This window comes from Durio zibethinus, chromosome 12 (assembly GCF_047325235.1).
Source record: "Durio zibethinus cultivar Kanyao isolate XHJ-2024 chromosome 12, ASM4732523v1, whole genome shotgun sequence".
NCBI lineage: Eukaryota > Viridiplantae > Streptophyta > Magnoliopsida > Malvales > Malvaceae > Durio > Durio zibethinus.
In genome coordinates, this window is record NC_143173.1 from 12,010,529 (window position 1) to 12,080,642 (window position 70,114).

Genomic DNA, 70,114 nt, shown 5'->3' on the forward strand with positions numbered 1-70,114 from the left:
TTTTCAAAATTTACCCTCCAGTGTAGAGGGTGATCCTTGGTTGGGGTTCTTCAAAAAAAAAATGATAAGCTCAGGGGTAACAATAAATGGTTTTTCAAATGGTAAAAGAAAGATGACCATTTTTCATCTCAATTGTGAATACCTTTCTTGAACATCATCTATTGAACAAAGCTTATGAACTTGTATAAAAGATTGCACACCTTCAAGACATATCTATTTCACCTTTAGTAACAGCTTACTTTTTGCTCAAATCATCTCTTCACATTGACGTGGATGAGTTCTCAAAATTAAATCCCAAAATTATTGTTATCATTGTCTAAATATTCATCATCTGAAATTTAAGAATGGGAATGTGAAGTTATGGAAGGTAACAGGGCATGAAATAATGGTCGAGTGAAAGAGAAAAATGTAATGAAATGCATTAACTTGCCTTTATTAAGATGATAACAAGTGAAGTGATATTGCAGAAAAGAAATCCTAACATTACTTGAAAAGAAATCTTAAAATGACAAAAAAATTCAACTAGCCTTATCTCCATTCTCAAAAATTATCCCCCTATATGATCAAGTGAAGAATCTCCATTGACATCTTGCCCCTCAATTCATTGTGACTCTCCGGACCCTTTCTGGTCTTGACTTTCACTCAGAGTGCTAACATTAGATGTTGTTGCTTTTCCTTGATCAAAACTTACCATCCCATCATTGATCAACCGTTGCACCTTATACTTTAAAGCAGTGCAATTTTTAGTAGAATGGCCAGTAATTTCATAGTGATAGTCGCAGTGGGCTGTAGGATCATACCACTTTGGATAGGGTGGTTTAAGCGGCTTCACATGGCTGGGGGCAATCAAATGGCTATTATAGAGTTCTCGATATAACTCTGTATAAGTCATAGGGATTGGATCAAATACAGATTTTTCTCGAGTAGTCCGTTGTTCTCGTGAGCCACTTGTTGGGTTAGTAGGGCGAACTTGAGTTCTTATAGGAGCTTGAATGTTAAGGCGATAAGTGGATGAATAAGATGGTTGTGGAGCTAACTGGTATGGGTAGGATGAGGCATTATTTACAGCAGGATAGTATGAAGAGTAACCTTGAGATGGATAGGGTTGATAACCCCTGAATTATTGTCTATCAAAGCTCACAGCTTGAGCTTCAGCTTCTTTCTTTTCTGATGCCTTCTTGGTTTCTCCTCCTTTCAACTTATCATTTTTTATGACACTTTCAATAATTTCTCCAGAGATCACCATGTCGGCAAAATTTTTTGTTGTATTCCCTATCATCTTTTCATAATAGAGAGGCTTCAAAGTGCTGACAAATAACACTGTAGTTTCTTTCTCTGTCAGAGGAGGTTGTACCTGTGAAGCTATATCTATCCATCTCTGGACGTATTCTTTAAAAGACTCATTTGACTTTTTCTCTAGATTTTGTAAAGATAAATGATCAGGGGCCAAATCGATGATGTGTCGATATTGGCTGATGAAGTCATGAGCCATATCGCTCTAGGAGCGAATGTGGGTTCTATCCAACTGAACATACCACCTGGCAGCAGAACCAGTAAGGCTATCCTGGAATACATGCATCAAGAGTTTTTCATCATGTGCATGAGCTGCCATCTTTCTGCAATACAAGGTGATGTGGGTTTTAGGGCACTTTTACAGTCATATTTTTTAAATTTCTGTACTTTGAACTTATGGGGGATAACCACATCAGGAACTAGGCAGAGTCCAACAGCATCAACTGACCCATAACAGCTAAATCCTTCCACAGTCCGTAACCTCTGCTCTAGCATGCTAATTTTAGAGCTTTCCTCAGCTTCTACTCTCATCTTTTCCTTTTTTTTCTCTTTTAAATCATCTAGATCAGGAATTGGTTATGCTGCTTTTTCAGTAAAGACAGGATTTATATAGCTATTATACTGCCCTGGGTTGAAAGCTGATGGCATTCCAAGATAGACGAAATGTTGTGGCGGGACTTCTTGGGCAGGCTGGGCTTGAGGTGGGCCAAAACTTGGAGGGTACAAAGGGTCAGCCACTTCTTGCTGGCTTGTACTTCTTTCAACTCCTTTTCCTTTATTCATGTTATTAAGGGCCTCCAGAATCTTGCTTAGTTCACTTTCAATCTTCTCTTGAGCTTTTTCTAGCTTTTCAAATCTATGAGAACTTTCTTCTTTCATTTGCCTTGCTCTGGATCTTGTGTTGTATGGATGAGCAGGGTTTTCGCTAGATGGAGCTATCCTGGGACCTTGAGTACCATACTTATGATTAGAAATGTTATGCTATGCTTTATGTATGGTGCTCAAATGAAATGCACATTTTTCTAAATAAAATCTAGTATGAAATGGATGCAAATGATTGTATTAAAATATGATCATGAAAGTAATGTAGATGCATACAATCAGACAAACAATACAGTTAGTTTCATGGATGAAATGAAAATGATGCTGATGCGTAATGTTACATATGATAATGAAATTGATGCACAAAGTCAGACAATCAAAATGATTAGATAAACACCCTTTTGTGACCTAATTTTAGGATATATCTATCATTGGGTAGAAAGGGCTCTATCCTAGGTTTAGGCACTCTTAAGGTTCACTATATGTGGTTTAAGGTCAAAGTCTAAAGGTTCCCAAATTGCTCCTTACATCCCTGTCCATTACAGACTAGTAAGGCACCCTAATCCTCACCCATTACAGGCTACAAGCAGAAAAGGTTCAATTTGAGTGAGAGTATTTCGCTAGCCACTGCGGAGGCATTAGACCTCACGAAAGCAATAGGTACTTTACTCCCTCCTAGAAGGACGGAGCTCGGGTGTAGAGCTCATGTTATGCCCATGCACATGAATGACATAATTAACAAAGTAAATTAAACATGAATGAATAATAACACATATATACAAAAAGGTTCAATTTTATTTGACTTTTGGATAACACAAATTATTTGCTGACCTGACTCTCAACGTCTCCAGCGGAGTCGCCAAGCTATCAAAACGTCTAGATCCGGGGATCTATCGCTAGACATTGACTTTAGGGAGTCGCCACCAATCTTTTTTATCTAGGTGCGATTGGCCACCTAAAGAATCTGTTCTTTTAGGGAACACATAAATTTAAAGGTCCCTAAAAGAATAGGTTCGAGTCTACTAACCAGAACAGGGTTCAGGAGTTCGGTTACGTGTGAGGAAGGTTATAGCACCCTCACAACGCCTATCGAAAGATGGTATCAGCTTAAATTTGTGCTATCCAAAAGCCTTAAAATTTTACCAAGTAATTAATTATTGGAAAATTTTCTCAATTGACTCTAATACTTTTAGCAGAAATTTGAAAAAATTTTCTCACCTCAAGAGTATGCAAGAAAAACTACTATTTCATTTGCAGAGGCTCCGTCATCGGATTATTTAAAGAAAAAAAACAAAATCAAAATTAAGATAGAAAGGAAGGAAAGAATGATTTTTTTTTGTAGGGAAAATTGATACTTTCAACTTTTTTCCAAAAATATTTTTTGGAAATTTTGATTTTCAAAGAAAATTGATACTTTCAACTTTTCCTCAAAAACCCTTTTTTTGAAAATTTATTTCTAAGAAAAATTGATACTTTCAACTTTTCCCCAAAAATATTTTTTTTGGAAATTTATTTTTAAGGAAAATTGATACTTTCAACTTTTTCCCAAAAATATTTTTTTGAAAATTTATTTCTAAGGAAAATTGATACTTTCAACTTTTCCTCAAAAACCCTTTTTTTTGAAAATTTATTTTTAAGAAAAATTGATACTTTCAACTTTTCCCAAAAATATTTTTCTGAATTTATTTTCAGAAGACAAAAAAATAAAAAAATAAAAAAATAAGAATAAAAAAAAATAAAGATAAAGATAAAAATGGAATAAAATAAAAAAAGTACTAAATAATTCTAGATATAGTCAATAGATAATAATAATAATAATAATAATAATAATAATAATAAATAAATAAATAAATAAATAAAAATACCAAGACCCCTTCAAGAGCTTTCTTTCCTGAAACAGAGTCTGGTGGATCATCAACACAACCATGGGCCCACAGTGGCTCAATAGAAATTTCCCGGGAGGAATGTCTGGTTCCTCAAAACTGATACTTGCAAGATAATCAAAAAGCTTATCTCTATCCACTCTGCACAGAAAGGGAGAGCGATAAAGCTTTATGCATCCTTCCAGAGTTATGAGCCATTCCAAGATTAGGCCATGCCGACTTAAAGTGGTGGGCAACAAACAGCCAGATGCTAGATCTTCTTTCTTTACCACCACAATGGGATAAGGTTCGCTTTTGAGAAAAGTGATCAGGTCTCAAGGTCCAAAGGGCAAATGCCGGATTCTGGGGTGAAGATTACATTGGCAGTACAGAAAGAAGAAATTCTGGCCGTGATCTCTGTAGCAATATCTCGCAAAAGGGACAGAACTCCTGTACAAGATTGGCAGCCCATCTTTGACAACACTTGCAAAGCCATAAAGGAGTAGTAGGGCAAACCTGCATAGAAACAGCACAACTTGCTAACTCACATTTCTGTCTAAATCCACCATTGCTCTCTAAACCCTTGTAAAAGTTAAATTCGGAGGAATCAAAAGGAACCAGTGCTGAACAATAGCTATATTCCTCTTCTGCCTGCCTCGTATATTTGGTTTGGGTTAGATCAGTTAAAAGTTTAGGAGGGAATTCCATTATCTGCAATTGATAATTTGTTGCACTCCTCGGTCTAGATGCATTGATGAAGGAACGGATGTCATCAACTGTATGTTGGAAATTGCAGTGGGCTATCATGCGAGTGCCATCAGCCAACATAAGCTGAATTGAGGTTGACGGTAAAGTTTCATCTACAACCAATCCAGGAGAAGGGTTAGGACCAGTGTTGAGAGGAGTGGAACTGATAGTTGGTTCAGGAGCTGTCGAACTACTGCTGCTACCAAGAGTTCTTCCTACACTCTAAAATGCTGCCTGTCTCTTCTTCTCTGGTTCAAGGCATTTCTCGTCCCTCTTTATTAGATTGACATGAACAGCAGACCTTCTATTAGCAGGTTCAAGCTCTTTAGGACACTCAGACTTTTTATGCTCGCTAAGAAATGTGCATTTTCAGGGTCATCCAACCTTCTCATAGGGCCATCATTTACAGTGAAACCATTGGTCCAGAAAATTATGTTGTGAATAACAGCCTCAGGCTGCTGGGGTACAGAAGGTACAGTTTCCCCTGAGAGTAATCGACCGGTTCCAGTAAAACTTGTTGAACTTGATGATGAATGAAGACGTTCGAGAGGCCCTTCTACAACTCCTAGTTGCCTAGCTTGATTGAAAATCTCATCTACATCATTATTCTTTATAGGATCTTGAACAAGCATGCCACTTTTCTCACCGCCGGTGTAATACTCCTAGGGGCTATCGGAATCGCTGTCGAAATCGAGTCCAGACTGCATGTTCAGATCCGAGAGCGTGCTTATGCCGTCGGTGCGACTGCTTGACGGCTTCGCAGGTTTCTTGTCACGTGAGGTCGTGGGTTTTGTCTGATTCTGTTTTCTATGTTTTTTCCTATAATTCTCCCTAATCTCTGTACTCTTATTGCTTCTCCCTCACCTATTCGATTCTCTTTCTTTATTTTTTTTCTTTCCATCAGTATTCTTTTTCCTTCTATTTTCTGTGTTGCGCAACTGATACGGCCTTGGCCTGCTGAGAGCTGTGGGCGTCGCGCCATTGCTGAGTGCTAGCTATTGACTGCTTGGGTTCTATTGCCAAATTTGGAATTGTGGTTAGGTGAAAAGTAGTTTTGGATACTGCTGAAAATGGTTATGAATGGAGATAGTGGCTCTGGCAGCAACGGTGGGAGTTTGGCTTGAGTAGAAAATGGTGGTGTAATATGAGGTCTGGTTTTCAATTTAGCAATGGCATCCCACAGGACTAAGGCTAGTGATGGCAATGATGGAAAGGGTGACGTTGGGTTAAGTTACTGCTAGAGTCCAAGGGAATAGATGAATATCAGAGTCTTTTTATGACTCTTTCCTTTTTTTTTGTTCTCTCCTTTCCTTCTCCTATTCGGATTCCTCTCCCTCTCCTAATCAAATTCTTCTTCTATCTTTTCTCTTTTTTTTTTCTTTCCGTCTCTTATTCGGATTCTTCTTCTCTCCTATCCCGATTTCTCCTCCATCTTTTTCCGTTTTATAAAACCATGCTGTTTTTTATAGAATTTCAGTTCTATTCCACTTAGTCCTCCAATGCTAAAGATTAGCCACCAATCATGCTTTCTGATCATCATCCAATTTAATCTCAATCTTTCTTTCTTTCTTTTTTTTTTTTTTAAAAATAATCAGATAATAAATAAAAAAGTGATAAATATGAAATAAAAAAAATCTAAAATAAAAATGAATAAAAATCCCTGCAACTGAGCTTGGATTAGTTTCAATTGACAAAAAATCTCGGACAAAATGGGGTGTCTACAATTACTCGTACAGTATGTAACTCTTAAGATTTAATAATAATAATAATAATAATAATAATAATAATAATAATAATTATTATTATTATTATTATTATTATTATTATTATTATTATGTTTAGTGAATACCGTATGCTAACCTTAATGAAAGATCACTGGCAGGTGACATGGTTTCTTCCTTATGTTTGATTCAGCCTAACAGCCTTTGCTAGAGCGAGGTGGGAATTTAAAGGGGAGGAAAGGCTTTAATACTCTAATTGCCTCAAGTACATATTAATTAAATAAAAATTTTGTGTAATATATAGTCAAATACACACTCAATATATATAATACAAATGCTATCCATTTTATTCTATAACCGGTTCATTAAAATAAGATTTCCTCCTACTTTGAAATACCTGACCCTGGCATTTTTTAACAACTATTTCAAATAATCAAGCCCCATCGTGATGCTTATATTATAGATGCATATTACTATAAGGAGGAAATATTGTTTAATTAATTACCTAATTAGAAAAATTTGCCTAAGGGGACAAGCATTATATATGTATGCATCCATATCTATAAATATATATAAACTAAAAATAAATAATTAAGTGTTTATTTGGATTTTACCGTATTTTCAATACGATACGATTGAATTCTTCGCTTTACCAATAAAATTTATATGTTAACTCCAATGAGATCTATTTAATATAAATTTTTTATTAATTTTTTTAATCATAGCTACAATAATTTTTATTATTATTTTTAATTTCATCACAGTTAATTTTACGGTCCATTCAAATAAAACCTAAAGATAGAGAACACAAAATTATAAGCATAGGATTGAAAAATAATAAAAATATAACATCAATTTTAATACAATTAGTTTATATAAAAGTAGGATAAAACATTTTTTCATCTAAAAAAATTACAAATTTTAAGTATAATTCTTTTTTTTTTTGTCCAAATAGGCCTGTTATTTTATGTTATATTTTTGCTTTTGAACTCATAATTAAAATATATACCTAAGAGCACCAATTACATATTTAGTCCTTGATTAATTTACTATTCCAATTTTAAAAATTGGTTTTTAAAAAAGGTTTGTGGCGAGCAAATATGATTTCAGAATTTTATGTGTTTGACATTATTGTTAAAAAGTCATTGGTAAATTAAAATATCTACAAATATATCTAAAACAATAAAAATTTAGAGATATTAGAATAATAAAATTATTTTACCTATAAAATTATGGTTGACCATAAAAAATCTTTTTAACAATTTTTTTATTTAAGTTTGCAAATCAGAATTTTAAATCAAAAATATTTTTTTATTGTTTATCATTAAAATCAAATCAAAAGCAAATTTTAATTAAACTCAACCGGCATTAAAGTCAAAAATTTTTTGTGGAAGATTCCCCTGAAATTAACAGAAATATGTAAAGGACCAATGCTTTTAGATAGCTTCTGGTTTAGAACATTCAGGAGGAAATAATTTTTAATAAAATAAGCAAAGAAAATTGGCATAGTCATGGACAAAAGATTTAGACTTTAGACTTATCAATGAAGGCTTATTTTTTCAAGGGAGCAAATAATTTATAATCAAATTGCCTAAAAGACAATGACATAAATAAATTTTTATATTGACTTTGTATAAGCTTGAGATTTTTTCTACGGGAGGAAATATTTTATTCAATCAAACTGCATAAGAAAAAAAAAATGTCGATAGTCGTAACCAAATTGTAAAATTTGGACCGACTTGGTACAATTAAATTAAAATATATAGTATGAAAGTTAGGTACATTTAATTATTCATATAATTAAATTTTATTTGAATTTAGTTTAAATTTAACATGGTCAATAGCTAATTGGCTCAACTAGCTACTACCTTTTTTTAAAAAAAATAAAGTTTAATATCAAAATAAATCATCAAAATTTATTTCAAAATGTAAATAAGCCTTTGATATTTTATTGTATAATCTTCAGATTATAAAATTTTATTTTATTGTAATTATACCTATTAAATTTTAAACTTAGATGAATAATGTCTATTGATAGAATTTTTAAAATAGTATTCTCCTAAATATTTATCATTTAAATCATTCAAATGAATCTAAATAAGCATTTTTTATAAAATAAATCATATAATTAAAAAATTTTATCCAAAAAAATTAAATATTTTACACCATCAAGATTTTAATCATAATAAAATAGAATTTATAATCTTAATTTTATGCAATTAAAAAAATGAGGACTTATTTACATTTTCAAATAAAATGTGAGGGTTTATTTAGGTATTACACCAAAAATTAATGGACGCCGTGGAGAATACGATTGAAAATAATTAAAAACAAATGAAGGGATAATGGTTTAGGTAGGAGTAAATATTTTTTTTATTTGGATGGGCAGGTAATATCTGATACTTGGAGAATAAGAAAAAATTAAAAAAATAAAAGAAAAAGGAAAAGGAGACGTGTCTTAACACACAAGATTTGCATTGACTTGGAAAATTTGTTAGGTATGAAAGTTACTTAAAATATTTAAGGCTAAGTCTGAAAACACAGAAAGAATGCATGATTTTGGTGATGATAACGTGGTGATATGATTTGCTGCCGGTTCCAAGTTCAGCTTTGATTGCCCAAGCTACGGCGTACACATGTGCAGTGATTATGGATTTAAATAGCATCCTTTATGAGTGGAAGGTCGCTATTTAACGAAAACGCCGTCATCCGTTATCATTATTTATTATAATGAAAATGTGAATTATCATTTATATAAATAATAATGAATTAAGTTTATAAATAGTGATATAATAAAAAATTATGATTATAACGAGAAGTTAAAATTGTTTTTTGTGCTTTAAGAGAAATGTGAATTGTATAAAGTTATGATTTATACAAGTATAGTGATGACAAACATCGACATGATCACACCGTGGGTTTCAAATGAAGATTCAATATTTGTGTAATATTTACTTAGTTATAGTAACTTTACATGAGTTTATATATGGGTAATAATGATTTAAATCAAATCGAATTTGATTTAATTTAATTTTTTTAAATAATATGTAATATTATGAATTTTTAAAATTTAATTTAAATTTGAATCAATTTATTTTTTAAAATTTATTTAATTTAAACTCAATTTTATTGGTTTAATTTAATTTTGGTTCAATTCATTTCAACGTTATTTAAATTTAAATTTTTTATTTTTATATATTATTTTAATAAGATTTTAATATATTTATATATAAAATAATTATTTTTATTTTATAAAAATTTAAAAAATATATAAAAACTAATATATATATATATTCTGTTCGGTGTTTTTTTTTTTTTTTTTTTAAATTTTCATATCCCAACCTAAACCGAATAAAAAAAATCCAAAACAAAATAAACACTATAATTTTAAATTAATTTTAAATTTTTTTGATTTTTTTTCAATCCGAGTAGAGTATACGAACGACTGTAATCAAATACACCCAATATATAATTATTTTTGGCTTTCGTGATCTGCATCCAATATATAATATGTACAATACAGATGCTATCCATTTTATTCTTCAACCGGTTCATTAAAAAAAGATTTCCTCCCACTTTGAAATGCCCGACCCTGGTATTTTTTAACAACTAATTTCAAATGACGAAGCCCTGTTATCATGTTTAGAAATTAAATTTTATCCGAATTCTTTAAATTAGGTTTCGATTTTGAATTCATTGGATGTTATCGAAAATTTAGTTTATATAAAAGCTGAATAATGCTGTTTTTCATCTAAAAAAATTACATATTGTAAGTAGAATTCTTTTTTTTTTTTTGGTGTTCAAATAGGCCTGTTATATTATGTTATTTTTTTTCCTTCTGAACGTGTAAAGAAAATATATACCTAAAAGCATCAATTGCACATTTAATCCTTGATTAATATTACTATTCCAATTTTAAAAAATTGGTTTTTTTTTTTTAAAAGTATGCAATGAGAAAAATATGATTTAAGAATTTCGTGTTTAGTATTGTTGTTAAAAAGTTATTGATAAATTAAAATATCTAAAAAAAATAAAACAATAAAAATTTAGACATATTAGAATAATAAAATTATTTTTCCTGTAAAAATTATGTCTGACCATAAAAAATCTCTTTAACAATTTTTTTATTTAAGTTTGCAAATCACAATTTTAAACAAAAAAATAATTTTTTTTATTGTTTATCATTAAAATCAAATAAAAGCAATTTTTAAATAAACCCAACCAGCATTAAAGTCAAAAAATTTTTGTGGAAGGTTCACTTGAAATTAACAAAAATATGTAAAGGACCAATGTTATTAGATAGCTTGAGAGTTTGCTTATGCAGGAGGAAATCATTTTTAATAAAATAAGCAAAGAAAATTTACTTAGTCATGGATGGACAAGATATTCAAACTTGGAGGCCTCTTTTCTTCAAGGGAGGAAATAATTTATAATCAAATTGCCTAAATGACAAAGACAGAAACAAATTTTTATATTGACTTGGTATAAGCTTGAGATTTTTTCTATGGGAGGGAATATTTTATTCAATCAAATTGCATCAGAGAAGAAAAATGTAGGTAGAGGTAACCTAACGCAAGATTTGGACCGACTTGGTACAATTAAATTAAAATATATGGTATAAAAGCTAGGTAAATTTAATTATTTATACAATTAAATTTTATTCGAAGTTCAAATTTAACATGGTCAACAGCCAATTGGCTCAATTACCTTTTAAAAAAAAAGTTTAATATCCAAATAAACCTTGGAACTTTATTTCGAATGCAAACAAACTTTCAATTTTTTATCGCAAAAACCTGAGATTATAAATTATTATTTTATTTTAATTATATTTATTAAATCTTAAAATTAGATGAATAATATATAATTAATAGAATTTTTAAAATAATATTCTCCTAAATTTTGTTATTTAACTCATTCAAATGAATTTAAATATGCAATTTTCATAATTAAATCATCCAGTTAAAAAAATTTATCTAAAAAATTAAATATTCTATGCCATTAAGATTTTAATTACAATAAAATAAAAGTTTATAATATTAATTTCATACAATTAAAGATCGATGACTTATTTGCACTTTAAAATAAAATTTGAGGGCTTGTTTAGGTATTGCACCAAAAATTATTGGACGCCGTGGAGGCTACGATTGAAAATAATTAAAAACAAATGAAGAGAACGGTTTCGGTAGGAGTAAATATTTTTTTATTTGGATGGGCAATAATATCTGATACTTCGAGAATAATAAAAAAATAAAAAAATAAAAAAGAAAAACGAGATGTGTTTTAACACACAAGGTTCGCATTGACTTAGTAAACATTTTAAGAATGAAAGTTACTTAAAATATTTAATTATTCATATAATATAAGAAATTAATAATAAATTTTTTTTTCTTTGATTATAAATATTTTTTTATTTTTGATATTTGAGAATATTAAGAATTGAATAAATAAATTAAAAATTTTTCAAAAAAAAAAAGCCAAAAATTGAATTCACAAGGGGGCAATACGCTTTTATATGCTGATAATCGTTTTATCTAAATTGTATTAAATGGTCAAAAAATCTATAAATTTTTAATATTTTTAAATAAAAAAGTGATGATTTTTAACTGTTTTGTACACTAAAATTTCTGTATTTATTGTAATTAAATTATTTTGTAACTCATTTTTCATATGTGAAGAAAGGAAAAATATTCAAAAAAAAAAAAAAAAAAACACTCATAAGTCACAGCAAAGAAAATTTTAAATTATTAGTATTATTATATAGGTAAAATAGCTGGGGCCAAATGGCTTTAAATAAAACAGCTGTAATTCACTCATCAATTGGCTTTGAAATCAAAACTTTTCTGGAAGCTTATCTTGAAAGAAATTAAATAAAAAATGTAGGCTTAATTAAGGGATGGAAATATATATATATATATATGTATTGTGCGAGAAATAAAAGTGAAAGAAAAAAAAGAATTAAGTTAAAAAATTAGTAAATATGATTTTACGTATGAATGTTATTCTCATTTTGTAATAAAATTAAAGTTTTAAAAAATAAAAATAAAAATCCTTCCATTCAAATTACCTCTTCCTATTTTTCTTATTAGTATTAGAGAATAGAAAGATAATAAACAACAAAACTAGTTTTTTTTTTCTTTTTTTCCCACCAAATAAACACTTATAATATAATTTTTAAATTTTATAAACAGATTAAAATACTATCACATATATAATTTTTTATTATAACTTATAAAACATATTTTATCCTATTAATCTTAATTTTTAACATACTAAAAAATATCCAGAGATAAAATTAGACTGGGCTCCTGATGCCTGGCTTCGTTAGGATCAAATTTCCAGTAATTTTATTGTCATACAAGATACACTTCTAATACATATTTGAATACATGAACTCTTAACTATTCTCTACAATTATTGTTTCTCGAGTATTGTTCGTCTGTTTCCGCTGTTTTCTCGACGAAATTAACATTTTCTTGATCGGTCGGCTGATTTAACCCGTTCTCCTGGTCAAATGATCTGATGTTTTGCCTTGTTTGCCCTTCAGTAATTTCTGCTTCTGCTCTTTTCTCAGAATGAATCGGTGGCTGATCTGGTGAAGGATTGGACCATAACTCCTTGCCAAATAGCATGATTTTTCTCTGCACTTCGATTCTAAAAACCTCTCCTGGCTTAGTATCCTTGTAGACAGCGACTCTATCACCCACGCAAATTCTTCTATCGTTTACAAATTGACGCCAACCTTTGGAAAAACAAGGTTTTGGGTATTGCCCTTTTCTAGTGGAGTAATCAAAGTTCCATATGCCTCCATTTTCATCCCTAACTTGAAGAGACACAGAATATTTGCCTTCATCAAACTCGAAATCTTTCGAACAACTAGTGGGAATCGCCAGCCTTTTCTGCACATCAGTTTCCGTTAGCACTTTCGAGAATAACAGCTTCATATGCAAAGATTTGACCAAAACGAAGCTGGGTTGATTTTTTGGGATTAAGAAGATGTTCATGGCAACCCCAAATCCCTTCAATATGCTTTGTATAGGTGAAATTAATAGTGGGTCCCAGTGACTATAAAAAATTTCAAAGACTTCTTCAAACGTATTACTGCTGACTATAATTTAATAAAATATTGTTTTGAATTATTTTTAGCAAGGATGCAAATCAAACTTTGGATCTATCAATTTTTTTTAATATTAAAAATATTAAATTTGAATTTCTATCATAATTCAACATATTACAAATTAGAAAGCAATAATGCTTGCCCGTTTGTAAACTCAAACCAAAGATTTTGGCCTGAGCTTGAAATTGCCGTTTCTAAGCTTATTAAATATAAACATATCAATTTCAAATATAATATAGTGATATGATAAAAAATAATATATAAAAATTATATATATTTTTAAAAAATATATTTCATATTTATTCATGTTAACATAATATAATTTATATTTTATATATGTTGACACTTTTAAATGTATGATTCGACACAAATGACACGTTTAATTTAATATTATTTTACGAATACATATTTAATATATTTAATATTTTTATATTTAATTTAATATAAACATATAAATATTATTTTATTTTTTAATTTTTTAATTATGATATTTAATTAGCTATTTAATATATAAGTATTATTTTAAACATTTAATTATGATACTCATTTAATAATTATTATAAAATTATTTTTTATCAATAATTTAATACAATAAAATATTAATATTAATCATATATTATTATTTTATTCTTTAATTTTTGATAGTTTATTATTTTGAATTTGATACTAAAAATTTATATAATTATTAATATATATTAAAATTTAAATATATATATTAAATACATAGGTATTAATTTTTTTTAATATTTAAGAATTTTTTTATATTATTAATATGCTAAGTTTATTAAGTGGTAAATGATAAATAGTTTATAATTATTTATTATTTTCGTTGTGTTTTTGTATATATACGTGTTAATCGTATTTATTTGTGTTATATTTAAATAAATTAATTATATAATGTTAATTATATCGTATCATGTGTAACACGTATGATAAATGTTTCGTGTTCCTGTTTAAAATTTAAACATGTTTTATAATTCTTGTCGTGTTCACTTTTTAATAATTCATATTATTACACATACAAACATCACATAAGACATGATATGAAAACATGAATTGCTAGATCTAATTAAGTAAGAATTGGACGAAAATTTTAGGGTTATCAAATATTAAATCCTGAACACTAAAATTAAGAGTCAAGTACTCTCTCAACGAATAACTTGATTGTTTGTCTATGTCTCAATTTTAATCAAGAATAGTCTGACTTTTGCTGTTAAAGATTTAATCAAGGCTGTATGGCAGCACTCTATAATGCATAAAAGAGCATGAGTAAAATTTTAATAGATAGCACATTCTAAGTGTTTAAAACCATTAACTTCTGGTCAACAGCCATAGCACTTTTAGTTTTGGTAACAGGATTCAATTTCTGGCAAAGCATAAGCTCAGTTTGATCATCTCTTTTGTTATTTGTTTGTTTTACAAAAATGTAATAAGGGCAGGACCACAAATTCTTCTATGGAAAAAGTCAATCAGCAAGAAGTAAAGAGGAAACCATTACGGCAATCTCAGCTAATGAGTAGCATATTTGAATTTGAGGTCTTAGATTTTCCTACTTTACATAAGCAAGAAACCATCTTCTATTTGGCTCACCAAGAGATTTGCTAGAGAATGCCACCACCAACACCAAGCAATTAGAAAGAATCTGGCGGATAAGCCGGTCTGTATGTCATTATGGCTAGTCCTCAGCTGCTCTTGGGTCAGCTGACTACTCGAAAACCTTAAGTAGGGTCGAGCTAACGGTGAATTGCATTCTTCATTTCTGGTTGTATCTCATTCTCAGTGTGATGAGTTGAATTCTTCTGAAGTATGCAGTCAAAAATCAAGGTTCCCAGTCCTGGAGGTGCCAGAGCAACTACCAGATGTGCCATAGGAAGTTCCACTTGAACCATCCTGATTTAGACATTCTAAAACCAAATATCTACGGATTGCAACTTGATTGAAAAGGTTGTTGCCTCAAGAATCACAGGAACCTGCTTAATTTTGGACAAATAAAGGTTTCTAGTTAAGTAGTAGAAAATGTAAGATAATGAGCAGAGTGAGGCTATTGTGAATAGATTTGCAGACTGACATTACATTGTTATGGAAAGTTATACAAGACTAAGATGAAGGCTAATGCTAATGAACCTGTGTGTTGCAGCGCGCTACTTTGTGCACGTTCAGAAAGCCAACCATATCCTGGTAACCATTGAGGAGTTGTGCCAAGTCCTTGTCTTCATCTGACAGAAGCATCCAACAAGATCAATGAGTCAATTACATTTGAAATAAAAAACGCAAACCATAAGCAGAAGGTTGAGACTGATAATAAACCTGGAATTGCTTTGACAGAAAGCAATGTGTCTGCCATGTGCTGCCATCTTTTACAGAAGGATGGTGAAAGAAGGGAGGGTGGAAAAGTTATTATGGCAACTGAATTTGAAGACCGTAGCATGCTTTTGAGAGATCTAATAAACGAAAGCATATCCCACTCCTGCAATAGTGTATGTTAACAGAAGCAATGGATTACAACTTTAAAATCAGTTTGAACTTTAAAACTATGATTTCTACAGCCCGAAAGGTGCAAAAACATTTTAAAAAATTTTTTCACTTACAAGGGAACTTTTCAAATAAGAAAAGGAAACAGGAATTTATATTCAACAAATCTTAAAGATTTGCTACTAACCATTTTGGAATATGCACATTGAGGAGAACAAAGTGATTGGATAGCAATGCGACTGGCACATGAAATGCCGCCATCATTTCTATGAGATAGCAAAATGAGGGCAAGGAATGACAAATAAATATACCAAAATGGAAAGAAGGGGAAAAAAAGACACAAAAGATACGGGCAAGTTAGTTTAGACACTAAAAATATGAATTTGGAACTTCATACAGTATTCTTCAAGGAGCTGTAAGGGAGATGACATAACAGGTAACAATAAAATCAAACATTGAATAATATGGCAGCGTGATCAAATGTTTCAAATCTTATGAATATATGGCCAAGTAAACGATGATACCTTGGAAATTGAGATAAAAATGTCGGACAACGGTCTTGAAGAGCAGAAAGATCAGGAGAATCTTGAATGCTAAAACAATCTACACCCTGCTTATCGAGGAAGTGCCTCTCTAGGGGCTTCCGCAAGTCAAATTCATTAGAGTACTCATGTTTACCATCTGCAACATGCTAACATAAAGAGATATGAGCATAGAACTTTCATGGAGACAACAAGCATGAACATAGGTTAAGAACAGTGAACTTCCAGTGAACACCTGATAATGCATGCAGTTTTTATAGATAAGTGCAAAAGTCTAATGAGTTGAAAGAATAACTCTTTTCTTAACCTAAATTAAGACCCAAAAGCAATCTGCATTAGCCTTTTTGTTAAATCTACAAGTGGAAAGAATAAAGAATAAAAAATAAAGAATAATACCAGGGGATAAACTACCTCTTTGACCATCAAAATTGAGTGGATTTTCACCAAAGTACTTGTTATACTGCCAAGCAATTCTCAGACCTGTCGCCTGTTTTAATTTGCTATTCACATTCTTACTTCTTAGCATTTGCACATATGATATTTCAAACAAGCTGAAAAAAGAAACCAAAAGTCAAAAAGGGGGTAGAGATGAGGGGCACCTGATCCGGATCATGTTCACGGGATTTGTCATCTTTGAAAGTGGCAGGACTGGGCAAAGTACCCAAAAACGGGTCTCTGGCTGGACTAGCATAGAGAAGAGGTTGATTGTGAACAAGTCCCTGAGCCATGAAATTCCTCAACAAAAGCATGTGATGAGGTGCTTCTGCATCTTCCATCACCATAACTAGGCTTCCCAAAGGGAACCCTCCACCTAGTATCTCTGCATATAAAGTAAAAACTACTCAATAAGAGAACAAATCACGATGCCAAAAGAGTATGTTATACAACAATAAGAATGAGAGACTGAACGCCATTACTGTCAAGGTCGGGTATCCCAGAAGATAGAAAGACCGTGCCATTTGGCCCACTCTTAAGTCCAGGGCCTTGAGATAGGGCTGCAGTCGAAAGGTTTCTAGAGAAGCTACTTGTCCGTGTCTTGGCCGCAGCCATGGCAGTAGCAACAGTAAAGAATCAAGACATTACACAATGCAGTGAACAATAAGGCTGATGTAAGTCTTTCCTGGCACAAATTCCAGCAAGTTCGTTCAAGCAATACCTCTGAAAAACCATTAATAAGGATCACTGAGGGTCTTAGAAACAGCAATGCAATCATACAAAGGAAAAAGCAAACGAATGAAGAAAACTATTATAATTGTCACAATGCCATGATTAAACTTAAACATATTATATTTAACTCAAATTTGAACTTTTTCTATTCAAAGTTTTCGTTTTTTTTTTTTTTTTAAAGAGAAAGTCTCATCTGCTAGCATTCAAAAGAACATGTTGTTGGAACTAACTCTTTGCTAAAATAAAAAAAAAAAGAAAAGAAAAAGTACCATTTTAACCCAAGTTTTGTTAAGCACTTGTCATTATTTTTTTTAATAAAATTTCTTCTCTTTTCATTCAAGCCTTTTGTCAAAGATACGGTGTGCAGTTCTTAAGTAAACTTTACCAGTACACGATAAGGCTCTAAATAGTTTGATTTTCTTTTGCTTCCTTTGGGTTTTCCAAGTCACCAAACAGAGTATAGCAAATTCTTACCGTGGCTCCCTTTGAATTGTTTCAGAGGATTCAAGTTCCCTGGCCCTGCTTCCGAGTTCCGCCGTTTTCAAAGCAATCACGCGCTGTTTCTTTCTCGTTTGCTTTTCAGGCTTTCGCCTCCAGCAGACAAAACGCTCCGTTTCGTCATGGTTGCTTGGGCTTAGCCCTTTCCTCATCTTAATGGTGGGCAGGATTTTGGGCCAGTGATATCTTCTTAATGGACCATTTTTAAAAAGCTAGAGCCCATAGATGTTTCTTTCCCCCGCTTCACTGATAATAAAATTGACTATCGTGTATTTATATTATGTTAAATATTAAAATTTATATATTTATATCATATTTTATATAAAAATTATGTATTATAATTTATGTCAATATAAAATTATGAAATATATATCTTTTGTTAAACTCATATATAATATTATTAATATTTTAAACTATGTTACTTTTATTTTTTTATTATCTTGTCATTGTATTATATTTTAAATTAATAAATTTATAAAACACATTAAATTAAATGACATAATTATTTTCATAAAATCCGTGAAATGCATAGTTAATTAAAAATTAATTTTAGTAGAATTTACAAGAAATTGAATAATAATTAATGGTAAGTAATATAGACGTAAAGATTTCTTAAAAGCAATACTTATCAAGTCTTTATCTCATTCCAAAATTTTACTTATATTCTACAATTTGCATTTGTATGCAGTTATAAAAAAAAAAGAGCTCATTTTCTAGATAGAATGATGAAATGCTACTGAAAAAGTTTAATAACGAATTTATAGGAAAGGCTAGTTTGATTAGTAAAGAGATTTTTTTTTCAATTAATATATCTTTTGTTAGAAGCATTCCAAAGTTGAAGAGAAGATTTAGCTTAAACAAAGTATAATGATTCATATTATAAGGTATTATTTTTTTTATTCATTCAATTTTAATATTTTATTTAAAATAAATGAATTGCTATTTGAAAATGATAGCGAATATTTTTATATAAAAAATTAGAATTTAAAATAAAAAATAATTATAATTATAATTTTTAAAATTTAAAATTTAAAATTACTAAATATCAATTCTTAAATATGACTAAAATATGGATTCATGCTAACATTTAAATAAACAAGATTTAAGATTCGAGACCATGACAATATAGGTGTAATTGAGTTAAGTTTATATGGTGAAAAGTTCGAACTTGATTCGAAATTCGTTATTTATATTTCGACTCAAATTTAATTGAATTTTAATTTTTAAATTTAAATTTGACTCGAAATAAAAATAAAATTACTCGAATTCATTTAATTATGTTTGTTTAATAAAAATGAACTCGATTTTTATATTCAATTTTAAATTTAATTATATATTCGAATTTGAACTTAAATTCAAATTGATATGTATATAAATAAAATATATTAAAATTAAAAAAACTTAATTAAATTTGTGAGATATTCAAATTTCATAATTTTCAAACTGGATTCATTGAATAAATCTAATTGATTAAATTAAAATTAATTTAATAATAATTAAATTAAATTCGAATTTTAACTAAACCTAATAATTTACTAACATTGATACGTCATTTGCCACCCTACATGACACAGCACGAGACTTTCAATATTGTCCTTTAAGAGTCTGTCCATAGGTATTCCCTTTAAGAATCTGTCTATGGGTATTTCCGTTAACAAGACTCGTCCAATACAATTTGACTGTTTGCTTCTGCGTTTGAAGTTCGTCACTTCCCTTCACAGAACGAGTCCTATCAAAAACATTGAACCTTCATTTTTCCCTTCTTCCTCTTAATCTTCAAAGCCTTTTTCTTTGTACATAAACTCTGGTTTTTATAACCCCAAAAGATGGGTTTTTCAAAGGAAGAGAAATCAAGAAGAATTTTGAGAGGTTTTAAAACTGTGTTTTTCTTAATCACCATGATGATTTCTTTTCTTATGTTTTCTGCACCAGTTTTTCTTGTTATTGCTGACACCCTTTTGCCTTCTGCTTTGCTTTCTGCTTCCCTTTCTCCTCCTTTATCATTGAAATCCCTCTCTTCCCATTTCAGTAACTATGATTTCAGATATTCTCTCATAGATATCCCCCTCGTATCCATTATCAGATCAGCTGTTATAATCTGTAAGTACATAAAAAACCCAAACCAAATACTATGATTCATCACTGTTTCTTTCAGTTCATGGATTTTTTGATTGGTTTTTGTTGGTGTTTTTTGGACAGGTGTTTATAGCTTTTATGATGGACCAAGTCTTTCCAGGGGACCTTACCTTCGAATTACAATGATTTGTTGTGTTTCATCTTTGATTTTTGTTTCATTAAAAGCTCCATTTGTGTTCAGTTCGAGTGTTCCTAGACAAGGGTATGTTACAGACATGGAAACTGCTCTTTTCATTTGTTCATTGGCCTTGGCAATTGCACATATAATTGTGGCATATAGAACAAGTTGCAGACAAAGAAGAAAACTCCTTGTCTACAAAATTGACATTGAAGCTGTAATTTCCCTTAGCTATCAGGTCTTTCAATCAGATAAGTATGATGATTTAAGCAAATAAAGATGTTAATGTAATAAACTGAATTATAATTGATGAATGTTTTTTTCTATTGTGTACAGATTTCGGCTTGCAAGAATGGGTTTCCAAGCTATCAGAAGATACTGGAAGTAAATGATACTACTAACAATGAAGGGATTTCAACTACAAGAAATCAACCTTTTGCAGGTTTCAGGTAATTAACTTACCATCCATTTTGTCTCAACAAAACAAGTGCAATCCTTTTTGTCTTGTTGCAAACTCCACGAACCAACATTAAAAAAACCAGCATGATATTTAGTTTGTTTATTACATTTAATGACATCAGATAACATGCTGGGTTTTCTTCCTCTTGCAGAGTTTTCCAAGTGAAATCAGTCACCTGGAAATCAAAGAAGTTAACAAGCAGCTCGGCAGTAGCAGTATAAAACCTCCATACACAAACAGATGAAATAATTTCCTGCACATATATATAGCTGGTGATTGTTTATCACTAAATAGAGGCTATGATTTTGAGGATAGATCCAACGTTCTTTCATGATTTTGAGTGTACAGTTTATATTACATAAAAATATATGAAATGAGAGAGAAATGAGCCGAAGGCCTTTTCATGACCTTTCTATTGTGTGAAATTAAATACAATACCCCAAATTCAATGGCTTTTATCCTTCTTTTCAGCTATTTGTCAAAGTTACTGGAATTTTCCACCCTTTGTTTTCTGATGCTCATTTGGAAGCAATATTTAACCTTGTTGAAACTTGGAAAGTGAGTGGTTTTCATTGGCACCAATAAGACAAGTGTGAAATATCAGTATCCCATATGGACTGTTTTAAAAAATGATATCGACTAATCATGTATTATCTTTAAAAAAGAGTAATCTTAATTTTAATATTAAAAATTATTTCTTTAATTTTATTTATACACAAAAATACATATCGTGATAAAATGTTTTTAAAAATCAAAATTTAACTAACCTTAACCAATACTTATATAAGCATTCGCAACCGAATCTTTATTTTAAAAAGACAATTGTTCGTTCAAATGACCTCTTGGCCAAGCACTTAGATTTGTTGAAAGTGTCTGGTCCAGCTGACGGAGCTTTTGGCATGCATTGTATCAAAGGCGAAAATAGAAAATTGATTAAAAAAAAGGGTCAGACAATAATTTTAAAAAGAAGAATGATTCAAAATAGTAATTAGGTAAAATTTATCATTATATAGCAAAAAAGGTAAAAAAATTTTGAAGTGCCGTGGCCACTGCCGGCCCCCTTTAGTGCTGCCTCGGCGCCGCATATTAGTTTGACAAGGAAGAGGGTCCAAACGAGAAGAATGAACCACCCAAGAGGCTGGATGATGACCAATACAAGTAAAATCAATGAAAGACTTCCAGAAAGAAGAATGATTTTGGTGATGATAATTAACATGGTGATATAATATATACAATATAGATGCTATCCATCTTATTCTTCAACCGGTTCATCAAAAAAAGATTTCCTCCTACTTTGAAATACCCTAACCTGGCATTTTTTGACAACTTATTTCAAATAATGAAGCCCCCACCATTATGCTTATATAGATGCATGCTACTATCAGGAGGAAATATTGTTTAATTAATTACTTAATTAGAAAAAGCTACCAACGTTTGTTGGTTTGAATGGTTAAGAAATTCAATTTCCTTTAAATAATATTTCAATTTCGAATTTTGTAAATAAAAAAAACAAATGTCAGAAAACCTTGCCTTTCTTATAAGATTAAGATTGAAAAATAATAAAAATATAACATCAATTTAACACTATTAGTTTATATAAAAATAGAATAATGCATTTTTCATCAAAACAAATTACATATTTTAAGTAAAACTATATATGAATTTAATTACATAAAAAATATATTTTATATTTTTATGTCGAAACAAATTCTGATACATAATTTCATGTAAAATATGATATAAATATATAAATTTTATTATTTTCACGATATAAATATATGAATCGATAGATCTACTTTAATCTATTAATTTATATTTAAAAAAATAAATCTTTTTTCTTGATATTTTAACAATAAATAACAAGAAATAAGTTGGTAAAACTTAAAAATTTAATGGCATGTAATCCTATAATATATGTTGAAACAATTTTAAATTCTACAAATACCTTGAAGTAATTGATATATATATATATATATATATATATATAGACACAACACACACTTAAATTGAGCATGCTAGTTTATTTATTTAATATAAAGTTTCTTCATTTAAAATGCAACTTAGAAATGATTTTATCTTGGACTACTAAAACGACGCCGTGTCAACATTCTCAGTAGCTTAACGTCATTGTTTCATTTCACCCTTCTTCACTTTCTCCTGCCAACGGGAAATAAAGCAGAAAAAGCTCCCGACGCCTCCACCCCAACAAAGAAAGAGAGTAGAAGTAATGAGGTTCGGCTTCGACTTAACGGAATCGACCGAGGACGATTCTAGAAGGTCCTTAACCCCTAAAGGAGAAGTTCAGTGGGTCCCTCTTCAAAACCACCCGGTCTTCACCTCCGCCGATGGAAGCCGAGCAGCCGCAACCGCCTCTGTGCCAGCTCGAGCTGTTAAAAATCTTTTAGCTTGGGACGGAGCGTCAAGACTCTATTATTGGGACTCCAATAAGCAATGCCTTCATCGAATCTCCATTCGTTTGGGTGAGCCAGAGCCTACTGCCGTCGTCGCCGCTTCTCCCTCTAAAGTAAATTTCAAATCTTACTTATAAAAGCCAATTAGGTTTTTTTTTTTTTTTTGTTTAATTACTTGCTAATTCGACCGTTGAAATGTTGTTTCAAACCTTTGAATTTGTATAATTCAGTAGAAAGTGAATGAATTTGAAGAGTCTTTTACTACATTGAAATTTTAGGGTTTATAAATTTTGAATTTTGAATGATTAGCTGTGTTTGGCTGTTGTAAAAGGAAATGATGAACAAGCAAAACCATAATTGATTAAAAAAATGAATAAATAACAAAAATGTAACATGAATACTAGAATTAGTATATAAAAGTAAAATCATGCATGTTCTTATCCAAAAAGATTACTTTTTTATTCTTTAATTCTTTTAAAATATATTTGATTTTGTATCAAAAAAATTTCAGCCTTTTGCATTCGGAAACAGAAGGGAAGTAATAAAAAGCAATACTATATGGTATGTAAGTAGGTAATCTAAAGTCTGATAAATTTGAGCTGTGCATGAAGAGTGTGAGAACGTTGATGTACTTTTAAAAGCTTAGGATAAGGAATGGCTGCCTTTATGCAATGTGGATGGTTATCAAATTCTGCCTGTATGCTTGAGCAGTTGTGTTAATTATAGTTGAATTATCTATTTTTTTGGTGTTTAAATTTAAAAGATGTAATTGCATTAATTTATAGGTGTTGCGAGCGGACATGGAGCTGAATTTTGTTGTTAATAAAATCTCTATCAACAGGAATGGATCAGCTTTACTCCTAGCTGGTTCAGATGACCTATGTGTCATGTACCTTTATGGACGTACTTCTACTAAAGACAACACCATCCTTTGCAGGTAATTGTGCGAAGTAACATATTTTATTCACTTATTTGTGTATTATGCATGCCAGATTTGTTTCTCTTATAGTTGTGTTTGACTGTTAGTGATGAATGAGTTGATTGTATCGAGATGTATTTCAAAGTTGATGTGTTGGAATACCAATTATTGCAATAATCCATATTCTGATATTAGTTCATCTATGCTTTTAGGATGGGTCATTATTAACATAAGATCTACTTTACCTTTTTGTAAAACCTCAAGCTTATACAACTACTTTACTTGTGGTGGCTACATTTCTCTGTCTTCTTGGACGTTTCCTCTTAAAAGTTAACATTTTGTTCTGCAGGACTGTTTCAATTGGTTCACAAATTAATTCTAGTGACGGCAGTTCAATATGCATTCTACAAATATCATGGCATCCTTACAGTGACACCCATGTTGGAATTCTCTCTTCTGATTCAGTTTTCAGGTATAGAATATTCATGCCATAATGTACAGGTTGTATTAAGTGATCACAGTCTGGAGGCTTGTTGATGGGTCATAATTATATTACTTGCTCTGACTCTGAGGTTATGCCTTGGTTTAGGAGAGGGAGAGGTGAATGATTGCAATATAACTTGTAAAAAAATAGAGGATAAATTTATTTTTACAAAATTGAGGCATATTTAATTATGAAAAGGTTTAATTGCTGCTATCAATGTCCATGTATATTTATTTATGTGTGATTCATTTCTTTCAGTCTCCTGAAGATTTCAATTCCACTTCAGTTTTTGTCTCTCTTAATGGACAGTGTATGAGTTGGCAGATATGGCATGTGAAGTTTGTTTTATAACTTGTTACACCTATGGCATTCTTTCATTGATCACACTCTTCGAAGTTTTGCAAGTCAATTTTGTTTGAAGTAATCCTTTTAAAAAAATTTTATAAATGGTACATTGTGTTTGATTGAAGCATGTATTAACTTATTATTTTTTACTTTTCTGCAGACTATTTGATTTATCCTCTTATGTTATGCAACCAGAACAAGAGTATTATCTGCAGCCTGTTGAACCTGGTAGATGCAGGAATGCTGCATCAATCTGTCCTGTTGACTTTTCATTCGGGGGGGACCACCTGTGGGACAGATTTAGTGTAAGTTCAATGTATTTCTAGAATCTTAGTATATTTCAATAGTAACAGTATATTTCACGGTTTAAACGTGGCTATCTATTGCTTCAGTGTGTCTTGCTTCACTCTGCTTAATGAAATTGTTGTCATCTGTTCCTCTTTTGATTTTCAAATTTATCCTTTCCTATGATATTATTATGATACAACTTCCATCTTTTTTCCTATTGCTAAGCTTGTTATATTTTGGAATTAATTAATATTCACATATTGTGTCAAATCTTCAAGTTACCTTTTATGCCATTTTCAGGTCTTTGTATTATTCAGTGATGGATCAGTTTACATCCTTTGCCCACTTGTTCCGTTTGGAAGGTATTTGGGATTTTAAATTTTCTTTTTTCTGGGGGGGGGGGGGGGGGGAGGGTATAATTAATTTTAACTTTTTTGCTATTTTCTCTTTTCTTTTTCATTCTTTAATTTTAAACAATATTTGCAACAAATGTGCTTATAAAGCTCATTTGAACTATGTAGGTACTAGTGTTACTGTTTGCACTCCTGCCATATTCTACTTAGCTTTTAAGAAAATCAAGATACTTGAAAATTAAGGTTATGAGGATAAATTTTTCGTATTGCCATGTGAGCCACATGCGTCAGGTCATGTAGCCATATGGTTTGATCATTTCCTTGTGCTCATTATTTACTTGTAAAGAGTAAAGACTGCTGCTTATTTCTACCCTATATTCTTTGTGGCCTAGAAATTTGACTTGTGCCTTCTCGTTTGTCTTGCTATTATCATTAACGTGCCACTGCTTAGAGAGTTGCATATTCCTTTGCTACCATTTTTCTGATATATTTATTTTTGATACCTGGATCATTTATTTGGAAACAGTGTTTATAAATGGGAGTCAATATTGGAGATTTATAGTGATGCTCATACTTTTGGACTGAAGTCAGCCAATTCAGCAGCTATTAGTAATTCTAATCTGGCAATCTCTTGGTTGGAAGCAACTTTTCCTGAGCTAGCTCAACAAGCAACAGATGGGGAAAATCCATTTACCATAAGAGCTCAGTCACATGCTTTCTTTGATGCATCAGTTGCTCTGCAGGTATGTGAAATAAATGGATTGTAGCCTATCTGTGGAATGCATTTGGTTTGGATTGGAGATTCATATTCTGTTTGGTTATGCAATTTATACTTTTTTAGGAATGGGCTATTTAGAGTCTATCTGTGTGTCATAGCAAGATAACTTTTACTGAAAATTTTTTAAGGCTATGTTCTGACATCTTTGCAACAACTATAAATTTTTTATTGCTAATTATTCCAGGGGCCATTACGTAAAGTATGTCGTGATGGAGAAGATGAAACACTAGCAGTTAGGGGTGCAGAATGTGAAGGCCGTGCGGTGAGTTTTCTGTATAATTTAGTCAGCAAAGACTCAATTCTGGTGACTGCCTGGAGTGGTGGACAATTGCAAATAGATGCCCTAGCTGATGAAATCCAGCCAGTCTGGATTACTGGTAGTGCACCTCATCTTCGTGTTGGTTCCCATGATCATATTCTTGGGGTTGCCATGATCTGTGAATCAATCTCTGCTGAGCTTTCTATTTTGAAGCTTGATCAACCACTTGATAACACTGTTTGGTTGGGCCATCCACCTCCCTTGTTGAGACTGGCAATTGTGGATTTGGCTTTGCCAAGGAAGATGGAAAGCAGTTCTATTATCACAATGTTTTTTGATCCCCTTATGCCTGAAAGAATATATTCTCTTCATGAGGGAGGGGTAGATTCGATAGTGTTGCATTTTCTTCCTTTTACATCTCAGATCAGTGGGAAGGATGACAGTATCAAAACTCCCTCTGTGCATCCTGTATTGAGTACGTGCCAGGGAGAAAACTTTTCACCTGCTCCTTTATTTGGATTTGTATCACTGTCAGATTCATTTGGATACTCATGGGTGCTGGTGGTCACTTCCACTCAAGAATGTGTTGTGCTAGAGATGAAAACTTGGAATTTGTTGCTTCCCATTCAAGTTGATAAAGAGAAGCCCATCAGCTTGGAAGAGCAAAAAGAGAAAGATACTCCAGATATCATAAGCAAAGAACTCCTTGCTGGTCCTAAGTCAGTTCTGGCTCCTCAGGCGTCACCTAATCTGCGTTCTGTTGCTGCAGATTCTATTGAAGGTCGATCTGCTCTTCATCAGTACTTCAAGCTTTTCCATGAAAATTATGTTGAATATGCACATAAGGTGAGAATGCATCATTTAATTGACATACATTTACTGACTTTGCCTTGTGCTCCCACATCTTTTGTTTACATTATTTTTCTCTTCCCACAGGGTAAATGTTGAAAAAGTTCTTGGAAGTATGTGAAAGACTTGCTCATACTAGGAATTGAAAGGCCTTAAAATGACTGAAATTGATATGAATGTTCAGCATAGTCATAGCTGGCAAAGGAAATCATTATTCATAGCTCCCCACAGATTAATAGCAGTTTTAGATATTATGGGCTTTTTGAGGCTTAAGTTTGCGGGGTTTGTTGTTTATGTAACATTTTTCTTCTGACAATAAGACTGGTTTTGCCCGTTAATAGATAGTGTGTCCAAAAACTGAAGAATTCCACATTCAAATACTTTTGAGTTTATTCCTGCTTTTTGATGTCGTATGAAAATCTCTCTTTGACTTCTCTAGGTGTACTTTGAGCTGAAACATCATGGCCCTCAGCTAAAGAGAATCATAGATGATCAGAATGCTCGTTTGAATGAGGCACAACAGAAGATTTTGAAAGTTGAGGCAAAACAATCTAAGCTGGAGGAGAGGATTGATCGTGCTGTCCAGCAACACAATTCTTTGGAACAGCGTTTGCAACATCTGAGAAGCCTGCCTGGGGCACACAAGAAACCGCTGTCTAGAGCAGAGCGAGAATTTAAGTCTGAACTTGGTAATCAATTTTTCTGTGCATTTGTAGCATGCTAACGACCACATCACATCATTTGATAATTTGTTTGGTCATTTGTGCAGATCAATTTACAGGAGTTGAACTAGATGCTTTGCAATCCTCCATTGATACTTTAAGAGCGAGGCTTAGAAGGTATACACAATCTTCAAAGGCCAACGGAGCGAACCAACGAAGGAAAATGCCTGGTAGGAGCCATGTGCAGGATGCTCAGATCTCTCAACTGAAATCCTCACTTGAAAAACTCTCACTGGTCAATAGTGAGAGTTCAAGAAAGGTTAAACTCGTTGAATCTGCATTAAAGATCCGGGAAGGCAACAGAAACAAAACAATCACCCCATGATTGAGTAGTAAAAGAATTGGGCTTGTGTCAGGGTTTTCACTTGCAATGGGAGATAACATTTTATTGCTCATTCGAGCTCTTTCCCTCTGCAAGGCAGAGTTATTTGTTTGTTTAAAGTTCCTATAAGCGCCCAGACCGAATTTGGCACCAATCCTAACTCACTGTTGTATTTTATGATACCTGATAGTATAAGATCATAAAGGGTTAAAAAACAGGTGGGCTTCTTTTCTTCTCCAAATTAAGTTATATATATATATATATATATATATGTATGTATGTATGTATGTATGTATATGCCGACTGAATGCAGGAGTGTGTGACCTTCCAGGACTGATTGAAAAACCAACCACACATGACATGATACAAAGATGCCACCGTCATACTGAGCCACTACGACAGAATTTTTAATATGGTTCTTTTACAGGACTAAATCAGAAACCAAGCAAGATTCAGTCATCATCCTCATCTAATCGTCCTCTCCATCCTGCTACAATTGCAAAAGCCAATCGAAATCAGGATTTATTAGAGAAATAGACATGCAAAACTTGAGTATGACTGAGTCAATTAGTCTGCAGTGCTACAACACAGTGAATACACCAATAAACCAACAAAGGGTTGAAAAGTTTTGACACAAGACCAGCAAGCATATCCAAACATACCAGAAATGATCATTAACCCATGTGTTTGTTGAGAATTCATGCTACTCAAGGCGATATCAAAGTACAGTAGCTAGGTCAGTATTCATCCAGTAGATTGCCATTTACCTGTTTCTTGTTGTAGGCTGCCCTGAGCTTCTCATATTCTGATTTCCTCTTGGCTGCTTTTGCTTCATATGGAGCTTTCTCTTACCAATTGCAACCAAAAAGAGGATTTGAGGGACACTCACTTTCAAAAAGCTAAGAATCAAGCTACAGATAGAGATGGAACTTACAAACAACTTTATATTCCATTCCCATAACTAGTTAATTAGACAAATTCATTTATGTGATAAATTTCAAACTCGTGACATTAATCAGGAGATGCATATCTCAAAATCCACCATCCAGCCATATGCATTACCATATTTCCAGGTCCTCTGTAGTTTAGCCAAGACTGGCATTGGCTTGACCATGCCATACTAGTTCCAAAATCGTCGAACATGTGATTGGTGCATAGCCAGGTCCAGAGGAGCCGCAGTGAAAGTTTTATGCATCACCTTTACTAACAGAATCCATGGTATTTTCCAAGTGAAAGGCGACCATTGGAACAGTGGTTGACATAATTCGTTGTCCAGACACATCACATCCAACACAAGCGATTTTAGGTGATATCGAGAACTTACTGCGCGCTTTAGACATGGACTTCCACTTCTCTCCCCACGCTTTGCCCACCTTCATCACAATATCCAGTAGCAAAAAATTTAACAGCAACACTTTCCTAATTTAAGTATGAACAATAAAAAAGGTAAATATTAGATCAAGAAAACAAAGCTATAAGCATAAAATTATAAAAGGAACAACATACCTCTTCTATGGAAGAAAATGAAAGCAAGAAATTGTAAATAAAAAAAGATAAAAAAAGCTGAGAATAGCAGGAAAGAGTAGAAGTAGATGCCAAGAAGATATTTGTGGGAGGTCCATTAGGGTGACACTAGGCAACTTTGGGAGGAGAGATGGGAAGTTGTCTGTGAGTGCTGTTTGTCACTTTATTTGGAGTTGTGATTCTTACAGAGTATCTAACATGTCTGACAGATTGGTCTCTAACAAGTCAATTGTTTGATACTACTGTGACTGTCTGTTCTTCTGGGAAGAACGGTTCTGATGTGGCATTTTCCATCAGAGGAATGCTAGACTTAATAATATTAAGAGAATTTTCCTTTTGCATTTTCCATTGTAAAACAACCAAATTGGTTGGTTAAAAGGAATCCTTAAATATGAGCTGGAAAATGACAGAACAATACTAAAAGACCCCAGAAAATAATAAGGTGAAGGAGCCATCAACCATCCAACCTCATCCACAAATGGATAAGGCAGAAATAAGGGCCCTAAAATTCCCATTCACATTCTTCAATTTGATAAAAAGAATAGAAAACAACCAAAAATTGAGAAAAAAACCCAAATAAAAAGTGTCAATACATGTTATTCCATATGTACATAACACAATATATATTGCACAATCACTCTAGCTACTCCACCAGTACCACCAACTAGTCCTCAGCCATGGCCACAGCCACCAGCATAGCTGCCACCACGTCGCATCTTTTCAGGATCCCTATCTACAATCCTAGCCCACGCTCTGGTAGAATCCAAGCCAGGTTTGGCTTTGGCACCAAGAAACCAGCAGCACCCAAAAAAGCAGCCCCTAAACCACCTTCTGACCGCCTTGTTTGGTTCCCCAATGCAACACCACCGGAATGGCTAGACGGGACAATGATCGGAGACCGAGGGTTTGACCCTTTTGGCTTTGCTAAGCCAGCAGAGTACTTGCAGTTTGATTTGGACTCATTGGACCAGAACTTGGCCAAGAATGTGGCTGGTTAGGTTATAGGGGTGATTAACTAGAGGGCGGAGCTTAAGCCGACGCCGTTTCAGCCGTACATGGAGGTGTTTGGGATTCAAAGGTTTAGAGAGTCTGAGCTGATTCATGGTAGATGGGCAATGTTAGGAAGTCTTGGTGCCATTGCTGTTGAGGCACTCGCTGGAGTTGCATGCAAGACGCAGGAAAGGTAGGTATCCTGTATAATATTGTACTATTTACCACGTTGCATGCAAAATATATGGGAAAAAAAAATTAAATTCTATTATGAACATTTTAAAAATATATAGGAAAAAAAAATAAAAAAAGACGTGACTGTTTTTTAATCTGCTTGTAAAATTAAAAAATTTAACTATTTGATATATGAAAAATGAATTTTTCGTTAAAATGTTATCTCATAATTTTTTCAAAAAATGTATATAATTTAAAAATTTTTACTTATTCGAAATTAAATCTAAAATTAGATCCGATTAATTCAAAATTGGCATATATAGATTGACAACAATACTTTCTATTTGGATTTCTAATATGTATTATTGTGTTTTTTTTTTTTTTTTATATACATAGATGGACACTTCAACATGATTTATTTCTTCTAATGAAATGCAAATGTTACCTAAACATGTCAAATTTCTTGTTATTTTGGGAGCAAATTAACTACATTAAGAGCTAGAGAGTAGGTGAGATGAGTGGAGGAAAAAGATTGACGTGTTTACATTAATTTTATTGATCCAAATACATAAATCATACCTCAAGAAAATCTGCCATTTGATGAGGGTTATAAATTGGATCACTTTCCTTCGTGAAGGACAGTTTACCTTTTGGGACCATTTGAATATCTGTTTTCTGGTGGCCCAAGCAAAAATTTATGATTGCATGTGATTTTCCATTCTGTTTCATTGGCTCTGATTTTTTTTATCAGGTAGAGTTGGTGGAAGGTTCATCTTACCTTGGCCAACCGCTGCCTTTTTCCTTGACCACATTAATCTGGATAGAGGTTCTGGTAATTGGTTACATTGAGTTCGAGAGGAATGCTGAGCTTGATCCTGAGAAAAGGCTTTACCCTGGTGGGTACTTTGATCCACTAGGGTTAGCCTCTGATCCTGAGAAAATTGACAACCTGAAACTGGCAGAGATCAAGCATTCCAGACTAGCCGTGGTCGCCTTCCTCATCTTTGGAATCCAGGCTGCAATAACTGGAAAGGGTCCTATAAGCTTCATTGCTAGCTTTAACAATTGATGGTTATTGGGGATAACAGCAATTTGAATCATTTAATTGTATGTTATTGTTAAAAAATGAAAAAACTAAGGAATTTTTATTTTAATATTGTTAATTTCACGAGAGTCGATCATTAAGCTCGTAATTAAATTGAGCTAAGTTAATATAATAAAAAACTTGAAATTGAGTTCAACTAAAAATTCGTCACTTCAAATTTGATTCGAGCTACACCAAATTTTAATTTTTAAGTTTAAGTTTAACTCGAAATAAAAATTAATTTATTTAAACTTATTCGATTAAGTTTATTTAATAAAAATGAATTCGATTCTCGTGTTTAATTTCAAACTTCATTCTGTATTCGAATTCGAGCTCGAATTAATATATATATAAGAGTAAAATAATAAATTTTTAATTAAAATAATAAAAAAATATTAAGATTTAAAAAATTGATTAAATTTATAAGTTATTCAAATTATATATTAAAATGTTTGAATTTGACTTACTCAATAAATCAAATTATTTGAGTTTAAATTCAACCTGATAATTATTGAGCCTAATTTAAATTTTATTTAAGTCAAAACTAAAAAATTAAAAAATTTTACGAGCATTAATATATCATTTACTTTCGTAATTATAGCTATGAAAGATTGATTAACAAGTGATTGGTTTAATCGGTTAGACTCGTTTTTCTTGACGAAAAAATTTTAATTTCAAATTTTACCGATGATTACTTGTTGAAGTCATTTTAAAACTACGATTTATAATTATTTATCTTAAATTGATACGATATATTTTATTTTAATTTAAAAGATTGAGCAATCTATTTATCTCATATTTTATTCTTACCTTAAAAAAAAAAAAAAAAAAAAAAAAAGATCGACAAGTTTATAGGGTTCGGTTGCCAAAGGACAACGACTGGCATGATGGTTCTGGTTTGGGTCAAAAAATTGTCCAACCCAAAAGTAAGAAAGCAATCAGCTCACATGAGAAAAAAACCCAAAAGCAATCCAACCAAAATGGACGTTTAGCGTTTTTTCTTTTTTCTTTTTTAATTATTATTATTTTGAAAAAAATTTTAGATAAAAATAAAAAATAATTTTGGGTTAAGTCTAATGACAAAAATTATAACACCATAAATTTTATATTATGCGTGTATTAGACAAAAAAAATATACATACATAAATGCAATAATTATCAGATATAATTTTAATATACTTTTAAAACATTGTATTATTAAATTTGGTCAATTGATTCTTTAAAGCAACTCATTATTTCTTGACTTGTTTTCAATTGGCTATTTCAATTTGAGATTGTACAATTGGGAAGTACGACATGGGAAAAGAACTACTTGCTGAAGACAGTGATTTTTAACCTTAACAAAACTTGATTAATCAAATAATCATGCTTATTATCTAACAAAGAACAAGATGTAAAATACAATTATTACATTTATTATTAACTATTACATTATTTAATATTAAAAAATTTCATGAATAAAACTTAATTTTGAGATTTTTTTACTAAAATAAAGAGTACTTATATAATACATTAAATTTAATAATTTAATAATTTATATAATACAAAATATTAAAATTTATGTATTTTTTTATATTATCTAAAAATTATATATTATCATTCATATCTATATAAAAATATAAAATATAAAATATATATTTTTTATTTTTATTAAAATTATATATAAGTGTTATTAAAATTTTAAATTGCGTCAATTTTTAAACAGTGGCTTATACGTCCACGCAGGTTCCACTTGACAGAAAAATGCAAACATAAAATGGTGGATGTGATAGCTTCTTTGGTCCACATTTCCGGCTAAAAGAACTATTCAAGAGAAAGAAGCCAAGCCAGCGAAGGCAATCGAAAAATATTTCAACCATCCCTTTTCTTTTCTTTTCTCTTCAGTAATAATTTCTTTTTTTCTTTCACGTGCAATCCATTCATTTTCTTCAATTCTAACTACCCTTTTCATCAATCATCAGTCTTTTGTTTCGTTTTCGTGATAAAGATCATATCTTGGTATTCAAAGTTTTCGTCTTTTTATATATATATATATATATATCTAAAGATTCTCTCTTTTTTATTTGTTTGTGTTTTGTAAAGATCTGGTGGGTGGTGGATAGATGGGGAGGTTATTTGTGGTGAATCTTGAAGGGAGGGTTTATAGCTGCAAGCACTGCAAAACCCATCTTGCTCTTTATGAGGATATTATCTCCAAGGTTGTACTTTTTTTTTCCTTAACTTTGATTCCTTTGACTTTTGTCTGATAATCTTGTGAAATCTTCATCTGGGTAATTTTAATTTGTGTGGTTGTGCTGTGTTTACGTAATGATGGTTTTAATTATGATTAGGGGATATCTAAAGTTCCATCATTTTATGACTGCATAGCATTTACTACTAGTAGTATGGGATCCATGATTGATCAGATTGATATTTCTTCTATTATTAAATTAGGAATTTGGATAATCCATGTCTGTCTTCCTGGCTTTGTAATTATGGAAGTTCAATGGTTCTTCAATGTTAACTAAACTGGATGCTGGGAGGATCTTATTTTATGTTGTTATTGTTGTCTCTTTCTAAGCATAGATGTTAGTTTGGTGTCATTGGGAAGGGCTCTGCACTTTATGATGATGGCCAATTGTTGGTCTGTAGGATAAATATGATGTTAAACATATTTTCTTATGCATTTGAGAGGACCTGTGCAAGAGATTAAACCTGCTATTTGGAAATGTTATAGTACCTTTTATTGTGATATGGCCTGCAATGATAGTATATAGAAGCCCAAGTTAACACGAGAAATATAAGTCTCAATCCGAAAGTAGTTGTGTCAGCTGTATGAGTTTTTTCCCCTTTTTCTTCCCTGATCGAGGGCTACAACCTCCAAAAGATGCAGGGATGCCAAGTTTATCCTTTACTAGTACAACAGATGAACTCTGAACTGTATGTTTCACTTCATTCACATCTATGCTAAAAGGGCAAACTCCAGTGCACAAGGCTTCCTGCTTTGTGAGGGTTGGGCTGAGGGTCCATAGTACGCAGCCTTTCCTCTGTATTTTTTGCAGAGAAGCTGTTTCCAGGATTTGAACCCGTGACCTCCCGGTTCATTCGCATCTATGATATGAACTAAAAATATGAATGTTCGATTTTGCATATTTATTTCTGTGATAATTGACAATTTATACTAAGAAATGAGTCTGAAACCATCTTATGCACTGAGGTCATTCACTTCAAAAGTTAAAAAGCATATACTTTGCTCAAGAGCAGCTTAGTGGATGATAGTTATGGTAAAGAATGGAGATTGTTCTTGACTGCTAAAGTGCTAATTAATTTACCTTTGTTTCTAGATGAGAATTGGGCAATTATATATTTCATAGGCATATTGGTGTAGTTCATTATTTTGGAGGTTTTTTCTTTTTCTTTTTGCTTTCACATTGGTTGGGGGTTCTCTTAGAAGCACAGTTTCTAACGACGTGTTTTGCTTGTGTTCTTTTATTCAGTCCTTCCAATGCAGGCATGGGAAAGCATATCTCTTCAGTAAGGTGTAAGTTTTCTTGATTTTAGGCACCTCATCATTTTGTACAAATACCAAATCTGTCTAGAATTACTCTGAACAGGACCAACAACTCTAATACTTGCCTATGCCATAAGGTGCCTGTCACTTCTATTATCATACAATTAGCCTGGAGGTTGTCAAACTATGCTGTGCTCGTAATGTCTTGCTTAATGCATAAGAAAAGATTCTGCTTGTTGAATTCATTGTTGATTTTAACAATTTGTTTAGTTCACTTATAGCAAGGTAATAGCCTTTAATTGCTCACAAGCATAAGGCTTTTTCCCCCCCTTTAGCCTTTTGAATACCAGGCAGAGCAGGAGAGATGAGAGGATGAGGATTGCAGGTATCTTTTTCTTAATGGGCTAAACAGTGAACAAGCCTGGACTTTATGGACATCCCACTTACATGATCTTTAAAGAAAATGAGATTTGAAGTTATCTGTACACAATGGTCATTTTCATGGATAAATTCTCATCTCCATTATTTCACAGAGTGAATGTTTCTGCCGGTGAGATGGAAGATAGATTGATGACGACGGGGTTGCACACTGTGGCTGACATCTTCTGTGTTGCATGTGGATCAATTGTGGGGTGGAAATATGTAAGCTTTTGTGGTACATATTCAAAATTCATGATTTATGTATCTTGTTACCGAGCTGTTATTCATGACGGATAGTGTCTTTCAGGAAACTGCCCATGACAAGAACCAGAAGTACAAGGAAGGAAAATCTGTTCTCGAACGGTGAGTAAATAATCATAAACATGGAGAGAAACTTTGGTTCTGGTTATTGAGGATGTTCTTACAAGAGATTTTCTGGATCATGAGCAGGTTCAAGGTGTCTGGTCCTGATGGAAGCAATTATTGGGTCAGCCATGAAACACATGTTGGTGGGAGTGATACAGATGATGTTTGATTAACAATGAATTCTGGTCAAATTCCAATTGTACATTCTTTAACCCCTTTATTATCATTCAGCTCATGTTGAATACTTAAAACCGCAGATTCCTTATTAAAGCAGCAGACCAACTTGCTGTGAATAACATGATTGCTTGGAAACAGTGAATTGTTGGTTCTGATGGACCCAACGTCCAAACCTGACTGAATGTTGTGTCGCAAATTAAAGTTTCAGATGTTGATATGGATGGATTACGCTGAATGCTATCATTTGCATTGTTTTTAATGCTTTGGCAAATAAGCTGAAATTTCAACTCACTTTTTCTGTTTGGCACATGGGCCATTTAAGTAATTGATCAAATTTCAGTAAAATTTTACTGTCCGAAATTTTGTTTCTTGAGATGTTCAATTGATATGATGATTAAAGAATGGTTAAAGTAGTAAATGAAAATGTTATTGTCAATAGAAATAAGTGATGCAAGGAAAATCAAAATTACAATTTAATATGATTTTATTTTTTTTAAAATTTTCAAACAACCGATTTTAAAATATAGAATATAAGGCTTAATTTGTTGATGTTGTTGAAATGTTTAATTCAGGTGTTCAAGTCTGTAGCTAAAATGAAGATATTGATGCTAGCTTCATCATATTCAAGAATAAGAATCTTTTGATTCCATGATGATTCTCATGAACCAAATTTCCATTTATAAATGAATAAATAAATAAAAAAGATTTAGGAATAGGTATATTCATTATCGGACCATAGTTCGGTTGGCATCCATTGAAATGTGGAAAAGTAAAGCTTGGCATGTTCGGATAACATTTTGTAAAAGGGACATTCAAGCAATTGGATAGCTCTAAAACGAGTAATCAGTAGTGTAATAAAAAATTAGGTAAAGGCTTATGCCATCAACCAAAATTAAACTCTAATGGCAGCTCCTAAAACTTCTGGATTGTTCTTTGATTCTTTTCGTTTGCCTTGACTTCACCACAAAATCAGAATATGCAGTGGGCATAATGCCGAAATAATACTTAATGGAAAGTAGATAAGATAATTTCAGACATGACACAAATCAATACGAAAAAATATGAAAAAAAACAGTTTTAAAATTTTGAAAATAAGGTATGAGTTTGGCAAAAAAAAAAAAAATGTTTTGCATTTGACATATAAACATGAATTGTAATATGATAATTTTTATATTTTACATGTGTTTGATATAAAATAGACACGACAAGGACACACGAATTTTCAGATCTACTCGAAAACAAATACAATAAGGAATAAGAGAAGGGGAGGGGGTTGAGGAAAAAGCAATTTTGCTTAAAGAGGCAAAGCAAAATTTATTTGATGCCATATATGGTCACTACAAGCAGAAAGCATATTCGAATTCCTCAAAGGAAGAAACCCACCCGATTCAAATTTTGCCAAAACGAGAGAATATGTCACATGCACGAAAGAAAGAACGATAGATGAACCTGGATTAGGAATCTCTGCTTCTTAACTGAATGGATTAAATGAAAGTGATCCCTACTTCAAGAAATGAAGTTCATAATAGCTCCCCCTCAGCAACCAGAAAGCTTGGAAGACTTTAAGGCACATTGATCTGAGACCAAATTTCTTAGTCATATGAATCAAACAAGTTTAGCCAAGAGAATAAACCATTTGCTCTGACACCTCTACACCCACCACTCTCTGGTAGCTGTGCAGTAGTGTTTCCAAGTAGTTCCTTTCAGTGGAACCAAGTGCTAGTCGTAGATCCTTCAAAAGAAACCATTAATTAGAATAAAAACATCAACAAAAATGCCGAACACATTGCACTAGGAAACAGTTAAAGGAGGTCTACATTTAGTCTTTGATACAACGACCCAAATTCTTTCTCTTGATTATGGATATGGAATTCTGATAAATATGCATCTATATACTACATGGCAAAGAGGTATAGATAAATTACATCAATTTTTTATTATCAAATATCTCATGGAGCCACTTACGTACTAGGACAGGAAATCATGAGATAAAATCTCCACAACTTCCAACCGGGTGATTATTAAGAGCTCCTTTTATTACAATTACATCATCTAGCATTTACTTACCTTGTATCTTAGTCGTGATCCGCTCAGTCCCAATAAAACATTAGTCAAATCTCCATCATCTATTGCAGGAGATCCCAAGCCATTTGTTTCTGGGTCCAATTCATTGTCAGAGCTCTCAGATTCAATCTCATTCATCTTTTCATCATCATCATCCATAAGAACATCATTCGAGTCTTCTAGTCCAATGTCATCATCTGCAATTCCATGACACTTTCACGAACACAGGATTGGGAGGACTCCCCATCTTGTAAACTGGCAATATCAGATAAGATGACATATTTATTTTTATCAAGCAATGGCCTCGCTATATGAAATGCAACCCACCTGCAAATATTATTTCAGCTCATAAGTCTTCAAATATCACCAGTTTAAGCAGATGGTCATAAAAATGCAACACAAAATTCAACTCCAGCTATACGGCAAAGGCAGGACTTGAAGATGAAATTTTCACATAAAGTCAAGCATATCAAGCAATGGATAGAGAAACTAAGATAAAAGAGGAGACAAAGAAGAGATTAAGTTTAAATGCCAAAAAAGTTGAAAATTTGCATGATTAAAAAATTCTTGGATGCCACCAGTTCTTGGTTATTTGCCTCAAGAAATTTTATCACCAATGCACTTTAAAAGCATTCAGATTATGGTGTTCAAATCAAGAAATAAAAAAATGTGTGTAAAAGCAGAGTCACCGGAGGCAGAACTTACTGGTAACAAAGAGGACAAAGAAGCTCAGATGGGTAATATGCTGCTTTATATCTCATCTTGCTGCAGGAGTGTATGTAATAGCCCAGATAATAATACTGAAGACTAGCACTATAGGCTTGATTCTCTTTCACCCAACCAATTTCTTGCAGAGCTGAATATTTACCCAATGAAAAAAATGCATAATCAGGATCCCAGAATAAATACCCACTTGACAAGCATCCAGGAAGGATGTCTATCACACCAACGGCAACTAGCTTGCCATCAATGATGTACTGCTGATGGAAAGAACCAAAGCCACACGGAGGAACCATGCCATCAGCAGATGGGGAAACAAATAATAAGGGAGTGTCAACAAGAACCTTCCTGAACAAACTTTCTGTGACACAATCTGGTGTATCATTATGCACTTTAATTTGATATCGTCTATACAATGCATACTCTTCTGGATCAAAACTGGACCTTTTCAAACGGATCTCAAGCTTCTTCTTTTGAACTTGAGGATGTTCAGAGCTCTTCTTTGCACAAGAGCTTTTATTTCCACTCCCAGATTCTTCAGGGAGAGAAACAAGTTGAACATCTCCTTCCGAAGATACATTTTTTGCAGCAGAATAAAAGTTAATATGCCCATTGGAAGCCCTAATGAACAGGCCAGATATGTTCACTAGCTGATTTAGAGAACATGCCAACTTTTCTGCAATAGATTTGGGGCTTAGATCATTTTCTTCTTTACTCTGTCTTGACATTCGTGATTGTTGGATGTCCTCAGCTGATTGTTTGCGCCTTCAAGTAGCTGCTATTTGGAAGGCAATGTTGCTGGAGCATAAAAGATTTTCTGACCCTTCAACTGATAACTTTCTTTTGGCATGCAAAACCTTTTTGACTGCAGCTTTTGACAATTGAATTCCAAAAGGAAATTCCCCACTTTCAATATATGTATGCACCACTTTGTCTATTTGGTCAGATAAATGATGCATAAACTCTTCTGCCTTATTTTCCCCTCTGTAGCCACAAGAAAAAGATTCATTCCCTGCTGTGCTTGAAAGATGGATGGAGCTGCCTGTATGCTTAGAAGTATTTGGATTGTCTGTAAGTTCAATTGGTTTTCTCACCTCAAGCGTGCCATTTAAAAACCTAGGCATACAGCACTGTCAAAACTTGGGATCCACATACACCAAAAGAATGTGGTGGATGCATGGTGATATATTTCATACATATGTCAATAATTAAGACTAAGCCTTTTGATGCAGGATATCTCCATATTTGGAAACCTGCGACAAAGGGCAAACAAAACCCTTTTGGTCACTATAGCCTAGAAGCATGGTGGTTAAATGGCTCTAGTACAAGAACATAATAACATGAAAGTCTCTTTCTTTTGGCAGTCCGATAAAAAATAATGATAACAAGAAAAAATTATCAAGATTACAAATTTGGAATCAAGACACTGAGACAGAAATAGGGTATGAGTATGACTATACCTCTGCATTCATCTATATACTTGAAGTTGCTCTTTGGAAGGGAGAAAATTACTTGCCTTCAAACGAATAGTATAAGATGGGCAGCAAGTCCTTTCCATATCGGGTTTGTAGAGAAAACAGCCAGATTGCCTCCAACCACGGTCAAGAAGATCTAACAAGTAGCAATAAAGAAACAGTATAAACCAGCAAATCTAAAGACATTCATATTTAAAAAAAAAAAAAAAAACAAAGCATTAGAAATGAACAAATCACATTGCTTTCAACAATCCCAAACCCACAATTCAAATTACATGTATCCTTATCGATAAGTTGACAGTACCAATACCCAGACGATCCCTTAAACATGAAATAACAATTTTCATTTTCGATAACTGAATTTTTTAATGCCAAATTACATATTCCACTTCATTTCTACTTCATGTTTTTTCATTTAAACATAACAGAACACAACAGAAATTGCACAATACCTTAAAAACAAAATAACAAATTTCTTTTTTGATAACCAAATTTTCTAATACCAAATTACATATTCCACTTCTTTATTTCCACTTCATTTTTTTGCATTTAAACCTAACAGAAATTGCACGATACCTTAAAAACAAAATAAAAAATTTCTTTTTTGCGAACCGAATTTTCTAATGCCGAATTACATATTCCACTTCTTCATTTCTACTTCATGTTTTTTTTAATTTAAACATAACAGAAATCAAATTATCAAAATCTTATTTTCACAGCTAAAACTATGAAGCATAAAATTCGCTTAGCAAATTGCTAAGAAAAAAAAGGAAAGAAAACCTTGGTAATCATTAACTGTAATGCTGTGAGCCAATAAACCTGCAAAAAAAAAAATCAGAAATTATCTACAAATATTACGCATAGCTTAATCCAATTGACATAATCAACGCTTAATCCTAAATTAATTAACTATTAATTATATATAAATCGAAAAACATTTAAGTCAATTATATCGAAATAAAAGTCGAAGAAAGATCATTGAAGGGAAATTCAGCCTTAGGTATGTATGGTGAGATTGATTACAATTAGGTGATATGATATGTGTTTGGATTAAAAAACAACGATAGCAAGAAGGGAGAAAAGAAAATGATTATTAATGACATTAGATTAAAGGATATATATAATAAAAATTTTAAATTATTTACTATTGATAAAATTAATAAATAATTAAAAATTAATAAAAAAAATATATCGAATAATATTCTTTATTATTAAATTAAAATTATTTCAAAATTTTTAAATAAAAATTAAAAGAGAAAAGAAAAGAATTAAATTATAGGAGTGATTTTGTATTTACAATAAAAACTAAAGGAAATAAAAAGAAAAAAAAAAGAAAGAAAGCCCAGTTGGCCACTGGACCAAAATTGGTCAGTGAAAAACTGGTATCAATCGTGCTGTTACGATGAAAGCCAAATGAAAATTTTTACACTGTGCAGTGAGATTGGTACAACTCCAATTGAAATCGGGGGTCCAGTGAAATCCAAAGGCACCCTTAGAAAAATGGAGAAAATTAAAGAACCGGACCGTGAGAGATACTGGTTGCGCTGGAGGATTTGCAGTAACAGCAGGAGATTCTAACGGTGCCGTAATCGTCCACCACGCTCTCTTCTCTGCTATTGCTGCTGCTTGCTTCGTTTGTCATTTTCGGGTTCCTTTTCGCAACTGAAACATATAGAAAAAGAAAAACAAAATTGGATTTTCAATCCTATAAATTTTAGACTTTTTTTTTTTTTAAACGACATCGCTTTTCAACGAGAAGAATCCTCTCCTTTTTTTTTTTAAATATGTTGGTTTTGCACTTAAGGACTTATAGAAGTCTTATATTATGTGAATAACCCGAAATTGACATTTCATGTATTCATTTCAACCCCTGATAGCCTGGTTCGTTCCCCGGACCCTAGACAAGAAAATTACTCTCTAATTATTTTACTTGGTTTGGTGATCTTAAATCTTAGCCGTCGGATATGCTAACTTTTCGTGGTCCGTTTTTCTTGTCCACATTTAGTTTTATAAGGTAAATACAATTAAAAAATATTGCAAAAAATTTCATTATCAATAATATGGCTTGGCCGGAAAAAGAGCAATTCGGCCCATGGATGATTAGATTGATGGGCCTGAGAATTAACGTGGTGAAACCCAATCCATGATGAAATGAATTACAATATTTAAACAGTTCAAGGGCATAACTGCAAAATATAAAAAATAAAAACCCATTTCCCGAAAAATGAAAATATTTAAAAAAAGAGGGTATTATTGTGATTATCCATCTACCTGAAAGCAAAAATCTGAAAACGTAGCCTTTAAGGGAGAGAAAACAACGAGAGCTCCAGTTACAGTTGTCCCGTCATTCAAGATTTCCCTTCTCTTCCCATTTCGCCCTTCCCTCCTTCCCTTTATTTACACTCCTTGCCACTCTCCGCCATTGTCGTTTCCCTCTTCCCTCCTTCTTCTCCCTATGTCGTTTCGCATTTCCAGCTCCGAAGCTCGACCTGACTCTCTCAAACGCTGCGGTTAGAGTTGAACAAAAAGGCCTTCTTTGATCTGTGAGAATAAATTTGAGAAGGTGAAAGATGAACCGGAGCTTTAGGGCTCAGCAAGAAACGGCAATGCAAGCGGCGGCGTTGAAACAACGGCAACAATTAAGAGCTTCGATGTTGAAAGAGAAAGAGGAAGAGCTCGCATTGTTTCTGGAGATGCGAAAACGTGAGAAAGAACAGAGTAATCTTCTTTTCAATCACTCCTCCGAAGACTTCGATGCTCCTTTAGGTAAAGTTTTAAAAGTTCTTAACTTTTTTTAGTTTTTCTTTTCGTGATTTAGCTTTGAATTTTTAGTGGTTGTGGTAATTTGGTAATATTTGGAAACTGTAGGATCTAAACATGGAGCTTCACCGATCTTCAATCTTTCGGCATCGACAACTACGCCGGCGAGAAAGGCGGGCGGTGCTGCTGATGATTTTCTTAATTCTGATAGTGATAAAAATGACTATGACTGGTAATTTGTTTGTTTATTTGTTCTTTTAATTTAATTTAATTTAGGTATTGTTTGGTTGAAAGCAAAATGCAAAAAGCGACCATGAATTTAGAAGAACTAGAAATATTTTTTTGGATAACATAATAATTATGTTAGAATTGGCTTCACAATTTAGTTATTTCTCTATTTTTTATTAATTATATAATATTGGTTAATTGTAGCTTTTTGAGAAGTATAAAGAGCAATTACCAAAAAAGGCAGAAGCCTTAGGAACAACCAAACAGAGCCTTGATTTTATAAGTCATATTCCTGTTTAGCTTGGATTTTGGTTAATTTACTTAAACTCGGCCAAAGGAACAAGGCAATTGGAAGAGAGAGGGAAAGAACAAGAAAGAAGGATGATTATAATTGATGATATGTGTGATTGATTAAAGTTAATAATTTGATGGTTGTGACGGGCATTGGGCATTTTTATCATGTGCCCTGGGGTCACTAGTAGCAACTAGAGCATTTATGTTTTCTAAATTTTGGTGGCTGCTTTTGGTTTTGGCTGCTTTGAAGTAAAGTATTGATGATGACTTGTTATGATTTCTTTTGATGAATTACTTGCATTCTTTTACTTGGGAACTCAAACTTCACATTCCTAGCTCTTTCAATCGAGTTGAATTATATTTCATTGTTAAAAATTTGATTCCGATCATTTCTCGCTCTATCTCCTTTTCGTTCCCAATATAATCAGACTTTTTCTTTAGCTTCATTTTCCGCATGAAAGTAATTAAGTGAAAACATTTTCTTTTAATATGATGATATTAACGGGAAATCTTTTCCATTTCAGGCTTTTAACGCCTCCTGGTACTCCTCTTTTTCCTTCCTTGGAGATGGAGTCGCAAAAGACTTTAATGAGTCAGATTGACAGTCCTAGGGCTCACCTGACTACCATGAAATCTAGAGTATGAAAACTTTTCTTGATGATAATAATATGGATTGCACACCTTTTGAAAAATTTTGATTATTTACGTACATGATATAGTAATTTCTGGAAATAGGAAGTTATCTGGTTCATCATTTATTAAATGAGAGTCTGAATTCCTTGTAGTCCTGTTTTGGCCATTTTGCTGTGAAATTTGATTATTTCCCACCTAGCTTTTAGATTAGAGTGTGGTCAGGTATCAGCAAAACTGGAAGGTTCCTTATCTTTGTATCTACATTAAAGAGCTTTTCTTAACTAGGAACCACCATGGATGACTACCTGTTATCTTGGAGCTCATTAATCTCAATTTTTCTACATGCGTTACTGACTTGCCATTGAAACGAGTTAGTAGTATTCATACCTTAAGAGGAATAACAGTCATTAATGCCCAAATTTAAGAAGCATTTTCAAGTTTTGAAAAATCTGTGTACCTGTTGACGTATTATGGATGGTCCATAGTATCAATTTTTTTTTTTGTATTTTAGAATCCCAAAAATGTTATTCCATGGTTTTGTTACGTTTTTGTACCTTTAGATGTTCTGATGATTGGGTACATGGAGTTATTGGCAATCAATTTTTGTTCATTGTGTTTATAGCTAGCAAATCCCCAGTTAGAGTCTGCTGCCAGAGGCAACTTAGCACCGAAGCAACCAGCTTTGTCCCCTGGGTTAAATTCTACAGGGATTCGCAGGCCCTCATCATCAGGGGGTCCAGGTTCTAGACCTGCAACACCCACCGGACGCCCTACTTTGACTGGAGCATCTAAATCTAGAAGGTCATCAACACCGACAACTCGGGCCACATTACCGTCAACTAAGCCCTCAATTTCTGCAACTAAGCCTGTAACATCTGCAGCAAAGCCTGTAATATCTGCAACTAAACCTGCAACAAAACCTGTAGCATCCACAACTAAGCCCACAATTTCTGCGGCCAAGACTGCATCTTCTGCAACTAAACTGATGGTTTCTGCTAGATCCTCCACACCAACAAGGTCCACAGTTAGGTCTTCAACACCAACTGCAAGAGCTTCTATACCTTCATCCAAACCTGTATCAAGAGCAGCCACACCAACTCGTCGAACATCAACTCCATCAAGTGCTCCTAATATATCTGCTTCTCCAATTAAATCATCTCCTTCTGTTACAAAGCCAGCTCCTGCAACTTCCAGAAATTCTGTACCATCATTTGGTGCCTCTCTGATGGTAAAATCTAGACCATGGAAACCTTCTGAGATGCCTGGTTTCTCCCTTGATGCTCCACCAAATTTAAGAACAACACTACCTGATAGACCTCTTTCAGCCTCAAGAGGTAGGCCTGGAGCACCAAGTTCTCGATCTTCTTCTGTTGAACCGGGTCCTACTGGTAGACCAAGACGGCAATCATGCTCTCCTTCAAGAGGACGTCCCCCTTATGGTGCTATGCTGCATGTCAGTGGGAGCTCTGTTCCTGCAGTTAGTCGTGGGTATTCCAAAGTGAGTGACAACTTGAGCCCCGTTGTAATTGGAACTAAAATGGTTGAGAGGGTGATAAACATGCGGAAACTGGCACCACCCAAGCAAGATGATAGACATTCTCCTCATGGTAACTGGTCTGGGAAGTCTGCATCACCAGATAGTTCTGGTTTTGGAAGAACACTTTCAAAGAAATCGCTGGATATGGCTATAAGGCATATGGTAAGTATCTCCTAAAATTTTCTGTGGCATTCTCTTTTATATTTGCTTAAATTAGGATCCGTTACATGATACGACAATCTAAATATGTTATTGTCAAGGTATCCCAAATCCTCTTGTTAATAGTTATTTATAGATGGATGACATGGTTATCCCTCATTTGTTCACATCTGTCTCAACTTTTGTGTCCTTATGGGCCTGTAAGCTAAGACATTGAAGATTGAGGGGAAAAAATTAAGTTAATTCTTCCTCTGATTCCAATATTGTCTTGAGCAGGATATAAGGCGAAGCATTCATGGTAATTTACGACCATTGATGACAAATATTCCAGCATCGTCTATGTACAGTGTGAGATCTGGTCCTACACGAAGCAGAACTATTAGTGTCTTGGATTCCCCTCTTGCTACAAGCAGTAATGCTAGTTCGGAGCTTAGTGTCAACAATAATGGCATTTGTATAGATGGCATCGAAATGGAAGATGATATTGGCAGTGATCGAGGTGGTCGATCCCCTGCCAGTTTGCATGCCAGATGATGGTCATGATATAGAATAATGAGATATGACCATACATTATTGTTTTAAATCTACAAGATTCGACATTTGGAAGAGAACCAATTTCCAGGATGAACCACGTCGGAATCATTATTCTAATTTCAATGTAAAGCTAATTAGATTTGTCTAATGTTGTGTAATTCACGGTTGTTGTATTATAAACCTAGGTAGATGTTAAACATATTTTAGTTTCCAAAATTTACACGGTGAGTTGTTGTGAACTAGCTTTGAAATGGTGAAAGCTTGTCAATTGAAAACCAGTGATCAGCTTATTTTCTTTCTACCCCACTGTTCCTAATTGGAATGAATTTATTTTTGAGACAAAATTGAAGCTTATAAAAGTTCCAAATGCCCTGCAATTAGATTTAACAATTTTAGATACAATATGAAAAAGATATTAAAGCAAAACAGATTAAAATTGACAAAAATCGTATATAAGTTTGATAAAAATTTTTGGTAAAAATAAAAAAGTATGTTTAGTGTTTGATGTATTGATACGAATTATGATATGATAATTTTTATGTTCTATATATATTTAATAAGAAAATTTATTGAATTATATATATATATATATTTAATACGAAAATGACATTATAGGTACAATTGTCATATCTACTTGCATTGTTTTCTTCTATGTGAAAGGCTTGAAAGCTGATTGAAAGCTTTTAGCATGTGATCAGGCTCTTTCAGATTCCCCACTTTGCAAGATAATTCAAAGGCTTGCAGCTGTTTTATTGCTTGCAAGACTATTCAGAAAGAGGCATTCCACTTGGTCTCGAAAGTGACCAGTGACCACAAACAAAACTATTCAGTTCCAAAGGGAAGATAACAAAGGTTGGCCTGTCATGGAAGAGAATATTTCTAGGCATGGCAGTGCATAAAAGCTGGACCACATCTAACCGCCCATCTAATGTTTTTGCAGTTTGCTTCTGAAGGGATTGCAAAAAGAATAGAAATAATCTTTGAATCAGGGCATTCAGCAATGACTGTGGGCCATAATTCTCCCTAAAATCAAGATTTCTTCAGCAGAAATCCGCAACAGAGTTGTTTGGTGAGGTCAATCCAAAAGAGAGAAACAAATTAAAGGTAGCCCGAAGCTTTAAATACCTGAAGTTCTGCAAACAAGCCAGTGATGGATACATTTGGATTAGATCAAGTCTTCCCGAGGTTTAATGCTCCTACAGCTGTGGATTTGCCCGGTGTCAACAACCACGTTCATGCGGTTGGTTAATTGCTACAGGTCCCTTGCAAGAAACTGGTCCAGGATTCCGAGTCCTGAGATCAGTCCCAGGCAGTGGGACAGGAACACTCTGTGAACTGGCTTGGGGCTTATCCTCAATGGTAGAAAAGAAAGAGGAAAAATGAAGAGTTATTCCATCTGAATGACAATTTCATAAATAAAGAAACTCTAATTTATAACCTCATACAACCAAATTTAGCCTACTACTGATGATGAAAGGCTAAATACAATAATACTAACAAGATACCCTTAGATAGTTTTGGTTACAGAAGCTGACAAATGTTAATACTAAGCAGCAACTACAGTCTCAGGGGTGCCAGTGACAGGAGGAGTAGCTGTGACAGGAGTATTACTGGTTTTTGAATCTTGATCTTTTGCAGGGGCAGGTGCTGGTGGTGGAGTATGCTTCAAATGGGAAGGTGTATTGTGCTTCAATTTCAAGAGTATCTGTCTCATCCTTGAAAGGTCAGCCGGTTTTCCGGGCTTTGGACCTTGGACCACGGCAATGGAAGGCTTCTTCTCCTTATCTTTTTTTCCTTTCTTCTCTATAGCTGGCACTTCATTAGGAATGAGCTCTGCTATGGCTTTCCAGTAATGTTTATCAGCCTCAGAATGGAACTTCTCTTGGTTGGCTACAAATATCTAACACAAAGAATAAAAGGAGATAAGGTTATGTTTGGTGTATAGGATGGCGGATAGGATAGGAAGATAATTGTCCCATATAAAATTATCCTATCCTAATCCTTACACACATAAAAACAAGATAGGATGATGTTATTTAATCTAATCCTATTCATAATATCATCTTATCCTATCTTATTTATAATCTAGTGCAACAAGCATGCCATAAGTTTATTATATATGGCAAAAGCACATAGCTCTGTATTTTAAGAAGTCAGAGAACAAAACTTAAGCAAATTACAAGAATTTCATCCTCTAACTCAATAAACTGAGTCCTCGTACTTTCACCAAAAGAAAAACTGAGTTTAGCAACTGACTATTACCAGTTTAAACAAGCCGAGTAGCAAGTTACTTCGCTAATCAACTTCCAGCATTAAGAAGCGATATAATGGGGCAAAGAACATTGTAGTTTCCATTACTTTCTCCACGTCTACAAGTAACATTCCCCCTTAATAAGCTAGTTAGGTAAAGTGACACCAATGAAACCAGGGTGAACATATTTTATAACATCTATGATGCTACTTAGCTCACAAATAGTAATACTAGAAATTCAACATTGTCCATGTGCGTGTTAAGATAGAACTTCATAAGCAATATCACCACTGCATCAAAGTTTAATTCTACATACCACCATTACCTTTGTCCTTTCATTTTTTGGTGTCACAAATTATTGGACAGATCAATGAAAAAACTTAATAAGGAATTTCTACAAGAAATTTTTAATCTAGGAAGATATAGCACACTCTAGTGCAATAAATCGTGTTTCAGAGAACACACATTCGGAAAACTAAAGGCATATTCTAAGACATGAGAAGAGATGATGAAAAGCATAATATCAATATCTGCACATAACTTTTAGCACTTAGCAAGTCAAGAATAATTAGAAACCAGAATAAGTAAAACAACGTTATTTCTTTGTTTTGTTTCAGACAAGTAACAAATTCTTAAAAACATTAGCATATGGCTTGAAGTGAAAGGTACCTTCTCCCTTTCTCTGTTATCTGCTTTGTTGTTTTCGCAGGTGACCTCCCTCTTTTTATAAAACTCAACTTTGTATTGATCAGCTTCGTCAAGTATTTGGCTCAACAACTCCTTCTCCCTCTTCTCCTTCTCCTCCAATCGAATCGCATTTTCCCTAAGCCATTACAACAGTAAAAATGCCCGATACGAAGTATCACTGAATCCGATAAAATTCGCAACATCTCACACATTTTCATTAGCAAAACAAAAACATTACTCAAAAAATTGAATCTAAATTACGAAAAAGAATTTATAATTTTGCGGAATTTTTTTTTTTTTTTAATTCAATCTCTGAAAATGAAGGAATTCGAACAAAAATAAAAGCCTAAAACATTTCCTTCTAATTGCCGAAATTGAGCCATAAATTCTGAACTTTTCCCTAATTAAAACCTAGTAACCTACTATGACTTTACCAAACATATTAAACATATTCCAAAAATTAAAATTTTTTTCACTAAATCTCTTTATTTCATATTTCTAATATAGCTAAGAGCCAAATTCATAACTTTAATTTCTACTTTTTTATTTCCTCAAAAATTTCTCAGTAACCAAAAATAGGAACATTAGAAAACGAAATTATAAAAGAAAATTCAAAACCTTCTCCATTCCCTGAGAGCAACGCCTTCCTCGGGCTCCATCTCCGAAGGCGGAGGCAAAATAGGGCCGTTCGATCCATCAAAATCTTGGCCAAACCCTTCTCCATTCGTATACGGCTGCGATGCAAGCATGTCATCAGTCGAGTCTTTGGCATGGTCCGACTCTGCGGCCGCGAAAGAGTCGAATTGCTGAGACGGGTCGAACCCGGCGTAGCCGCTGTCTTCGTCTTCCTGGTGTGGAACTGAGTCGAAAGAGTCGACCGAATGGTCGCCGGTTTGAGTGAACGAGTCGGGGAACGTTGACATTCTTTTGTTTCTTCAAGATCTTGTTCGGACACGTCAAAGATTTAATTAAAAAAAAAAGAAAAAAACAGAAAGCTATGGAAGTTGGAAGTCTAAAGTCTCCGTCTCAAGGAAGGCTAAAATGAAAGGCGATAAGGTAACTCTTTATTTGCGTTTGATCAATTTCTTTGGGCTTTATTTTTTGGGCCTTTATCTGTGTTTTTGTTCATCAGTTAAAGATCCTGGAATAAATATATATCTGATTTTCTTGGTTTAATTTATCTGTAAAAAATTTTGAACATAATATTTCCACTCTAATTATCTTTTTTTTTTTTTTTTTTTTTTTATGGAGGTCATGACTTAGGGATATAGTAAAGAATTATAAATAATTTAGAGATAAAGAAAAGAATTACAAATAATTTAGGAATAAAAAAAAGTTATATATATGAAATTTGAACCCAAGATGAATAATTAAATTTTTTTATTGGTATTGTTGCATGTAGATGTTTTGCTTCATTGCGTATTACCATTATTTAATGAGTTAATATTATGAATTATTTTTAAATTATAATAAAATATTTAATGTGAAGTTAAATTTTTAAAAAAATTTTAATGTGATACATAAATTATAAATTTATTAATTAATATAATATTTAAAAATTATTTATTTATTACGTATTATCATTTAAAATTAATCATGTTAAGAAAAAAATATAATTAATAGATTTATGATTTATATACTAAATAAACTTTAGATAATACATTAAATATTTTACAATAATATCATTCATAACATTAACGTTTACTTAACGCATACAAAGACGCATTCCTTTGATGTATGACCTCAAAACCACCAAATTTACATGAATGTGGATTCAATTTAGCGTTTAGTTATTTAGTTTATGGCCTTGCTTGAATTCAAAGCAAGCCATTGCTAACTATAACTTAAAAAAGTTAGAGGGCCATTGATCACCATCGGTCTTTGTTTATTTATTTATTTATTTTTTAATGAGAATCTCCATCAACCATTACAAAATTGATATTGAAACAAGGTCTTTAAATAAATTTTATAAGTCAATTGAGTCTTTTTTTCTTTCTTCTTTCGAGAATCTCTACCAACTATATTGTGGCCTACAAGTTATGTGGTTGAAAATTCAGCTTCTTATCAGTAACTTGTTCAACAAACAAAGACGCATTCAAGCTCCAATCTAAACAAAGGCGCATTCAAGGCCTAGTAGAATTATAAAAGTGTAATGATCAATTTATATTTCTATTATACTAATTGAATTTTTGAAAATTTATTATTTAGTTGAGTTAAAGATATTATTTTAAAGAATTTTCACATGAACGAAAAAAAAAATCATGTTACTTTAAAATTTTATTATCTTAAGATAATAAAATCATTTTATTTGTACGACATTAGAAATTAAAATATGAGTACAACCACAATAATGATCAAGAATTAATATTAATGTATATTTATCAATATATTTTGTATTTCAATAATTGTGATATATTTGTAACTAAACCCTAGATTCTATATAAAATGAAAAGAAAAAACCAAAAAGATGAATCCAAAATTATTGAAAGTATGGCTCAATTATGCTCAATCCCCAAGTCAATGCTTCCTACTAAAGGAGGAGCCGGCCATAAATTCTAGCCAATTGCCTTTCAAAATCAGAAAACTTCAACCAATTGTCGGTAGACACGACAGGTCAAAATTGAAGTTCCAAAACTTCTTATATATTGCACTCTAGTTCTTGTTGAAGAACCAAGCACTCTCAAATACAAACCATTCTCATCAATTAACAAACTGATTCGGGCTGATGGAGCTATCGATCAAGCATTTCAAAGTGTCCAGCTCTTTTTTCCTTGTTCATGTTGAAGTTATAATTCTTCTCTCATGCTTCAACCTGCAAGGTCTTAACTTGCTTGGTTTAGAAGCCACTATAGTTAGTGGAAATGACACGGACCAACAAGCTTTACTCGAGTTCAAAGCCAAGATAACTGGTGATCAGCTCAACGTTATGCATTCCTGGAATAGTTCCATCCATTTCTGCCAATGGTACGGTGTTACATGCGGCCGCAGACATCAAAGAGTCACCAAGTTGGAATTGCAATTCCAGAAACTCACGGGGTCTCTATCACCAAACATTGGAAATTTGAGCTTTCTCAGGGTGTTGAATCTTGCAGGCAACAGCTTCAACAACGAAATTCCTCAAGAAATTGGACGTTTAAGAAGATTGGAAATATTGCAATTGTCCAATAACTCCATCATTGGTAAAATTCCTTCCAATTTATCTGGTTGTTCTAAGCTTGGATTTCTTCATATTAGAGGCAACCAGCTAACTGGAGAAATACCCGGTTTGCTTGGTCTCTTGTCAAAATTAAAAATTTTAAATGTTTTCAACAACAGTTTAACGGGGAATATTCCACCTTCCTTGGGGAACTTATCGTCTTTGGAGACACTTTCTTTGGCTCAGAATGCACTGAATGGGGTTATACCTGAATCTCTTGGGCAACTGACAAATCTTTCACTTCTTTCTATAGCAGAAAATGCAATTTCTGGAATTGTTCCTGTCTCAATTTTCAATCTCTCTAAGATTGTAAGTTTTGATATTGGTGGAAACAAGATTCAAGGTACTCTTCCTTCTGACTTAAGAATCACTACGCCATATATTGAAATATTTTCCATCAGACAAAACCAAATCAGTGGACAATTCCCTGTTTCAATATCCAATGCCTCAAATCTCGTGGCTCTTCAAGTTTCATCCAACCAACTTAACGGAAACTTGCCTTCATTTGGAAAGCTGGATAAAATATCTAGATTTCTCATAGGCACAAATCATTTTGGAAATGGGGGAGCAAGTGACTTAAACTTTCTTTGTTCTTTAACCAATACTACCAAACTAGAATATCTAGAGATAACCCAAAATAATTTTGGAGGGGTATTACCCAAGTGCGTTAGCAATTTGTCTAGCACCATTTTGTTTCTAGCAATAGGAAGGAATAAAATATTGGGAAGAATTCCAGCAGGGATTGAAAATCTCATCAATTTGGAGTTGCTAGATGCATCAAATAATCTGCTATCAGGTTCTATTCCCCTTGTTATTGGGAGGCTTAAGAAGCTAAAGACTTTTTATGCTCATTATAATTATTTTCTCTCTGGGCCTATTCCCCCTTCTATTGGAAATTTGACAATGTTAACCCAACTTACTTTAAAGAGTAACAATCTGCAGGGCAACATTCCTTCAAGTCTAGGTAACTGCGAAAGTTTGGTTGTATTGGATCTTTCTTATAACAATCTAAGTGGATCAATACCCCCTGAAGTAATTGGACTCTCGTCATTGTCCATGGGTTTAGACTTATCATCCAACCATTTGACTGGTGTGCTTCCGGTTGCAGTAGGGAATCTGAAAAATCTAGGTGCATTGGATGTTTCCCAGAACAAATTATCTGGTTTGATTCCCAACAATCTTGGTAGCTGTGTAAGACTGGAGTATCTGTTCTTGAATAGCAATTTGTTTCAAGGGCCCATTCCTTCATCTTTTATTTCATTGAGAGGTCTTATCGAATTAGACTTGTCTAACAATAATCTTTCCGGTGAGGTTCGAGAATTTCTTGTTAGCTTTGGGTCATTACAGTATTTAAATCTATCTTTTAATGATTTTGAAGGTATGTTACCAATTGATGGAGTCTTTAAGAATGCAACTGCTACATTCGTTGAGGGAAACAATAAGCTTTGTGGAGGCACCCCTGAGTTACACTTGTCCAAATGTAACTTGAAAACATCCATCAAAAGATCAAATACCTCTCTCAAGTTAAAAATTGCAATTGCTTTTGTGATTTTAGGAGTAACTTTGGTATTCTCATTTCTCCTCATTTTGTGGTTCAGAAAGAGGAAAGAGCAGCCAGCAGCAACTTGTGCAGAAAATTCACTTTTACAGTTATCATACCAAAGCATCCTGAGGGCTACTAGTGGATTCTCTTTGCGAAATTTGGTTGGCTCAGGTAGCTTCGGTTCTGTATACAAAGGAATTCTTGAAGAGAGTGGAGTAGTTATTGCCGTTAAGGTGCTTAATCTTCTTACTCATGGAGCTTCCAGGAGCTTCTTAGCTGAATGTGAGGCCTTGAAGAACATTAGACATCGGAATCTTGTCAAGGTATTAACAGCAATTTCAGGTGTTGATTATCAAGGCAATTATTTTAAAGCACTAGTTTATGAGTTCATGGTAAACGGAAGCTTGGAGGATTGGCTGCATCCATCTGTTGGCATGAATGAACAAGAGACAGTGAGAAACCTGAATTTCTTCCAAAGGGTAAATGTGGCAGCAGATGTTGCTCATGCACTGGCGTATCTGCACCATCATTGCGATACACCAATTATTCATTGTGACCTCAAGCCCAGCAATATTCTACTTGATGAGGAAATGGTTGGCCATATAAGTGACTTTGGCTTAGCAAAAATCCTTTCTGCTGATAGGCTTAACAATTCTATTACTCAGTCAAGCTCCCTCGGATTAAGAGGAACTATTGGTTATGCTCCACCAGGTAAGTGCATTTCATTTATTTCTTCCATTTTAATACTTGTCTTAGCACAACATAATTCAAAATCAAAACATATAATGTGGAAGTAGTTTTTGGTTAACAAAAAATGACTACATTACTTCAAATTAGAATGTAATTTTACATGTTTAAAGCTTTGATGTCAGAGGCTATATCTTTATATTTTTCAAAGGATCTCCTCTGCAATTATTGCTATAATTTATATAATTTTTGATGAGTTAATTGTAGAATATGGCATGGGAAGCGAGTTGTCAACAAAAGGTGATGTGTATAGCTTTGGCATCCTCTTGCTAGAGATGTTTACGGGGAAAAGGCCGACTAATGAAATGTTCAAAGAAGGTTTCAGCCTTCACAACTTTGTTGTGGCAGCTTTGCCTGAACAACTGATTGAGATTATAGATCCCATTCTTCTTGAAGAGCGAGTCAAACAAGGAAATGACAGACATCTTCAATTCTTGAATTCAATATTGGAAATAGGACTCATTTGTTCTGCCGAATCACCAAGTGCGCGGACGGACATGAGTGATGTCGTTACCAAGCTTTGTTCTATTAGAGACAAGCTTCACCCTACTCGATTGCATTGTGAGGGCCAAACTTTACATGCTGCTCAATCAGCAGGTAAACAATTTGCATTATTCTTAACAAAATACTCAAACCATTACATGACTTAAGGCATATTTCCATTTCTATTCAGATAAATACCGTGTTCAGATGATTTGAACAAGTAAATTGTTTTTTGGTTACATTCTTTTGAAGTAAATATGATGGTTTAATTAGAGATTTCATTATTTTTATATGGTTCATGTATCAGAGGAGCCATATAAATGGACTTGAGAGGCTTAGGAGCAGCAAAGTACTGCCAGTTCTTTATTTCGCTTTGTATCTGGTATTTGCAGTAAAACTTTTCCAACAAGCACTCGAGTTGGAGAAGAGAAAAATAAGGAGCAAGTTTGTCCACCTATTATTAGTGTATGTAATTTGTATGAATTTTCTTTTCTTGTGGATTATCATCAAATCAGAATTCAGAATAAAGCAAATTTGTTCTGCTACACCTTTTTCAGCTGGTTAATATAAATTTTCTTTTATGTTTTTTTTTTTTTTTAGAAAAAATAAGACAATTCAATCAATCCATTTAGTTGAAAAAATAAGCTAAGTAACATTCCCCCTGGATAAACTAGTTATTTAAAGTGACACCAATGACACCTGGGTGAACAAATTTTATATATCTACAATGCTACTTAGCTCACAAATATTAATACTAGAAATTCAACATTGTCCATGTGCATGTTGCAATAGAACCATAACTGTTTCCTTGTTCTGAATATCACCACTGCATCAAAGTTTAATTCTACATACCACCATTACCTATGTCCTTTCATTCTTTGGTGTCATAAACTATCGGACAGATCAATGAAAAACTTCATGAGGAATTTCTATAAGACGAAAATTTTAATCTAGGAAGATATAGCACACTCTAGAGCGAATAAATCATGTTTCAGAGAACACACTTGCGGAAAACTAAAGGCATATTTTAGGGCAAGAGTAAAGATGATGAAAAGCATATAACCGACTCAAAGCCTCAAAATTTAAGTAAAGATGATGAAAAGCATAATACCCATATCTGCATACAACTTTTAGCACCTAGCAAGTCAAGCATAATTAGAAACCGGAATTAGTAAAACAACGTTCTTTATTTGTTTTGTTTCGGACAAGTAACAATTTCGTAGAAGCATTAGCATATTGCTTCAAGTGAAAGGTACCTTCTCCCTTTCTTGGCTTTGTTGTTTTCACAGGTGACCTTCCTCTTTCTATAAAACTCAACTTTGTATCAATTAGCTTCCTCGATTATATGGCTCAACAACTCCTTCTCCCTCTTCTCCTTCTCCTCCAATCGAATCACATTTTCCCTAAGCAATTTCAACAATAAAAATGCCCAGAATCACTGAATCCGATGAAATTCGTAACATCTTACACATTTTCATTAACAAAACAAAAACTTTACTTGAAAAATTGAATCTAAATTATGAAAAAGAATGCTATAAATTTGACGATTTTTTTTTTAAAATAGAGAAATTTTAATTCCCAAATGTTATCCGAATTCAATCTCTAAAAATGAAGAAATTCAAAGAAAAATAAAACCCTAAGAAATATCCTTTTATTTCCCGAAATTGACCCATAAATTCTGAACTTTTCCCTACTTAAAACCTAGTAATCTACAATGACTTTACCAAACATATTAAAAATATGCCAAAAATTAAAACTTTTTTCACTAAATCTCTTTATTTCATATTCCTAAAATAGCTAAGAGCCAAATTCATAACTTTGATTGCTACTTTTAATTTCCTCAAAATTTCTCAGTAACCAAAAACAGGAACATTAAAAAACGAAATTATAAAAGAAAATTCAAAACCTTCTCCATTCCTTGAGAGCAACGCCTCCCTCGGGCTCCATCTCAGCCGGCAGAGGCAAAGTGGGGTGGTCCGATTTGCCAAAATCTTGGCCAAACCCTTCTCCATTCGTGTACGGCTGCGATGCAAACACGTCATAAGTCGAGTCTTTGTCCGGTTCTTCTGATATCCACAATGGCTTGGAGAACAGAAGTAGAAATGAACCTGTGATATGCTCCTTTGTCTGGAATATGTTGTTGATTCAAGTAGTGGTTTAGGGTGACAGAATGTGGCCGCCTTGCTCAAATGATAGAATACTGTTTTTTTACCAAAAGACAATTTCCAAATTCAAAGCCTGACATTTATATTCAGCAGTTCTTTTACTTAAACATGATATTGAAGTGGAGTAAAGCTCCTGTTCACGTTGCTGCTGTCATAACCTGAGTTTATGCAGTCCATTACTCTAGGAAATGGAGCTATCAATGTTCCCTGGATGCATCACATATGTTTACCATTAAGCCTATTTTATGGAGGATTGCTGCTTTAGTTTTAAGTGTACTTATTTGGGGTGAAAATTAGAAAATAGGGCATTGTTATTTAATTTTCTATCTTTTAGATATTGTAGCCTACAAGTTATATGATTAAAAAATTTAGTTTCTAATCAATAACTTGTCCAACAAACAAAAGGGCATTCAATTCCAAGCTAAACAATTAAACTGCAAAACGTGTAGGGAATTGATTTCAGAATAAAGAAGAATCGGACACCTTCTATTTTATTGGTTTGTATTTTCAACTTTCATTTCCATTTTTCCTACTATCAACATCAAATGCTCTTATAATTTGACCCAAAAAACAATATATATATATATATATATACACTTATATGCATTCTTATCTCTGATGAATGATATTCCATCATTATATATGGATATGGGGATTTTTTTTTCTTTATTTTGCAGTGAAAATCAGGACAGGATCAGAAATATCTGAATGTGAATGCAGTTTTAATTGGTATATGGATGTGAATGCAGTTTCACTGCATATAATCATCCGTTTGGATATTTTGGCACTTAAGAATCCTTCGAAAAATCTATTCGAATTATTGGCATTTGGAAATTTTTTCTACCTCTTTTAATGCAACGTCATCTTCAATTAGTCTTTGCAGTTAAATCTGGTTGGCAATTACTATATTGTTGCCTGTCATGAAACTTGTTAATAATAGCCACAAGAAAACTGATCTTGAACATGACAATAACTATTTATTTTGCCAACAGTCGTTTATTAATAGAGTATTGAATTTTTAATTTTAGTGATTCAATAATTGACCTTAAAAAAACTTAAACCATTCTCTATTGGCTAGTGGTCCATAGAAATTCTTATATCTGAAAGTAAATAAAAATATCTCGACTCAACACCTACCTTTGAAATTTTATAGTCTGAAAGAGACACTTTGCCTTAATTTCTTTGACTATCTATGGCTTCAGTCATGTCTGGCAACTATATCTTTAGTTGTCTCAAAGAGAAATTCATGCAAGGATATTATTGGATTTAACTTCAAGTTCTTAATCTTGTGTCTACATTTGATGAATAAAATTCCACCTTTAGTGTTTCAGGATTCATGAATAATATACTTTTTTCTTGTGCCTATTGTTTAGCATTCTTAGATTTAGAGTAAGTTTGTGTCTAAATTTATGTGGTATATTATATAGTTACATTTAAATCCAGGCAAATGAATTTTTTGAAGCTTTTATCGAGAGTGGCTTTTATTCAAAGGGATTTATTTGTGAACCAAGCAGATACAACCAAATGTGGTCACTCATCGGCTATCAGATGATTTTGGAAATCAAAACATTATTATTTCATTTTCCACAAACAAATAACAGGGCAACATCCAATGGGGGGGTCCATAATTTTCACCCTCCATGGACAGAATCTAAACTTTTCCTCTTCTATCATTTTTTAACAAGAATTTATTGTGAGAATTGTTCATAAAGATATCAAGATGAAAAATAAATAAATTGGTGTATTTTCTAAATACTTATATATAAAAGTGTGAACTTTAAAAGTATTAAAAGTGAACGACATAAATACTTTTATGAATTTTAAGAAATAACAAAGTTACCTTTAAATTTTTAGCATTTTTTATTTATTTAATAAAATTATTTGTCATTAAATATATAACTTTTATAAGTTAGTTATTTAAATTTAAATCTAAAAATGTTTAGTTATTTAAATTTAAATCAATTAAAAATTTACAAATAAAATTTATATCAAATTAAACTATATTAAAAATTTATTTGTGGGATATGGTGGATCTATTGTCCAAAATTAACTCAAATTAACTCTCATATTTATTTTTATAATTCTTTTTTGTTAAATTTCATAAGTAATAATTCAATCAAATTCATATAAAATACATTTCTCATCTCAAGGCCTACGACATACTATGAGTTCGTGATTTTGAACGAATATAGACAGAATCTTTTCTTTATTTCTCAATTACTAATTGTTTTAGTCTAAATTATTAGACCATAATGTGTATACTATCAAAACATTTAAACTTTATCTTAAGTAAAGCATATAATTTTTCATTTTTAAGATACAATCTAATTTACTCTTTATCTTTTTTAATGGTATATATGATGAGTCCTTAAATATATTTATATTTTTTATTTATTTAATTTAGATTAATTAAAATTAAAGTTCATATAAAATTATAAATTAAATTATCAAAAATTATTGAAAAAGAGTAATACACGTATTATGGTAAGTTTATATGTTTGTTTTTTTTTTAATTTTTATAATAAATATACATTTATATGTTTAATAATTGCAATAGCTGATTATAATATTTTTAATCACTCTATGCAATCACACCTTAACATTACAATACTTAAATGAATTTTTACCTTACGAACATAATCTCATGTACTCTTGAATTGTTACTAAACTTAGTTTTTATTTTATCTTTTATAGATTGATTCTATACTACACCCAAGTTAATTTCAATCTATCTTTATTTTTTTATATGTAATTTCAAATATTTAGTACTTAAGATTTTTTATGAAACCAAATACAATATTATTAAGAAACATTAATGTTGAAGAAAGAAATTATTTAATATATTGTTAGTTGAGTTTTTTTATTTCCATAAGTGGGTTAAGAAATTAACCCATCACTCAATTTTTTTTTCAATTAGTTTTTTTTAATATACTCTAAAGTCTAAAAAGTATATCATGCTGTTAACTTCATTTGTGAAATTTAAAAATAATATTATCAATATATTTTATGATTTTTTCTTGAAAAATATAAATTTATTTTTTTCAATTAATTATACTCTAACATATTTTTGTGTTTTGATAGTAAAAAATATTGATTAATTGTGTGTTTTGTTTGATGATCAAAGCATTGTTAGTTTTCTAACTAATTATTATATTCTTTGAAACATTAATGTTATAGTTCACTTCATTTTATTTGTTTATATACTTAGGTCATATTTGATATACAAAATTATGAGAACATAGGATAAGATAATATTATGAATATGATTAGATTAAATAATATCATCAAATTTTGTGTTTGATGTATGCAAAGATTATGATAGGATAATTTATTTATTTGTCAAAATTATCCTTCCTCAAAATTTATATAATTTAAATTATTGATATAATTTTTAAAGGTATAATTGGACATATAAGTTTAATCCCATGGATTAAAAATAATCCTCTTTATTTTGGAAGGATTGAATAATCTTATACCAAGAGAATATTAATTCTTCTCGCAATTCCTATCCCTCTTCTTAGATACAAATCAAATATGATATAGGATGATTATCATCTTATCCTATTAATAATTCTATGCATCAAACATAGCCTTAAAGTATATAATTATTGATTTGAATTATTATCATGAAAGTATCCATTTAATAATTATTTATACTTTTATGAGTGTGTTTATTATACATAAATACATATATCATCTATGATACATACATAAAAAAATGTTAACTACAAACAATATTAAAATTGATTTTTTAATTTGGTAGACTTCTGTTAATAATACACTATATGCCAATCATGCATATTTAACTAATTCTTCAATTCATAAAGAATGGAAGACTTATAATTGAACTCATTAGTCACATTATAAAAAATTTGAAGTATGAGGTTGTGGAATAAAACATATCTATTTATATAGTCTTGCAATTGAGATAAAAAATTAACTCAATTGATAAAATACCATTATATATATGTATATATACAAAAACAAGATAAATGAATCAATTAATATTTTATATAGATCCCCAGATTACTAAATTAGTCTTTTTATTACTTAGTTGGTCAATATATCATAATATGTATGAAAATGATTAAAAAAATGTATTAGATTATAGATGATATCATGACCTTAAATTTTTTTTAATTAATGTGTAAAAAGTGTCCTATTTGGAATTGAGCCAACTTTACTATAAATAGTTATTTAAATTTTAGCTAAAAATTTTGAAAACTGACAAACATGTGCATACTTTAGATTTTATAGCCTACTTTGAATGGGAGATTTTATAATTAAGAAGATTGTTTCATATATATCTATATTATATATAATATGTGATAATTTACTAAATTATCTCTACTTATTTCTATTTAATTGTTTTAGCAAATCAAAATATTGTCTATTTTTTATTTATTTTCTTATTAAAATAGTTTTTCTTGGTTAAGTCATTCATGCCCCACTTAAAGTAAGCAAATACATCTAGAAGATTTAAAATAATTTTTCTACAGATGAATATTTTAGTGTTTGTAATATATTACGTCTATTAATATGTTTTACACAATTAAATTAACTATAGAGGGTTTAGTGTTAAATAAATTATAACATAATAGTAAATGTATAATATTCCCTCGTCTTATTTTCTTTGTCCATCTTTTTTTTTTTTGGAAGTCCCAAAATTATGTCTTATTTTCTGTTTTAAATATATAAACTCTTACATTTTATATTTTAAATTATTTTTTATGATTGTTTTTTTACTTTTTAACATTAAAAATCATAAAACTTTAATTTTATAAAAAAATTAATTTAATATTAAATATATTAAAGTTAAATTTTTTTTCTTAAACTATGTAAAAATCACCGCAAGACAAACAAATAAATACGAAGAGAGTAATATAGTAGCAAATTATTGATAATTTTGTTATAAATTAGTGATAATTTAGACAAAACCAGTAATAACTTTATATTAAATCAATGATAACTATATATTAAACTATGGATAACTTATTAGTAAATTATTAATAACATAATAGTAAATAAAAAATAATTTAATAGTAAATAATTGATAAGATAGATGTATGTCAGTGAAACATAATAATAAATACATAATAATATAATAGTAAATAACAAATAACTTAATAGTAAATCATTTATACATAATTGTAAATACATAAAAATATAGTAGTAAATTAAGGATAATTTAATAAAAATAAGTGATAACTTAATAGTAAATCAATAATAACTTAGTAATAAATTAACAATAAGTTAATAATAAATAAGATTCAATTTAATACTTCCTCTATCCAAGTTAAATTATCACATTTTTATTTTTGTTGGTCAATTTTTTTAACTTTAATCGCTTATTATTTTATATTTATTATTGATAAAAATATGAAAAAATATATATTTTAAAAACTTTAAATGAAGTGGTTTCTAAATATATGTTTTATAAAATTTAATTTATTAAAATATTTAAAATAATAGATGTCAAAATTAGAAAATTTTAACAAAAGAAAGTCAACTGGGACAAATAAATGGAGTAATAATTAATTGACAAATTTAATGATAAATCATAAATAACTTAATAATAAGTTAATGATATTTAGTAGTAAATAATTTAGAACTTAGTAGTAGTTAATAATTGAAAATTAAAAATAAATCAATATAACTTAATAGTAATCATTGATAAATTAATAGTTAATCAGTGATAATTTAGTATAGTAAATTAGTGACAACTTAATAGTATATCAATAATAATTTAATAGTAAATAATTGATAACTTATTAGTAAATTAATAATAATATAATAATAAATACATAATAATTTAATAGTAAATCAATTTAATAGTAAACACATAATAATTTAATAGTTAATTATTAATAATTTAGTAGTAAATCAATGAAAACTTAGTAGTAAGTTACTAATAACTTAATAGTAAATCTATTTTAGTTTAATAGTAATTAAATTATAAATTTAGCAAAAATCATAAATAACTTAGCAATAAATCAATGATAATTTAGTAGTTAATCACTAAAACTCAGTAGCAAATCAATGATAATATAGTAGCAAATGCATAATAGTATATAGTAAATTGTTGATAATTTAATAGTAAATTATTGATAATTTAGTAATAAATCACTAATAACATTATAGTAAATTATTGATAACTTAGCTATAAATTAGTGATAATTTAGTTATAAATTAATGATAATTTAATTGTAAATTAGTTAATTATTAATAACTTCATAGTAAATCATCAAAAACTTCATGGTAAATTAGTAATAGCTTTATAATAAATTATCTATAACTTAATAGTAAATTATCAATAATTTAGTAATAAATTGTTTATAATTTAATAGTGAATCATTTATAACTTAGTGATAAATTAATGATAATTTAGTTGTAAATCAGTGATAAGATAGTAATATGTAGTTGATAACTTATTTTTTAATTAGTGATAGGATTTTTTTATACATGAAGTTACCAGTGATTGAACCTTGGTTACTAGAAAGAGCAAAGCTAGAACTTTCATCATTAGGAACTATAATAAACCTACCATGAACCTGTTCATTAAAAATATTTAGTAAAAAAATTCTAAATTTGAATGGAACAATGATGTTATTATATAAAATGAAAATTATCTCATATATTGTAATTTATTGATAAATTAATAGTAAATCATAAATAACTTAGTAGTAATTCAACTGATAACTTAGAGTAAATAATTGATAACTTAATAGCTAATTATTAAATTGTTAGTAATATACCAATAGTAATTAGTAAATACATAATAATATAGTAGTAAATCATTGAATTTAGTAGTAAATCACTAATAACATACTAATAAATCACTTATAATTTAATTGTATATCAACGATAATTTAGTAATAAATTAATTAATCATTGATAATTTTGTAGTAAATCTTTCATAACTTAATAGTAAATCATTCCGACAACAGGTTTTTCAACAAGTTTTACAAGGAGCTCTAGGAACTCTGAATAGTTCTTTAAACAATGAGTTACATTTACGTACCATTAGTGCTAATATTGGCCTATTTGGGGTGATGAAAGAAATAACTGATTAGTTCTTTTTTTACCTTTTACTTTACTGTAGGCATTATTTTTTTCTTCCAAAAAAAATTAGGAAATACTCATGGTAACTATTAGAGTCGATGAAATTAGTAATATTATCCGTGAACGTATTGAACAATATAATAGAGAAGTAAAGATTTAAATACTGGTACCGTACTTCAAGTGGGAGATGGCATTGCTCGTATTCATGGTCTTGATGAAGTAATGGCAGGTGAATTAGTAGAATTTGAAGAGGGTACGATAGGCATTGCCCTGAATTTGGAATCAAATAATGTTGGTGTTGTATTAATGGGTGACAGTTTGATGATACAAGAGGGAAGTGCTGTAAAAGCAACGGGAAAAATTGCTCAGATACTAGTAAGTGAGGCTTATTTGGGTCGTGTTATAAATGCCCTGGCTAAGCCTATTGATGGATAAATTACTGATAACATAGTAATAAATATGTGATAACTTAGTTATCAATCGGTGATAAGTTTTTTTATATTTGAAGTTTTTAAGGATTAAACTTTGGTTACTAGCAAGAGTGAAGTCACAACTTAGTAATAAATTAGTTATAATAAACTTAGTCAAATTTATTGATAACTTAATGATAAATCATTTATAATTTAGTTATAAATTAGAGATAATAATAAATTAATGATAAGTTATAATAAATCAGTTTCAACTTAGTAGTAAAATATGAATCACTTAATACTAAAGTATTCATATTTTAATAGTAAATTAGTGATATAACTTAGTAGTAAATCATCGATAATATATAATAGTAAATCATTACTAACTTAGTAATTTTTTTTTTGTTTTGGTTGAATATTGATATAGATCTGTATTTTTTTTTAGTTTGTATAACATATTTATTTATTTAAAAAATTATATTTATTGCCATTTAATACTAAGGTATTGAATTACAAATGTTTGTGGATATTGTGCACATTTATAAATAAGAAAAACAATATTCATGTATCAATTACTATAACAACATAATTTTATTGAAAAAAAATCAATTTTTGAAGTAAAAATTTGGAACAACTTTATCTAAATTTGTATGTCATTGATTGTCTACTTGATAATAAATTAATAGTAACTAGGTTAACGCTATATTTTTACTAAAATTAAATTATTGTGTTATGTGGTAGGTTTTATAACACTAGTAGCAACTATAATAAAAATATTTTTAAAATGAAAGAAAGAAATAATGAGTTTAAACTTATTAGATAATACCATAGGAAAAATATCTATAAGTTAATTTATCAAGTACATAGTATTTTAAATCAAAATATATGATTTAATAATACTAATAATAATATGAATTCTATAAATTATATTTTTAGAACAATATCGGTTAAATGGTGAATTTTTTGTATGACTTATACTAGATATATAATTAAGTGTTCGTTGAATAAAGAAATTACTCCATTTTAATTAAAAAAGAGTTCAAATATTAAAACTATATTCATGATCAATTTTAAAGTCTAAGATTTAAAACATAGTTTACCTTCAAAATATAATAATATCTTTTGATATTTATCTAAAATAGGTTATATCTTAGTAATTTTAGCTTTATTATATTTCATTATTTAACAAGCATTTATAATATTGAACCAAAGTTAATTGAGAAAAATATTTCAATATTTAAAGAACAATATAAAAAAACTATTTGATTATGATAAAATATACCTTTAAGTAAAGTGTGTTATTTAAACTCTGTTCTTATTATAACATATTTTAGTAAGTTATGCATATTTAGTGACTTTTTAAGAAATCAATAGTCGATATTAAAAGTAAGTTTAGTTAATATCTCTTGTAAATATATAAATAAACATCATTGATGATTATATCGAGATATTAATGGTTCTTGATTGCTTCAAATCCTTTTTTTTAGAATATGTTTATAAATTAATATTTTTTAATTAGTAAAATTCATGTAAGTAAGAATTTTTTACTATAAAATGAAACTACAAAATGATTTATATTTCATAAATAAGTACATATCAAAAATAGAAGTAAGTGATCATGAAAAAGAAAACATTATATATTTACTTTATTTCAAGCAACAAAAACTTTATAAGAATATGGTTTCAAATCAAAACAAATAATTTAAAATTTCAATAGCAAATAGATGAAAAGCAAGAGTTTAAATCAGTTCATCAATGATCGATTATCTTAAAAATTTTTAAAATTGAAAATAAAAATCCATTACAAAAAAAGTTAAAAGAAAAAGCCTAAGAAAAAGCATAAAATAGAGAAGAAAGGAAAGTAAAAAATCCGATTTGATTGTGATAGAAGATAATTCTCTAAAAAAATTAAAAAAAAAGAAAAAAATACAAAAAATGAATGAAAATGATGACCTAAACCAAAAGACTTAAAAGAAAAGTTCTAAAAAAAAGTCAAAATAGAGAAAGAGTAAATATTTATTCTTTATTGGAATTTTAATTTAAAATTTTTGTTATTGTTTTCAAATTTATATTTATATTTTCAATTTAATTTAGTATGATAATGATTATTTCAATTTTATTACTATAAAAGTATTAAAACTATTTTAAAATATTAGAATTATAATTTGATTAACAATTACGCGCATAACACGTGAAAGAAAACTAATATTAATAAAAGTCACTACATGGCCTTCAAAATCCAGCTTTAAATTACCATCCGTCTTTTTCTTCAAGCTATTTTGCCCTTAAAAGAAACGGGGGAAGGGAAAAAGATTATTAATGTTTAATGTTCCAAGAATATATAGCAGCAATGTTATTATCGGAGATTGCTACAATGGTAAGAAGATAAGACACAGCAAACCCGGAAGAATAAAACAAAAGCATCTGATTCAAAATCAAAATTGGATGTAACAGTTTAATCATGAACAAAAGGATTAATTCTTTTGATCATTTTGTTTGCATTTTAATCACTCTTGTTTTTATCAAGAGATAAAAGCATCTTCCAATTTTTTGAATTTTCTCGTTTTCAAGAAATTAAAATTTAATGAATTTTCGTAAGAAGGGATATTATTTCTTTTTCAAAAGAAAAAGAAAAAGCCTAATAATTTTGCAGGAATAGATTTTGATGACAATATGGCCACAAAATTTAAGCATCTGCACCTGCGGCTTAAAATTTTTTAATGGAATGATATGCCAAAGTTCAGCAATTTCAGCTTTTTTACTGTTTATGGACTTAAAATAAAAAGACCTGCACAAAGCAACTGATGGGTTTTCCTTAGCAAATTTGATAGAAGATGGTAGCTTTGGCTCTGTGTTCAAAGGGATTCTCAATGATAGTAGACTTATTGCTGCCAAGGTACCCAACCCTCAGCAGAAGGGTGCAATCAAGGTCTACATGGCTGAATGTGATGCTTTGGGGACAATTCGACATCAAAGTCTTGTCAAGATCTTAAACTGTTGCTCGAGGGTGGATTTTAGAGGCAACAATTTTAGAGGTTTAGTTCACCAGTTCGCGCCAAATGGGAATCTAGAGAACTAGCTGCATTCAAAAACTAATGAGCAGGACCAACAATTGAAGCTTAATAGTTTCCAGAGATTTAATATTCCCATAGATGTGGCTTCTGCACTGGAATATCTACATCACCGCCGTCATACTCCAATCATCCACTGACTTAAAAACCAAGTAATGTTCTTGATGTTGATATGTGTGTACATGCAAGTGTCTTTGGTCTTGCCAAGTTCCTTACAGAATGCACAGATATGTACTCTCACAATCAAACCAGTTCAATCGGTATGTGAGGATCCATGGGTTATGTTGATTCAGGTATTTACTTCATTCTCTCACTATGGCTTGCATACTTAACCAATACATAAGCACATACCTTTCACTCAATTATTAATTGATTGCAAAAACTTCAACATATATACGAATACAATTCTGTTGCCAGATAATAGGTTTGTATACCAACTAAGAAAAAACAGCTTATTGGCAGCAGAACTTGGAACTCTATCAGCAGTAATGAATCTAAGCAAATAGTCAGCAACAAAAGAAATTTTTTAATGAACACTGAAATTCCTGTCCCAAATTTTTATTGTAACAAAGAGATGATTTTCTTTTTCGTTACCGATACATATGCTAATCTACATATGTATGCTCTATAGCAGTTGCAATATTTATGATCTTTTTTCTATTTTGTATGCTCTATTATTCATTGGTTTCAATGAGCAGAATATGCTATGAGAGGGGCGGTATCTACTTATGGGGATGTCTGCAATTATGGAATCCTGCTGTTGGAGATGTTACAGGAAAAAGACCAACAAATGACATGTTTAAGGATGGATCAAAACTCCATAATTTTGCAAAGAATGCTATACCAGAACAAGTAATGGAAAAACTGGATCCTGCAATACCACTAGAATTTTCAAGTAATGGAAGAGATAAACTAGAGAAATGTATTGTTTCCATATTTAAAACTGGTGTCATATGTTCAGCAGCACAGCCTAGAAACAGATTGAAAACGGGAGATGTCAGCAGGAGCTTGCAAGCAATCAAGGACAAGTTTATAGAAATAAGTTCCCGGTGGAACAGGCAAAATCATGATTAATACCTTATTTTTAATTGGCTCTAATTTGTTTCATTTTTGTTTTCTGATCAGGGATTCAAATAACGCTCTGATAGCGAAATAGCGGCCGTAAAATAATGGTGTAACGGGCAATAG

The 70,114-nt window shown here is 31.4% G+C and overlaps 6 protein-coding genes and 5 pseudogenes across 19 annotated transcripts; 7 read left to right on the top strand and 4 right to left on the bottom strand.

Moving 5' to 3' along the window:
- Positions 1-4,130: 4,130 nt before the first annotated feature.
- LOC149515698 (plant UBX domain-containing protein 4 pseudogene) lies at positions 4,131-5,706 on the bottom strand (annotated as a pseudogene).
- A 9,216-nt stretch (positions 5,707-14,922) lies between these two features.
- Positions 14,923-18,367, bottom strand: LOC111296445 (elongator complex protein 4-like; annotated as a pseudogene). Its single transcript, XR_016325905.1, has 9 exons — positions 18,215-18,367; positions 17,491-17,731; positions 17,173-17,393; positions 16,970-17,060; positions 16,556-16,712; positions 16,219-16,297; positions 15,867-16,026; positions 15,684-15,775; positions 14,923-15,529 (listed from the first exon to the last, which is right to left on the bottom strand). The product of XR_016325905.1 is annotated as an elongator complex protein 4-like (transcript).
- Positions 18,368-19,856: 1,489 nt separating this feature from the next.
- LOC111296156 (uncharacterized) lies at positions 19,857-21,359 on the top strand. 4 transcript variants are annotated; one of them, XM_022890259.2, is made up of 5 exons: positions 19,857-20,338; positions 20,438-20,576; positions 20,655-20,730; positions 20,829-20,941; positions 21,104-21,359. In XM_022890259.2, the coding sequence occupies exons 1-5, from the start codon at positions 20,065-20,067 to the stop codon at positions 21,171-21,173; spliced, it is 672 nt and encodes a 223-aa protein (XP_022745994.2). In that variant the 5' UTR covers positions 19,857-20,064; the 3' UTR covers positions 21,174-21,359. The 4 variants fall into 4 exon arrangements, with proteins under 4 accessions (XP_022745994.2, XP_022745992.2, XP_022745993.2 ...); XM_022890257.2 differs by having other exon boundaries at positions 20,438-20,730; XM_022890258.2 differs by having other exon boundaries at positions 20,438-20,709.
- A 1,724-nt stretch (positions 21,360-23,083) lies between these two features.
- On the top strand, positions 23,084-28,899 carry MOS7 (nuclear pore complex protein-like protein). Of its 2 annotated transcripts, XM_022890256.2 has the most exons (9): positions 23,084-23,476; positions 24,149-24,300; positions 24,632-24,754; positions 25,272-25,416; positions 25,700-25,761; positions 26,279-26,495; positions 26,715-27,635; positions 28,078-28,327; positions 28,408-28,899. In XM_022890256.2, exons 1-9 carry the CDS (start codon positions 23,180-23,182, stop codon positions 28,683-28,685), a joined length of 2,445 nt encoding a protein of 814 aa, XP_022745991.1. In that variant the 5' UTR covers positions 23,084-23,179; the 3' UTR covers positions 28,686-28,899. The 2 variants fall into 2 exon arrangements, with proteins under 2 accessions (XP_022745991.1, XP_089596726.1); XM_089740600.1 differs by lacking the exon at positions 24,632-24,754 and having other exon boundaries at positions 23,086-23,476.
- A 1,872-nt stretch (positions 28,900-30,771) lies between these two features.
- Positions 30,772-32,546, top strand: LOC111297032 (chlorophyll a-b binding protein CP29.3, chloroplastic-like; annotated as a pseudogene). Its single transcript, XR_016325906.1, has 2 exons — positions 30,772-31,389; positions 32,122-32,546. The product of XR_016325906.1 is annotated as a chlorophyll a-b binding protein CP29.3, chloroplastic-like (transcript).
- Positions 30,884-31,204, top strand: LOC149515699 (chlorophyll a-b binding protein CP29.3, chloroplastic pseudogene; annotated as a pseudogene).
- A 1,637-nt stretch (positions 32,547-34,183) lies between the features above and the next one.
- On the top strand, positions 34,184-37,166 carry LOC111295956 (protein yippee-like). Of its 3 annotated transcripts, none has more exons than XM_022889829.2 (6): positions 34,184-34,289; positions 34,537-34,652; positions 35,931-35,974; positions 36,478-36,586; positions 36,672-36,727; positions 36,815-37,166. In XM_022889829.2, exons 2-6 carry the CDS (start codon positions 34,557-34,559, stop codon positions 36,897-36,899), a joined length of 390 nt encoding a protein of 129 aa, XP_022745564.1. In that variant the 5' UTR covers positions 34,184-34,289; positions 34,537-34,556; the 3' UTR covers positions 36,900-37,166. The 3 variants fall into 3 exon arrangements, with proteins under 3 accessions (XP_022745564.1, XP_022745565.1, XP_022745566.1); XM_022889830.2 differs by having other exon boundaries at positions 34,192-34,337; XM_022889831.2 differs by having other exon boundaries at positions 34,278-34,452.
- A 1,014-nt stretch (positions 37,167-38,180) lies between these two features.
- Positions 38,181-42,873, bottom strand: LOC111295955 (arginyl-tRNA--protein transferase 1-like; annotated as a pseudogene). The gene is made up of 6 exons (XR_016325907.1): positions 42,691-42,873; positions 41,947-41,985; positions 41,152-41,302; positions 39,677-40,807; positions 38,975-39,298; positions 38,181-38,639 (listed from the first exon to the last, which is right to left on the bottom strand). The product of XR_016325907.1 is annotated as an arginyl-tRNA--protein transferase 1-like (transcript).
- Positions 42,874-43,431: 558 nt separating this feature from the next.
- LOC111296475 (uncharacterized) lies at positions 43,432-47,612 on the top strand. The gene is made up of 5 exons (XM_022890801.2): positions 43,432-43,932; positions 44,035-44,158; positions 44,973-45,087; positions 45,704-46,780; positions 47,054-47,612. Exons 1-5 carry the CDS (start codon positions 43,737-43,739, stop codon positions 47,309-47,311), a joined length of 1,770 nt encoding a protein of 589 aa, XP_022746536.2. The 5' UTR covers positions 43,432-43,736; the 3' UTR covers positions 47,312-47,612.
- Positions 47,613-48,698: 1,086 nt separating this feature from the next.
- LOC111297066 (clathrin light chain 2-like) lies at positions 48,699-51,288 on the bottom strand. The gene is made up of 3 exons (XM_022891657.2): positions 50,868-51,288; positions 50,232-50,385; positions 48,699-49,211 (listed from the first exon to the last, which is right to left on the bottom strand). Exons 1-3 carry the CDS (start codon positions 51,170-51,172, stop codon positions 48,858-48,860), a joined length of 813 nt encoding a protein of 270 aa, XP_022747392.1. The 5' UTR covers positions 51,173-51,288; the 3' UTR covers positions 48,699-48,857.
- Positions 51,289-52,720: 1,432 nt separating this feature from the next.
- Positions 52,721-56,768, top strand: LOC111297527 (putative receptor-like protein kinase At3g47110). 5 transcript variants are annotated; one of them, XM_089740606.1, is made up of 4 exons: positions 52,922-54,751; positions 54,824-55,699; positions 55,943-56,332; positions 56,526-56,767. In XM_089740606.1, exons 1-4 carry the CDS (start codon positions 52,975-52,977, stop codon positions 56,546-56,548), a joined length of 3,066 nt encoding a protein of 1,021 aa, XP_089596732.1. In that variant the 5' UTR covers positions 52,922-52,974; the 3' UTR covers positions 56,549-56,767. The 5 variants fall into 5 exon arrangements, with proteins under 5 accessions (XP_089596730.1, XP_089596732.1, XP_089596729.1 ...); XM_089740604.1 differs by having other exon boundaries at positions 52,721-55,699; XM_089740603.1 differs by having other exon boundaries at positions 52,935-55,699; positions 56,409-56,768.
- Positions 56,769-70,114: the final 13,346 nt, after the last annotated feature.

What these genes read in the sequence shown, in the direction of transcription:
- LOC111296156 (XM_022890257.2), top strand. Translation starts at nt 20,065, where the DNA reads ATGGGTTTTTCAAAGGAAGAGAAATCAAGAAGAATTTTGAGAGGTTTT. An exon ending in CAGATCAGCTGTTATAATCT is followed by an intron (nt 20,339 to 20,437) that starts GTAAGTACATAA and finishes TTTTTTGGACAG; the next exon opens with GTGTTTATAGCTTTTATGAT. An exon ending in CAACCTTTTGCAGGTTTCAG is followed by an intron (nt 20,942 to 21,103) that starts GTAATTAACTTA and finishes TTCCTCTTGCAG; the next exon opens with AGTTTTCCAAGTGAAATCAG.
- MOS7 (XM_022890256.2), top strand. Translation starts at nt 23,180, where the DNA reads ATGAGGTTCGGCTTCGACTTAACGGAATCGACCGAGGACGATTCTAGA. An exon ending in GACAACACCATCCTTTGCAG is followed by an intron (nt 24,301 to 24,631) that starts GTAATTGTGCGA and finishes TTTGTTCTGCAG; the next exon opens with GACTGTTTCAATTGGTTCAC. An exon ending in ACCTGTGGGACAGATTTAGT is followed by an intron (nt 25,417 to 25,699) that starts GTAAGTTCAATG and finishes TGCCATTTTCAG; the next exon opens with GTCTTTGTATTATTCAGTGA.
- LOC111295956 (XM_022889829.2), top strand. Translation starts at nt 34,557, where the DNA reads ATGGGGAGGTTATTTGTGGTGAATCTTGAAGGGAGGGTTTATAGCTGC. An exon ending in GCATATCTCTTCAGTAAGGT is followed by an intron (nt 35,975 to 36,477) that starts GTAAGTTTTCTT and finishes ATTATTTCACAG; the next exon opens with AGTGAATGTTTCTGCCGGTG. An exon ending in CAATTGTGGGGTGGAAATAT is followed by an intron (nt 36,587 to 36,671) that starts GTAAGCTTTTGT and finishes AGTGTCTTTCAG; the next exon opens with GAAACTGCCCATGACAAGAA.
- LOC111296475 (XM_022890801.2), top strand. Translation starts at nt 43,737, where the DNA reads ATGAACCGGAGCTTTAGGGCTCAGCAAGAAACGGCAATGCAAGCGGCG. An exon ending in AGACTTCGATGCTCCTTTAG is followed by an intron (nt 43,933 to 44,034) that starts GTAAAGTTTTAA and finishes TGGAAACTGTAG; the next exon opens with GATCTAAACATGGAGCTTCA. An exon ending in ATATGGCTATAAGGCATATG is followed by an intron (nt 46,781 to 47,053) that starts GTAAGTATCTCC and finishes TGTCTTGAGCAG; the next exon opens with GATATAAGGCGAAGCATTCA.
- LOC111297066 (XM_022891657.2), bottom strand. Translation starts at nt 51,172, where the DNA reads ATGTCAACGTTCCCCGACTCGTTCACTCAAACCGGCGACCATTCGGTC. An exon ending in GCTCTCAGGGAATGGAGAAG is followed by an intron (nt 50,386 to 50,867) that starts GTTTTGAATTTT and finishes GTAATGGCTTAG; the next exon opens with GGAAAATGCGATTCGATTGG. An exon ending in ATAACAGAGAAAGGGAGAAG is followed by an intron (nt 49,212 to 50,231) that starts GTACCTTTCACT and finishes TCTTTGTGTTAG; the next exon opens with ATATTTGTAGCCAACCAAGA.
- LOC111297527 (XM_089740602.1), top strand. Translation starts at nt 52,975, where the DNA reads ATGGAGCTATCGATCAAGCATTTCAAAGTGTCCAGCTCTTTTTTCCTT. An exon ending in TATTGGTTATGCTCCACCAG is followed by an intron (nt 55,700 to 55,942) that starts GTAAGTGCATTT and finishes AGTTAATTGTAG; the next exon opens with AATATGGCATGGGAAGCGAG.